Raw genomic sequence first — 72,089 nt, forward strand, 5'->3', positions numbered from 1 at the left:
GATGGACCATTCTGGTGAGTTAAGAGACCAAAATGCACAGAGAAGTGTGAAATGTGGAGGCTTGGCTTGTGAGATTTCAGAGAAGAAAGGGCTTTGTTGGGAATTGGGCTAGAGACAGAGGGTGACTATGTTCTGACCATGGTCTGAGAATTTGAGCAAAGTTGAACTTAAAATTATTGGTCTGGTATGTTTGGTGAAGAAAAATACAGAGCAGGACATGAAAGATGTAAAGTTTTGCACAGAAGGAAATGTGATAAGTTTTGAGTTGCCCAAAAGATTGCAGCTGCTTCTGCTTTAATTGTTTAAGAAAAAGATTAACTACCATTGAGGATGGGTCAGCTGTTCTGCACTGGATAATAGGAGCACTGATTCTTTTGAAAGGAGACCTGAAGGCAACGCTGATGCCCAACGTGGTGGCTCTTACCTTTAATCCTAGCACTCAGGAGGCTGAGGTAGGTCTGCCATGAGCTTGAGGCCAGCCTGGGGCTGTTGAGTGAGTTCTAGGTTAATCTTGGCTAAGGAGAGACCATGCCTCAAAAAGAGGGGCCAGGGCTGGAGAGATGGCACAGCAGTTAAAGGTGCTTGTTTCAAAGCTTACCATTATGACTTTGATTCCTCAGTGCCCATGTAAAGCCAGATGCACAAAGTAGCACATGCGTCTGGAGTTCATTTGCAGTGGCAAGAGCTCTGACATGCCCATTCTTTCTCCCTCTCCCTCTCCCTGCTTGCAAATAAACAAAGTACATTTTTAATACTCTATTTATTTAGAAAGATGAAGATAGCATGGGTACACCAGGGCCTCCAACCTCTGCAGATGAGCTTTAGACACATGTGCCACGTTATGCATCTGGCTTACATGAGCACTAGGGAATTGAACCTGGGTTGATAAGCTTTTCAGGCAAGCACCTTAACCACTAAGCCATCTCTCCAGCCCTAGCCCTCTTTCTCTCTCTCAAAAAATAAATAAAATCTATTTAAAACAACAAAAAGAAATTTGACAGCACTGTCCAGCTGGTTCTGGTTTTGGAAGTATGCTAAGTGCAGGAAAGGAAAGGTCTTTTGACTGCAAGATAGTTAAGGAGATGGCCCCTCAGGTGATGTGAAGCACCATCATAATCCCCACATGGAAGCAATGGCATAGAACTTTGAAGTTGCACTGTATACCCCAGGATGTTGGAGATGTCTGGACTCTGGGGCAACTGTCTCGTTTTTCAGTCTGTGCTTTGTGAGAGATGACAGGATTAGGTGATACACATATGTATAGGAGACTCAGGGAGGCCACAGCCTTTGGGGAAGTGATTGTGTAACTGTGGCCTCATGCTTTAGTCTACATAGGTTTTTATTGGGGATAGACAAAGAACACTCAGAAGAAGGAGTCTAAGGCCACTCTCTAAGGCCAGTAAAGGTATAGAGTAATCTAGGTCAAACTGCCTCCAGCAGGACAGCATGTTGTTTGACAAGGTCACTGTAAACATCCTGTATTTTCCTTACAATATAATATCAACAAGAGCAGATTGCAAGCTGGTGTTCCAGCGTAATGTGCTGTGTTCAGTACATACTTCCTGCCTGTTGTCCCATAGGCAATCTGCATAGCTACTGAGAAATGGCTGCCAGAAAAACCTGCTAGCTTGGGGGTGGGGGTGGGGGCAGGGATTGGTCCAGGCTGTCAGCAGTCCAGCAGTACAGGCTGAGATGCCCAGGACTTTATTTTTGTTTCTCTCAAGGTAGGATCTCTCTCTCTAGTCCAGGATGACCTGGAACTCACTCTGCAGCTCCAAGCTGGCCTCAAATTCACAATGATCCTCCTACCTTATGCTGGAGTTAAAGATGTGCACTACCATGCCCAGCCTGCTCAAGACTTATGGAGCCCAGAGGATTTCATCCCAAGTCTTAGGTGGCAGACATGGAGCTGCATGATTGGACGCTGGTTTTTTCTCTCTCGCGTGCGCGCACTCTTTTTTTTTCCCTCCAAGGTAGGGTCTCATTCAAGCCCAGGCTGACCTGGAATTCACTATGTGATCTCAGGGTGGCTTCAAACTCACAGCAATCCTCCTACCTCTGCCTCCTGAGTGTTGGGATTAAAGGCATGTGCCACCACACCCGGCTTTTTTTTTTTTGCAAGGTAGTGTCTCACTCTAGACTAGGCTGACCTGGAACTTGCTTTGCAGTCCCAAGCTGCTCTTGAACTCATGGCAGTGATCCTACCTCTACTTCCCAAATATGAGGATTAAAGGTGTGTGCTACCATGCCCAGTTGGATGCTGGTTTTCTATAGGCGCTTTAACCAGCTAAGTGACAGAGCCAAATCTTGGATACCAGTTTTCGATTATGCATTGTCCAAAGTTTCCTTGCTATGCCCCAATTCCTCCTTTAAAATTTTTTTTTTTTTTTAGAGCTGGAGAGATGGTTCAGTGGTTAAGGTGCTGGCCTGCAAAGCCTAACAACCAGGGTTTAATTCCCTAGTACCCACATAAAGCCAGATGCAAACAGTGGTGCAGGCATCTGAAGTTCATTTGCAGTGGCTGTCGGCCCTGGTGCACCCATTCTCTTTCTCTGCTTGCAAATAAAATAATTTTTAAAAAATTCATTTACAGGCTGGAGGGAAGGCTTAGCCGTTAAGGTGTTTGCCTGCAGAGCCAAAGAACCCAGGTTCCACTCCCCACGTTAGCCAGATGCACAAGGGGGCATACATGTCTGGAGTTTGTTTGCAGTAGCTGGAAGCTCTGGTGTGCCCATTCTCTCTCCCTCTTTCTCTGTCAAATAAATAAATAAAAATTAAAAAAAATTATTTGCAGGAAGCCAGGCGTGGTGGTGCACGCCTTAAATCCCAGCACTCAGGAGGCACAGGTAGGAGGATCGCCATGAGTTCAAGGCCACCCTGAGATGACAGAGTTAATTCCAGATAAGACTGGACCACAGTGAGACCCTACCTCAAAAAACCAAAAAAAAAAAAAAAAAATTAAGAGGATGCAAATAAATCATATGGAATCCTCCAGTTTCGGAAAATGGAATACTCAGGAGTCATAGATCGTTCTTAGAAAATTTTCCGCGCCAGGGATAGGGTACCTCCAGTGAGTTGTTGGCCAGGAAGGTTCCTGATGCTCCCAAAACATTATAGGCCATTGCTGAGGCCTTGGTTTCCCACCAGGAATTGATGGTAAGACCCTATTGCTGAAGACTCCACATACTTGGGCTGCAAGGCCACTGAGAAATCCTGCTGGAACTGAGCTAATAATCTCCTCCAGGTAGACCAGCTGACAGAAAACTCGAAAAAGCCATTCTACATGTAGTTCAATGGGAGAAAGAGATACCACCAGTGAAGATACTCAACAGTGGACACTTCAAGCCTTATAATTGGCCATCCAGGTCAAATGAGTCAATGGGTGCAATAGTGGCAGGTATGTCATGGTGGAAACCAACTGCCCTCTAATTGGATTGGGGTCCACTCCATGGGGGGAAATACATCCCTGATACTGAAAACTTACAACAGGGGTAGTCAGGAGCCCTAGGGGTGTAACATCTGATGTCTGGATAAGTGTATATACTATGCTTATCAAACTGCCCAGTAAGCACTTCTCTTAATAGTTATACCCTTATATTAATGCTACTCTCACTTTGGGTAGAGAATCTTCTCTTTCAGATGGCAGTGACCTTGGGATGACTCAGAAGGTATTGTAGTGCTGGAAAGTAGTGACTGGAGTACTGAGTATCATCTTGATCACACCTTCCAAGGCTCAGGGTCTAATGCGGAAGAGGTGGCGGAAAGAATGTAAGAGCCAAAGGAAGGGTAGGACTCCTTACAACATGCTCCTCCATACATAAAATGACCTGCATATCCATGACCTCACCATGCCTGACACTACCTACACAAGACCATCATAAGAGGAAGAAAAGATCATGACATCAAAATAAAAGAGACTGATTGAGATGGGGAGGAGATATGATAGAGAATGGAATTTCAAAGGGGACACTGGCGGGGGAGAAAGGGTATTACCATGGAATATTTTTTATAATCATGGAAAATGTTAATAAAAATTGAGAAAAAAAGTTATTTACAGGAAATAGAGAATGGGCATTCTAGAGCCCCTTACCACTGCAAACAAACTCCACATTCATGTTTCACTTTGTGCATCTGGCTTTACATAGGTACTGGAGAATCAATCCCAATCAGGCTCTGCAAGCAATTGCCTTTAACTGTTAAACCACCTTTCTAGCCCAATTCCTTCTTTTTGGAATAGAAATGTTTACTCTGTGCTATTATATGTGTAAAGTGTGGAGCCGGGCGTGGTGGCACACGCCTTTAATCCCAGCACTTGGGAGGCAGAGGTAGGAGGATCGCCATGAGTTTGAGTCCACCCTGAGACTACACAGTTAATTCCAGGTCAGCTTGGACCAGGGTGAGAGACCCTACCTTGAAAAAAAAAAAAAAAAAAAAAGAAGTGTAAAGTGTGTAACTTGCGTTTTGATTTTACAGGGCTAAGAGTTAAGAGATTGGACCTTTGAACAGTGTTGGGACTGGTAAAGATTATGAGGACTTTGAAAATTATGCTGAATGGGGGGGCAGACTAGGAAGATGATTCAGTGGGTAAAGGTGCTTGCTGACAAAGCCTGCTGACCAGGGTTTGATTCCCAAGTCACCCATATAAGCCAGACTCGAATAGTGGCACAAATGTCTGGTGTTCATTTGCAGTGGCAAAAGGCCCTAACATTCCCTTATACAAATATATACCCATACAAATAAAAAGTTAGACTGAATAAAATTTTTTTTTTTTTGGTTTTTCGAGGTAGGGTCTCACTGTGGTCCAGGCTGACCTGGAATTAACTCTGTAGTCTCAGGGTGGCCTTGAACTCACGGTGATCCTCCTACCTCTGCCTCCCGAGTGCTGGAATTAAAGACGTGCGCCACCACGCCCGGCTCTGAATACATTTTACAATCATAAGATGACTAAAACCCTATAGGAGCCAGGAATGGAATGTTAAGGTTTTAATGTGGAGTGTCCCTCAAAGCCTCATACTTAACCTTCAGCTGGTAGAGCCTTGGGGAGGTGGAGCCTTGCTGGAGGAGGTATGTCACTAGGGGCTGAGCCAGCTTCCTGCTCTTACCATGACAAGGCATAAACCCTTTCCTTCTATAAGCTGCTTGTGGTCAGCAATGATAGGATAACTACTACAGATCCCCAGCAACAACTTAAAAACAGGGCTAGCATAAGAGAAGAAAAGTTTGGTGACATGATATATGAGATGTTTCTGGGCATTTAAGCTTAACTAATAGCTCTAGAAATCTATGTATACACAAGATATTCTGGTTGATATTCTAGAAAGGTCAGGCTACAAATCTTTTTTAGATGTCATTAACCTAAAGAGTAAAGTGACTGAAGCCACAGATGTGAATATAAACTGGAGAACTTATAATGCAATGTGTTCAAGATGAGGATCTATGAACCAACTTTTTGCTCTTTAAGACTTGATTTCACTACATAGTGTCTCTGGTCTTGAACTTGCAATCTTACTGCCATTACAGGTATATGCCACCATGTCTGACTTCAATGAACCTTTTTTTTTTGTTTGCATACCTACCAAGAAGAGCCACAGTTCATCAATTTCTACTGAATCTGAAAATGAACAGCTTGAACATGGCTATAATGAAGAGGGCAAGGACATAAAGCACTGAAGGATCTATGGGGATGCAGGTCCCCCTCTAAGGTGGTAAAGGAGATGCCAGAGACTTACTGTGAGAGCACTTCCTCCACAGGACCCAGGAGGCTAGAGAGCGGTGCAGACAGAGCATACAGAATAGCTGATACTAGATCAACTCTCATTTTGTGTGTAGGAATGAGGCTGGGGGTAAAATGCCCAAGTTGCTTCAAAAGCAGGACTAAAAAGTGTCTTATCCTTGTGCCCACACTCATTTCTGAGTGAAGGCATAAAAGAGTACCTCCTAGGAAACACTTCATGGAAGGTAGAGACGGTAGAAGTGGATATTATTTACAAAGAATCCTCCAGCCAGTGGCACCTATCAGTAATTCAGCATTCCGGAAGCAGAGGCAAAGAATTGTGAGCTCAAAGTCAACTTGGGTTACATAGTGAAACTCTATCTCAAAAAAACAAACAAAAACCCAAACAAAACAACAAAGCTCAAATGTGCTTCTTTTAGGAATTCCTCTCCCAGTTCTCTGTCTTTATAAGGCTTTTTTGTTTGTTTGTTTTTCAAGGTAGGGTTTCACTCCAGCCCAGGTTAACCTGGAATTCACTACAAGTCTCAGGGTGGCCTTGAACTCACGGCAATACCTCTGCCTCCTGAGTGCTGGAATTAAAGGCATGCACCACCATGCCCAGCTAGTCTCAGTTTTTTGATGGGAAAAAACATAGCTTAAAGGTGGCTTGCTCAAAATCAGATTAGTGAAACATGAGCCATGGGTTTTCTGATCCTGACGTGGTACAGATCAGGAGTCATACAATGTGAGAACTGAAGGGTCTAATCCTCCTGATCCTTTCACTGAGTCCCCAAAAGAGAAGAATTAAACTTTATGCTTTGTCTTTCTATAATCACATAAACTTGTATTACAGTTAGGAAAAGCTGAGTGAATCACTTGCCAAATGTGAGGCGTTGTTTTATTTATTTATTTATTTTGTTTTTCAAAGTAGACCAGGCTGACCTGGAATTCACTATGTAGTCTCAGGGTGGCCTCAAACTCTCAGCAATGCTCCTACCTCTGCTTTGCAAGGTGCTGGGATTAAAGGCATGTGCCACCATGCCCAGCTTTATTTTATCTTTTAATTAATTAAATTGCAAGGAGGGGAAGCACCAGGGCCTCCAGTCACTGCAAATGAACTCCACATTCATGGACCACTTTATACATCTGCAATTATGTGGGTACTAGGGAATTAAACCTGGGCTTTGCAAGCAAATGTCTTAAACCACAGAGGCATCTCTCTAGCCCTTATTATTTTTTTGAACAAATATATAGTTCAGGCTGACACTGAACTAGAGATCTTCCTAACTTCTGCCTCTTGAGTGCTAGGATAGCAGGCCTGAACCACCAACCCACTAAGAGATACTATATTAAAACTGTCTGGTACATAAATGTCTTGGGCTGGGTATAGTGGCGCATGCCTTTAATCCCAGCACTGAGAGGCAGAAGTAGAAGGATTACAGTTAATTCAAGGACAGCCTGGAACTACAGAGTGAGTTCCAGGTCAGCCTAGAGTGAGAACAAAAACAAAAACAAAAAAAACTTCATAAAAGTCTTAGAACCCCTTTGCACAAAAATTACTTAAACACAGTAGTATTTTATTACATATTTATTAACAAATGAAATGATACCTTTACATCACAAACACACATATAGGGTCTTACATAATAAACACCAGAAACATTCTTTCAGAAGCAAATCATATACTGTTAACCAACTCCCCTTCCTTCTAACAGGCAATGCCTCATCCTTGTCCTAAAAGATGGTTAAGCAATATTTATGAGAAATAACATCAAGGCACTTATTCTAATTAAAAATACATAGTATGAAATATGCATCCTAAAGTTGATAAAAGAGAAGCAACACTATCTATCATCCACCCATCCTTTTATGGCAAATAAAAGACTGAAATCTAAGTTCATTTACATGTCTCCCTGATAGTGTCTTGATTTGTACACAAAAGTACACAGAGGGAAAAAGAATGACAGTTTGGAATGTTCACCAAGCCAGGCTGGAGAGATGGCTTAGCAGTTAAGCGCTTGCCTGTGAAGCCTAAGGACCCCGGTTTGAGCCGAGTGTGGTGGTGTACGCCTTTAATCCCAACACTTGGGAGGCAGAGATAGGAGGATCACCGAGAGTTCGAGGCCACCCTGAGACTCCATAGTGAATTCCAGGTCAGCCTGGGCTAGAATGAGACCCTACCTTGAAAAACCACCAAAAAAAAAAAGACCCTGGTTTGAGGCTCGATTCTCCAGGACCCACGTTAGCCAGATGCACAAGGGGGCACACGTGTCTGGAGTTCGTTTGCAGTGGCTGGAGGCCCTGGCAGGCCCATTCTCTCTCTGTCTATCTAGCTGCCTCTTTCTCTCTCTGTCACTCTCAAATAAATAAATAAATAAAATGAACCAAAAAAAAAAAAAAATAGAAAAAGAAGCCCTTGCAGCATTAGCACTCAAACCATAATTCCCCAGGTGACCTGCATTGAAAAGGAAAGAGGTATTTAATTTTGTATGTCTTACTAGGGAATGGGGTATGGAGTGGGGAGAACTTCCCCAAAGTAAGTTTACTAAACGCTAGATAAAAAGGACCCTTCTAGCATAGGATGCTTATCACAGACTTATAAATATAGCGTCTTTTCGTTGTTGTTGTTTTCGAGGTAGAGTCTCACTCTAGCTCAGGCTGACCTGAAGTTTTATGAAGTCTCAGGGTGGCCTCGAACTCACGGTGATCCTCCTACCTCTGCCTCCCAAGTGCTGGGATTAAAGGCATGCACTACCACGCCCAGCTATAGCATCTTTAAAGGCATTTGGCATCCTTCATTATCCAGTCTTCAGATTTCAATACATTCTCAGTTTACTCCAATTCATAAGGTACTGTGAAATATACACCCCCAAAAATCTACTTAGTATAGTATAATGCGTATTTTTCTTTTTAGTATATATATAAACAGACTTACTTTAAAATTTCAGTTGCAAAATACTTTAAAAATACTTTACCATAATAAAAATTACCTTATAAAAATAAATCTCCCTTACAAGCACATTTAAATGCTCTATTTTTAATTTACTATTTTTAAAACAACCTTTAAATTTACTTTTGACACAAATTTTACTTTAAAACATATCTATTAACAAACCAGCTGGTGTATTATTTTGGTCTGTTCCATTGTAATTTGAATTTTTTTGTTTTGATTTGAGGTTATGTCTAATTGTAGCTCAGACTGCAACTCACTGTAATCCTCCTGCCTCAGCCTTGTGAGTGCTGGGACTAAATGCTTCTCTTTTTCAGATGGGAATGGGACCTGAGGAGATAACCCAGCACACTCCACCACGGCCCCAGCTGAACCCACAGAGGAATTGGGGAAATGAGCAAAGTGCTGCTTTCTCTGTGAACCTGATATCAGCACAAGGGTGAAGGAGATAGACACTGACGACACTCAACACCTACCAAAGCAGAGATCCAGAGGCTTTTAAGAGCCCATCATTGAAAACATATCACTTAAAACGCACCCAACATGGCTTAGGGAATTTTGCAGAAGAGGAGGTGGAAAGAGTGTTAGAGCCACAAGTTGGGACATTTTGCAGAGACATTGCCTCTCCCCATAAATTAAGACATCACTACAATAAAGAAATGATTACAGGGCAAGGCACGTGGGTGTGTGTGTGGGGGACACTAAAAAATAGAATAATTGCCGAGCATGGTGGCACATGCCTTTGATCCCAGCATTCGAGAGACAGAAGTAGGAGGATCACCGTGAGTTCAAGGCCACCCTGAGACTACATAGTGAATTCCAGGTCTGCCTGGGCTAGAGTGAGACCCTACCTTGAAAGACCAAAAAAATTAAGCAAAATTCTGAAGTCTGTCAACTGGACTTTCTCTATTTTTCTGTGGAATCTTCTTTCCTTGAATCAAGTAGGGCATCACTGACACCTGCTTAGGCCTCTGATCAAACATTTACCACAAGGCACTTCTTTTAAGTGTCCCAATGTATCACCTTTTTAGTACCAAAGCCACAGTACCAGCACCAGGCCCAGGGTCCCTGACTCCTAGATGTATACTCAGGAATATCTGAAGTAGTCTGTTTCTGCAGAGAGAACCATCAACTCATTTCTATCAATACATAAAGGAAAACATTTCACTGAGAACATTAATAGAGGGTCAGAGCTAAAATCATCATTGAAACTTAGAAGACTCAAGATCACAAGAAATGTACTGCATCACTTTTCTTAATTAATATTATAATCAGGGCTAACCCTGACAATGTATTCTTAATGAAAAACTACTCAGAAGACACTCTTGCAAAAAATTACTGGTCTGGATAGGATGTAGTATTTTAGACTAGTATAATGAACTCATCTAATACTCCCATACATTTTTTTAAACTTAAAAAAAAAATACTTGGGAAAGAGGCACATATACAGTGAGTGAGCACCAAGGGCTTCAACTACTGCAAACAAACTCTAGATGCATGTGCCACCTTGTGCATCTGGCTTATGTGGGTCCTGGGGAATTGAACCTGAGTCCTTTGGCTTTGAAGGCAAGTGCCTTAACTGCTAAGCCATCTCTACAGCCACACCATACATTTTTAATCTTTTAAAAAATATTTTTATTGGTAATGAGAAAGACAGAGAGAAGGGGCACACTAGGCAAATTCCAGATACTTTGTGCCTCTGGCTTTATGTGGGTACTTGGGAATTGAATCTGCACCAGCAAGAATGAAGTTTCTTTTTGTTTGTTTGTTTGTTTTTCTCACTCTACCCCACTTTACAAGCATGCACCTTTAACCTCAGCTTCCCATACATTATTTATTTATTTGAGAGAGAAACAGGTAGTGAGAAAGAGAGAGAGAATGGGCACACCAGGGCATCCAGCCACTGCAAACTCCAGATGCATGTGCCCCATGTACATTTGGCTTACGTGAAACACCTTAACCACTAAGCCATCTCTTCAGCCCTCCCCATACATTTTTAAAGTTCAACACTTGTCACACTAAATTTAATAACAAATTTTGACATCACTGTCCACTATTAAAAGCTAGGTTGGGGGTGGGGAGATGGCTCAATGGTTAAAAGAACTTGGTTACAAAGCCTGATGGCCTGGGTTTGATTCCCCAGCACCCGCATAAAACCAGATGCACAAAGTGGCACATGCATGTAGAGTTTTTTGGCAAAGGCAAGAGGTGTTGGCATGCCCATACTCTTTTCTCTCACCCAAATAAGTAAAAATCAAAATAAACAAAAACTATGTCAGATTAATCATATTTTGTTTTCCTTTGGTCCTTGGAGCTTTGGTGAACATGTGACTCTCCTTTTCTAGAAAAAGAATCTGGTTCTAACTCTGGTCTTGAAAGTGTGCTTCTTAATCCTCATCTTATTGTGTGGGGTGCTAGGACTGGATACTATTCAGCTGGGTATCTTACTTTTCTCTCTTCCTAGTCAGATAGTGTTTTCAGTGATCTGTCATTCATTCCTCTTAGCGTGTCTTTGCGCAGCATATCTACTTGTGCACTGACATACTCTATCCCTCTGCTTATAGCAATTTTTCTTTTGATTTTTCAAGGTAGAGTCGCACTCTAGTCCAGGCTGACCGGAATTCACTATGTACTCTCAGGGTGGTCTTGAACTCATGGTGATCCTCCTACTTCTACCTCCCACGTGCTGGAATTAAAGGTGTGTGCCACCACCCCTGGCTGCCTCTGTTTATAACAATTTTAAATTAGAAGTTCCAAGAGCCTTAAGTATTAAGAGGTTGACACTAGGTTGAGGATGCAATTCAGTTAGAAGAAATCTTGCCTACCAATATGCAATACGTCTTGAGTTACATCCCCAGCACCACATAAACCAGGTATGGTGGTGAAAACCTATAATCCCAGCATTAAGTTGATGGAGGCAGGAGAATCAGAAGGTTAAGGTCATCCTTGGCTACAGAGGGAATGTAAGGCCAGCCTGGGATATATTAAGTCCCCATCTCAACAAAGTACAAATTATAACCATATTAAAATATTCTGATATATTTAGAGTTTAAAAATTATCAAGCAGTAATAAGATGTTTTAGACAAAATAAGCAGATAATTTTGTATCAATATGTTTAAAATACCCAGAAACAAATGATACATTAGGGATATATTTTTTTGTTAGTGGTGATGGTGAATTAAGCTTTGGTTCTAGGTTGGATTCCTTTAAATGTCAGCAAAAACTTGTACTGGGGATGGAAGCTTCACTCAGCAGTAGAACCTCAGTGAAAAGATGGACTGAAATAGTAAATGACTCCAGACAGACCTCCACCCAAGCAGGGAGGATGAAATCTTTAAAATGGCTATCAAAGCAGGATCTTTTGTTTGGGCGGGACAGATCCGAACTATGGGGTCTATCCACTGATATGTCAGATAAGGGGCAAATCCTTTAATCTACCCTAAAAAGATTTTCCTTTTTTTTTTTTTTTTTTTGAGGTAGGGTCTCACTCTAGCCCATACTGACCTGGAACTCATTCTGTAGTCCCAGGCTGCTCTCAAACTCACAGCAATCCTCCTAACTTTGCCTCCTGAGTGCTGGGATTAAAGGCATATGCTACCATGCTGGGCAGATTTTCCAAGTTCTTTTTTTTTTTTTTTTTTTGGTTTTAACTCAAGTACTATGGTTTTAAAATTATTATTCATGAAACTAGAAATAAAAGGTAAACATTAGAAAAAATTAACATAAACAACATTTAACATTTCTGAAATTCTAGGAGTGGGTTTAAGAGGGATGTCAAATTCAAGACAAGGCCAGGCATCATGGCTCCTGGTATAATGCCAGCACTCAAAAGGCTAGGAGTTCAAGGCCAACCTAGGCTAGATAGTGAGCTCCAAATCAGCCTGGGCTAGATAGATACCTTGCCTCAAAATTTAAAAAAACAATCAGTGATATATTTAATTATATAATCACCTTAAAGAAAAGAAACCCAGATTTTATTTTATTATGATTTTTTACACAGCAACTACTTTCTTGGAATGGTATTTATTACATAATCAAATGGTATGCTCTACTAATAAAAAAAATACTGGTAGTCTATGGAAAGAACAAGAAAGCTAAATTTTAAATACACACACAGATACCCTTTAAATAAAATGTTTAAAAGCATTCCACCTCAGTAAGTGCCCTATGCAGGGTTTGCTTCTCATAAATATTGAGATACTGTTGAGAATGTAAGAACAGGTTAATATTTGTTTGATACTTTGGCAACCACTTTTCAAGGTAGGGTCTCCCTCTGGCCCAGGCTGACCTGGAATTCACTGTATAGTCTCAGGGTGGCCTTGAACTCACTGATTATCCTCCTACCTCTGTCTGGGATTAAAGGTGTGCACCACCACATCTGGCTGGCAATCACTATTTATTTATTTTGGTTTTTCGTGGTAGGATCTCACTCTAGCCCAGGCTGACCTGGAATTCACTACGGAGTCTCAGGGTGGCCTCGAACTCATGGCAGTCCTCCTCCTCTGCCTCTCGAGTGCTAGGATTAAAGGTGTGCACCACCACGCCTGGCTCTTTTGTTTAAGACTTGACTAAATGTTTTTATCTCACATGAATTTATCCTCTTTCCCTAATTTTGAATACTCTGGTTTTTTTTTTCCTTGTCTTTCAAGGTCCAGATATAGAATTGTAAGTTTCAATGTCACACACTTTTACTTTTCATGAAAACATCTATCAATTATCATTTTCATTCATTCATTTATTTTAGAGAGGGAGAGTGAGAAAATAGGCACACCAGGGCCTCCACCCACTGCAAACGAGTTTCAGATGCATGCACCATCTTATGCATCTGGCTTACTTGGGTATTGGGGAATCGAACCTAGATCCTTAGGCTTCACAGGCAAGTGCCTTCCTTAACTGCTAAGCCATCTCTCCAGCCCCAATTATCATGTTAATACATTCTTTTCCATAAACAGTATAAGCTTTTATTTAAGAAAGACTGCCAGTCACTAGAAGATCCTTACTAAAATGACAGGGGCAGGGAGGGGTGAGGACACAATCCTTAAGGGAAACTGTTAGCCATTCTTTTTTGAAATGTCTTGACAGTTTGCCACGGACCCATTTAAAATGCTGTAAAAAACTTCCAGGTCAGCATTCTGCTTTGTCTGGCATGACTGTCACTGATGTTCAGAAATACCACTTTAAGACAGTTCATGTGTTGACAACAGCACAACTGAAAGCTAAAACAGGGCTTAATGAAGATACAACCTCACAAACAAGGACAGAGGTCATAGAAATAAAAAGGATTCCCACTTCTTTTTTCTGATTTTGAAGAACTATTTGCTTACTTATTCTAAATAAAAATGCATGATGAAAGCATCAAATGTTTACAAAAGGTGTTGTGTATAATGTCAGGCTTGCTATCAGGATTCCAAAAAGCTGCCATACTCCCATTGAGACTGTGCTCACAGTTACTATCTTAAGGACAGGAGGATGGTCCCTTCCACCATAAGCCAGGGATCCTAAGACTGGGAATAGAGAAGCACCAGTAAGAAGAAACTCATTTAGCTAGGACCTCAGGCTTCACAAGCCTCGTACTCTGCTGGTGCAAGAAGAGTATGGACATTTTCCTGCCTTCTTTCTTTCCCTCTCCAGAGCCATGCAAAGGCCCAAGTATTTCTACTGCAATTTCACCCCTTTACCTCCTGGAGGACTGAGTCCAGAGGAATAATCCCTAAAGCAAGGTGGTAATTACCACTGAATTCAGTATTTATTGTACCTCCCAAATACTTCATACCTGCATGAAAGTTGGAAAACACATTTTCTTCTTTTTGACAGAGGTCCAACTCTAAGCTCTACTGCACTTAAGCATATTAAAAGGCCATTAGCTTCAAAGAAAAAATTAATTTCAAATGTGCCCCATTTTCTAGTTTTCAAGTGGAAAATGCTGCACATTGAAATTTTAACCTTTTGATTAGATCTTCCTCTTCTTGCCTCCATCTCAATCACCAGAAGGACTCAACCCATTGAGAACACAAACTCTTTTTTGGTTTTGAAATTCTTCTGCAAAAGCTACTGCTTCAGACACACTAAAGAAGAGAAGGTTTTCTTCTTCCTTTTTGCAATATTCTCCTCTGGTCAAGGAATCTCTTACAGAGGGATTGCACTGAGCCAGTAGAACCCGGATATCAATGGCTTCATAATCCCTACGAACTTCTTTCAGTGTGTGGATACCTGCTGTATCTAAAAATTGTATTGTGCTGCAGTCAATAACTATAGTATGCAGCTCCAAAGGATCATGGGAAAGTTGCACCGAAACTTCATTCTGAATCTCACTAAAAGTCACTGTTTCCTCTCTAAGTTTTCTCTTTGCTGCCTTCTTCTGAGCTGCTTTTACTAAAACTGGGTTTAAAGTTTTTTGGTATAAAGCAGATTTAAAGCATTCTTTGTTTATATAGTAGAGAGGCGCTACAAAGCGGAAAATCTTGATTCCTGGCTTAGTCTGAAGGTTCTTGTAAGCAGATAGGGATTCAAAGATTTCAGACTCTTCCACCAAGCCAAGCAATGAAATCTTTGGCTTCTGAGTACGGATAATGACACAAAACATAGAAAAACAAACCCCAATAAGCAAGCCTATTTCAGTGCTTATCAGTGCAGAGGAAAACATAGTAACAAACCAGGTAACTGTGTCCATTTTGCTAAGCCTCCACATCTTGGGCAGATCTCTAAATTTGCAAAAGGCACCTCGGAGATTTACAATAGTGATCACACTAAGGACACATTTCTGAAGGGAAAAGAATAAAGGTGCTATGATCAGGAGAACTAATAGAAGAACAAGGGCTGTTACCACAGCTGAAAGCTGAGTTTGGCAGCCTGTTGATTCTTTAACCAATGTCTTTGCAAGAGCTGCACTAGTAGTGATGCAGTGGAAGAAGGACGGTATAATATTGCAAAAGCCAATGGCATACATTTCCTGATTTGCTTTGACTGTATAGCCATGTTTCTTGGCAAACATCTCAGAAAGTGATACAGTGATAGCAAAACCAATGATAGAAATAGCTATTGCATCCACAGCCACATTAGGAATTAGATTCCAGTCTGGCGCTTTGGGTGGCATGAATCCAGTGGGAATATGTCCAGAAATACTGGAATTGTAATTCTCATTCAGTTTTCCAAAATGAGAGGCTAATGTGGCTGCCACAACAACAATGAGTTCAGTTGGCACTGGTGCCTTGAGCTTAGACTTGAAATACTCATTGAATTCTTTGGTTGGCACAAGGACCAGAAGACACAAAAAGCTGGTGATGAGATCACAGAAGTTAGTTTTATGGATGTTTCTGAAGATATGTATCCAGGTAGAGATGAGTGAGCCCACTCCATTACTGCGAGGAAGACTGAGCCCAAGGAGATACTTGGCCTGAGATGTAAGAATGGTGAAGGAGGAACCTGTGACAAACCCACTCAGCAAGGCATCTGAGAGGTAGACAGAAATAAAGCCCACTTGAAAGAAGCCCATTGCCACCTGAAAAAAAAAAGGATATGCAAGTGTTAAATAGGTATAGAAAATACTCAGTTTTATTAATACCCCTGACCTTTTTTATCCCCTTCAGTACTGGGTCTAAAGACAGAGCCTGCAAAACCAAGTAACCTAGGTTTGATTCCCTAAGACCCACATAAAGCCAGATGCACAAGGTGGTGCATGCATCCGTAGTTTCTTTATAGTGGAAGGAGACCCTGGCACACCCATTCTCTCTCTCAAATAAATAGTAAAATATTGTTTACAAAATAAAACACAAGCTCTGTAAGAAAAAAAAAAAAAACACATCTTTCAGCCAGGCATGGTGGCACACATCTTTAATCCCAGCACTTTGGAGGCAGAGATAGGAGAATCACTGTGTGAGGTCAAGACCAACCTGATTCTACATAGTAAATTCCAGGTCAGCCTAGAATAAGGGGGCTGGACAGATGGCTTAGTGGTTAAGGCAAGAGCCTGTGAAACCTAAGAACTCTTGTTCAAATCTTCAGGTCCCATGTAGCCAGATATACAGTGATGCAAGCATGCAATGTTGCATAAGAGCAGAAGGGGGTGCACATTTTTGGAGTTTGTTCACAGAAGCTGAAGTGCCTGGCATGCCAATTCTCTCCCTCTCTCTGATTCTTTCTCTCTCCTCTTAAAAATAAATAAGCTGAGTGTGGTGGCACACGCCTTTAACCCCAGCACTTGGGAGGCAGAGGTAGGAGGACTGTCATGAATTTGAGGCCACCCTGAGACTACATAGTGAATTCCAGGTCAGCGTGAGCTAGTATGAAACACTACCTCAGAAACAAACAAAAATAATAATAATAAAAAATAAAAAGATACCGTTTATCTGGGCATGGAGGCACATGCCTTTAATCCCAGCACTCAGGAGGCAGAGGTAGGTAGAAGGATCACCATGGGTTCAAGGCCACCCTGAGACTACATAGTGAAATCCAGGTCAGCCTGAGCTAGAGTGAGACTTTACCTTGAAAAAATATATATCTTTTCTCTTCCCGGTTCTCCAGAATTCCATAACCTCTTCTCAGCTTGGTGAGGAGGCACATTAAGAAAAAAGAAAAGTAGACTCTATCTAGGGAGAATACCACTTTCCCTCTGCCTCCCCACCTCATCCAAGCGCCAAATAAAGAGAACTACTCTTCTTCCCTTATTGGTCCCAAGTGCCTGCAACAGAGAACAGGTTCAATGGTGGGACTAATTCCTGGATGCTACATGGCAGGAGCAAGATCATAACAGCACATTAGTAGGTTCTAAGACTCTCAAGGAGAAGAACTTAATTATTAATTCTTTCTCTTAGCTGGCAATATGAAATGATGGTCCTCAGCTTCCCCACTCTCTCCAATAATCCAACAGAACTACTTGTATGTATGTATTGTCGCACGCCATTGCAATGGAATATCTGTCTGGCTTTATGTGGGTGGATGGGGAACTGAACCCTGGCTTGCAAGCTTTGCAAGCAAATCCCTTTAACCACTGAGCCTTCTCCCCAGACCTTAAAAGTACTACTTTTAGTAAGAGTCACTCATTGAGGCTGTTATTCTAATGGTAGGAGACATTAGTAATTTGAAGAACTCTTGTACTGCCTCTCTCCCTACCACCATTTATTGTTCTCTTGCTTGACTATTCATGCTGATTGCCAATAATCAGGCACACATAATCTCAAGAAAACCCAGTATTTCATGATATATAAAATTAAAGAGTGCTACCATGTAGTCCGATGACACTTTCTGATCTAAATTTTTACAATAAAATATGTAAAATCTAGTGGGCATGGTGGCACACACCTGTAATCCCTGCACCAGGGAGGCAGAAGTAGGAAGATCACTGTGAGTTTGAGGCCATCCTGAGATTACATAGTGAATTCCAGGTCAGCCTAGGCTAGAGTAAGACCCTACCTCAAAAAACCAAAAAAAAAATAAATAAATAAAATAATGATCTGGCTGTCTTTAAATTCATTACATAAGAGCAACCTAGAATTAGGAAAGGAAACCAGTTTTTTTCTTACCTGTGGATTGGGAGGTTTTAATTTTGGCTCTACCATCATTTATATACTCTGAGCACTCAGTAAGTAACAGACTTTTCTTTTCTTTCTTTCTTTCCTTTCTTTCTTTCTTTCTTTTTTTTTTTTTTTTTTTTTTTAAGAGTGAGGTAGGGTCTCACTCTAGCTCAGGCTGACCTGGAATTCACTATGTAGTCTCAGGGTGGCCTCAAACTCACAGCAATCCTCCTACCTCTGCCTCCCAAGTGCTGGGATTAAAGGTGTATGCCACCATGCCCGGCTTGAGTTTTCCTCTTTTAAAATTTTTATTTAGTTATTTTTTCTAAATGATGGCTTTAATTATTAGAATACATTAAGAATTGTTTACAGATTTGAGATCCCATCTACAGTGATTACTTTTGCCAGGTACTGCCAATTGTTCGTTTCTTTATGTGTGTAGATGCATGCACACTATGCACATGCATACAGAAGTCAGAGAAAAACATTGTGTTCTCCTCTTCTCCCACCCCTTTGGTTAATCCATGTGACAGTCTCTCTCCATAAACCTGAAGCTGACATTTTTGGTCAGACTGGATGCTGACCTGCAGGGCCCTAGCAATGCTGATTTTCCAGTCTCTGCTTCCCACAGGACTAGGGTTACAGGTGTGCATACCATCATGTTTGAGCAGCTAGTGCTCTTGCCCACTGAGTCATCTCCCCTGACCCCTGCTTCATTTTCTTACCTGATAAATTCCAGCCATGAAGGTCACAGTGCTGCCAATTTTAATTGCATAGCAACTTTTGTCACAAATCCTGTCTAATGTGTGGTTGACTAGTGTGCTTCCATTTGAAACTATTCCTAAAGAAGGTGAAATATCAGCAGTATCATAGCCTGCTTTGTGCAGTTCTCGGTCAACTACCTCACCAATCATAAGGCACAGTACTCCAAAAATGCCCACAGAGATGTGACGGGAGGTACCAAATAGGAAATAGATGATACTGGCAAAAAAAGATGTGTATAGACCATAGATAGGTTCTTGGCCGGCCAACAGAGAATAAGCAATAGACTGGGGCACCAGTAATATGCCCACAATCAAACCAGACATCATATCTCCTAAAAGGTTTTTCTTTAGATCATATTTTGGGAGCCATTGCAGAACAGGAAAGAAACCCAAAATCATATTTTTGGCCTTGGTTGGGCTACACTGACAACTCTTTAGCTTTCTGATGGCAAACTGCTTGATGCTAGGTTTTGATTTCTCTTGAAGTTCCACATGGATCCTATGATAAGGTTTGCATTGATCATTGGTCTCAAATTGCTTGAAGTCAGTACTTGTTTCCTTTTGAGCCTCCAGGGGAATGTCAGGTGGCAGACTGATGTTTCCTTCTGCTGAAAGGTCATTTTGGTCTTTATTTTCTGATGACATTTCTGGAGATAGATGGCTTTAGTTCCTACCACAAAGAAAATATATATGTTGATTTATAAAGTAATTCTCAGTGTTCACAAAGATGAATTCTGCTCAGGGGCAGGCATTTTATATGTCTACTTTCCTTAAATGAGCCTCATTTGTCTTGGTCAAGGGAGGAAGTGGGGAGAAAAGTCAACAACCATAAATAGCAAAGTTAAATGAAATCATTGGTCGGCTCATGACCTCCCCAAAGTATAAACCACTGAGGATTCTTCTCCATATCTTCTGTAGCTCTCCTCAAGATATTTCTCCAGAAGAGGTATCAGGGCATCCTGTCTCCTCCTTTCCATATGCTACCTATGTGTGAATAATCCCAGCACCCAGAGGCAGAGGTAAGAGGATCGCTGTGAGTTCAAGGCCACCCTGAGACTACATAGTGAATTCTAGGTCAGCCTGAGCTAGAGTGAGACCCTACCTCAAAAAACCAAAACAAAAAAAGGAACAGGGGGCTGGAGAGATGGCTCAGCAGTTAAAGGTGCTAGCGTGCCTGATGTCCTGGGTTCAAGTACCCAGTACCCCAAAGCCAGATACACAAAGTGGCACATGTATCTGGAGATCGTTTGCAATGGCAGGAGGCCCTGGAACACCCATTCTCTCTTTCCCCCTTCTCTCTGCTTATAAATAAATAAAAAATTTAAAAAAATAAGAAGGCAGGCATAACAGGAATAAAAAAGGAAAAGAGCCAAGTTCTCAAAGGGGAAAAGTATGAATTGTTCAGTAACTACCTCACAAATTAGTTCCTTTGCATAAGCTGTATGCTTACAATGGCCATCAAGATCTTAATCACTTTTAGAAACACAGTTGAGGGCTGGAGAGATGGTTTAGCAGTTAAGCGCTTGCCTGTGAAGCCTAAGGACCCCGGTTCGAGGCTCGGTTCCCCAGGTCCCACGTTAGCCAGATGCACAAGGGGGTGCATGCATCTGGAGTTCGTTTGCAGAGGCTGGAAGCCCTGGCGCACCCATTCTTTCTCTCTCCCTCTATCTGTCTTTCTCTCTGTGTCTGTCGCTCTCAAATAAATAAATAAAAAATTTTTAAAAATTAAAAAAAAAGAAACACAGTTGAAATGCTAACATTACTACACAGCATTAACCAATATCCTCTAGTCCAAATCCATCACTACATCCTCTGTTCCATGGTGTTTTACACCTGCACTATAGTACTAACCACATTCTGTGTTAGTCAAGCAGGAAACTCTTCAGCTCCTGTACAAAAGGACATAACATCTTTCTCACCGTGATCATGAACACTGACATAGCAGGCTTACACAGGTGTTTGAATAAAGGAAGAAATAAACAAGTTGTGATTGTGGCCAGATAGAGATAAACTAGACAAAGAACTCAGGAAGGTTTTGATTTTAGAATTGACAGAAAAAAAATGGACCCTTGTGAGGGTCTATAAACCTAACATTACCAAAGTGCCACAATGTAAAAATTCGTGACCTATTCAAGAGTGCAATATATATATGTCACCCATGTTTATTTTATTTACGATGACCAAGAGTAAAGTAATAGTTATTTTGATGGTCTTGTGCAGTGAAGAAGGGGATAAAAAATGATTTCAATGACTACTTACCCTGAGTAAGTCTTTCAGATTTGTAGATATGCCAAGCAGCTCCTTGTTCCTCGATACAGACTGTGACTATCTTCTCACTTTCTGCCTCCTTGAGCTAGCTTGACCACATTTCCATTTTGGGGCAGCTCTTTGTGACTTCTGGGATAAGAGGCTTTTCCAAACTTAAAATAAGAAAAAAGAAGCATTAGAAAAGAAGAAAAACAAGTGGGCTGGAAAGATGGCTAGGTAGTTAAAGGGCTTGCTTATAAAGCCTGACAGGCCAGGTTCAATTCCCCAATACCCACATAATCGAGATAAACAAAGTGGCGTGTACATTTGGTTTGTTTGCAGTGGCAGAAGGTCTTGGCATGCCCATATTCTCATTCATTCTTTCATTTAATTTCTCTCAAATAAACAGCTAAAAACAATTTTTCAAAAAGAAAAAAAAAAGCCTGACCAAATCCAAATATTGACATCTATGGCTGCTGAGAAGGAAAAATAAATAAAGATGAATACTAGGCAAGTATAACAGAGAAATGCAAAACTAAGAAAGAATAATATAGAAACACTAAAAACAAGAAAAACCTCAAAATTCAAATGAAGAGCCCCTGTGACTGTCCAGTTAATCTGACAAAGCCAAAGAAAGAATCAATGAATTCAAAGACAGTGCAACAGATATTACCCAAATTCCAAAGAAATTAAATTAAAAAAAAACTTGGCTTCTGGTTAAGATGGTAGTAGCCATACCAAAGCAGCATGGGGGTGGAAATGAACAGAAAAACACCACAATACACTCTTCTACCAAAATGGGATGCATACAGAATTATCAACCACAGGAGAGACCCAGAGCTTTTAGCAACCACACAAGCAGGAAGAATCAGCTTTTGCCACTGCTCTTGTAGTCCCAGTCTCCTAGCCCACATGCCCTGCCTAAACCACAGAAGAAGAACCACAGTGAAGGGATTTTGCACTCATACCAGCCTCCCCACAAAATCAAGAAACCCGAAGGAGAAGATAGCGGGGACCAGATGAGCAGCTCCCTCCACAGTCTCCCCTCCCACAACTTCCAGCACCAGCAACCATGGGAGAACCACTCCCCCCACACCCACACAGCATCTGCACAGCTGGTTGGAACAGCAGATCCATAAGCCCAGCCAGCCTACCCAAGCCCAGAGCACAATAAAGAGAAACCTAGGTGGACACTCAGCATAGGTGAGACCTTACGCCATCCCAAAAGGTAATGGCCTACTTTAATTAATGAATTAATTCTTTTGTTTTTCAAGGTAGGGTCTCACTCTGGCCCAGGCTGACCTGGAATTCACTATGTAATCATAGGGTGGCCCTGAACTCATGGTGATCCTCCTACCTCTGCCTACTGAGTTCTGGGATTAAAGGTATGTGCCACCATACTTTTAAATTTTAATTTATTTATTTGCAAGCAGAGAGATAGAGAGAGGAAATAGAGAATGGGCATGCCAGGGCCTCCAGTCACTGCAAATGAACTCTGTAGAAAATCTCACCAGTAGAATGGATGAAGAAGACAGAATGTCTAAACTAGAAGACCAGGTGGCCGATCTAACACAGTCCAACAAAGAGAAAGACAAACTAGTAGGAAAGTATGAATGGGAATTTCAAGATATTTGGGACACTATGAAAAGATCAAACATAATAATACAGGTTATAGAAGGAGAAGCATTTCACTCCAAAGGCATAGTAGGCATTTTCTTTATTTTTTTTTAGTTTTTTCTGTTTATTTTTATTTATTTATTTGAGAGCAACAGACAGAGAGAGAAAGAGGCCTAGAGAGAGGGGGGGGGGGGAGAATGGGAGCACCAGGGCCACCAGCCACTGCAAACTCCAGAGAAATGCACCCCCTTGTGTATCTGGCTAATGTGGGTCCTGGGGAATCAAGCTTTGAACCAGGGTCCTTAGGCTTCACAGGCAAGTGCTTAACTGCTAAGCCATTTTTCCAGCCCCATAGTAGGCATTTTCAACAAAATCATAGAAAAAAACTCCTCCCAAATTGGGAAAGAGGTGCCAATGCAGATACAGGAAGCCTTTAGAATACCAGACACAAAACATGGAAAGAATCTCTTCTCACCATATTATATTTAACTACCAAACATACAAACCAAAGAAAATACACTGAAAGCAGTTAGAACAATCAAGGGCTGGATGCTTAGCAGTTAAGGCATTTGTCTGCAAAGACAAAGGACCCAGGTTCGGTTTCCTAGGACCCATGCAAGCCAGATGCACAAGGTGGCACACCCATCTGGAGTTCCTTTGCAGTAGCTGGAGAACTGGTGTGACCATTGTCTCTTTCTCTAACTCTCTTACTCTCTGTCAAATAAATAAATAAAAATAAAATATTTTGTTAAAAAATGAAGTCACATATAAAGGCAAACCCATCAGGATCACAGCAGATTACTCAGTACAAACTTTAAAAACTAGAAGGGCCTGAGATGATGTATTTCATGTTCTGAAAGCTAACAACTGTCAACCATGGTTACTTTATCCTGCAAAGCTATCCAATCAAATAGAGAAATAAGGACATTCCACAACAAAAGCAGTCTAAAGGAATATCTGAAGACAAAACCAGCTCTACAGAAAATGCTTGACAGGATCCTCCATGCTGAAGAAAAATAAAAGCACACATATAAGGAACCTGGACAAAATAAACCATACACAAATACTAGTTAATACAAGAGAGCAAAGGTAAAACTGGAAGAACTACAAAACAAAACAAAAAGGTAAAAATGCACACCTCTCAATAATGACTCTTAATATCAACGGCCTCAATGCCCTAACCAAAAGACATAGGTTTGCAGACTGGGTTAAAAAGCAGGATCCTTCAATTAGTTGCCTCCAAGAAACACACCTTTCTACAAAGAATGGACACTATCTTAGGGTGAAAGGTTAAAAAAATGGTGTTTCAAGCAAATGGGCCTAGAAAACAAGCAGGGGTTGCTATCCTAATATCTGACAAGGTAGACTTCACACCAACATTAGTTAGGGAAGATAAGGGAGGTCACTTATATTCATTAAAAGAACACTCAAACAGGAGGACATTACAATCCTAACTGGGGGCTCCCAACTTCATCAAACAAACACTATTAGAACTAAGGTCAAAGATAACACCAAACGCAGTTGTAGTGGGTGACTTCCACAACACTCTCATCAATTGTCAGGTCATCCCAGCAAAATATAAACAGAGACATCTGGATTAAATGAGGTCATAGAACAAATGGACATAACAGACATATACAGGACATTTCATCCAAATGCTGCAGAATGCAAATTCTTTTCATCAGCACATGGAACATTCTCTAAAACAGACCATATATTAGGACACAAAACAAATCTTAACAAATATAGGAAAACAGACTGCATAATTAATGAAATAGAAACCAAGCCAAACAAAAACAAAACATCAATAAAACAACAAGTTGGGTTCTTTGAAAGGATAAACAAGATTGATAAACCTTAGCAAATCTAATCAAAAGAGAGAAGAGACACAAATTAATAAAATTAAGAGGAAAAAGGTACCTTCACAACAGATTCCAGAGAAATTTTAAAAATCATGGGGACATGCTACAAGAACATATACTCCACTAAGTCTGAAAATTTGATGCAAAAATTCTCAACAAAATATTGCCAAACAGAATAGAAGGATATATCAGAAAGATTATCCACCCTAACCAAGCAGGCTTTATCCCAGAGATGAAGGGATGGTTCAACATATGCAAATCAATGAATGTAATACATTATATAAATGGACTGAGGAACAAAAGTCACATGATCATCTCATTAGATGCAGAAAAAGCATTTGACAAAATCCAACATTCTTTCATGATAAAAGTTCAACAGAGAATGGAAATAGAAGGAACATATCTGAACATAATAAAGGCTATTTAGGACAAACCTACAGCCAAGATAATACTGAATGGAGAAAAACTTGAAGGTTTTCCACTAAAATCAGGAACACTGGTGTCCACTGACCCACTTTTATTTAACACTGTACTAGAACTCTTAGCCATAGGAATAAGGCAAGACACACACGTAAAAGGGATACAAACTGGAAAGTAAGAGATGAAGTTATTATTTGCAGATGGCATGATTCTATACATAAAGGATCCTAAAGACTATCAGCAAACTGTTAGAACTGATAAACACCTATAGCCATGTAGCAGGATACAAAATAAACACAAAGAAATCAGTAGCCTTCCTATATGCTAACAGCAAACACAGAGAGGATGAAATTGGAGAATCACTCCCATTCACAATTGCATCAAAAAATGAATAAATAAATAAAGTACCTTGGAATAAACCTAACCAAGGAAGTGAAAGATCTCTGCAATGAAAACTTCAAAATACTCAATTGAGAAATTGCAGAAGACACTAGGAAATGAAAAGATAGCCCTTGTTCATGGATCAGAAGAATTAATGTTGTGAAATGGCAATCTTATCAAAAGCAATCTATACATTTAATGCAATCCCCATCAAAATTCTAAAGGCATTCTTCACAGAAATAAAAAAAAAATCCAAAAATTCATTCGGAAAGCACAAAACCCCTCAAATATCTAAAACAATTTTGAGCAACAAAATAAGGCTGGTGGTATCCCCATACATAATTTCAACCTATATTACAGAGCTATAGTAACAAAAACAGCATGGTACTGGCACAAAAATAGGCATGTAGAAAATGGAACAGAACAGAGGACCCAGATGTAAGTCCAGACAGCTATAGCCACCTGATCTTTGACAAAAATACTCATTGGAGCAAAGATAGCCTCTTTAGCAAATGATGCTGGGAAAACTGGATAAGGATGAAAATAGATCCTTATCTCTCTCCATGTACAAGAATTATGTACAAATCGATCAAAGACTTTAATATCAGACCTGAAACTCTGAAAGTGCTAAAGGAAAAAGTAGGGGAAACCCTTCAACATATTGGTATTGGCAAAGACTTTCTGAATATAACCCTAATTGCTCAGGAAATAATGCCACAGATCAACTGTTGGGACCTCATGAAATCACAAAGCTTTTAGGCGGCAAGGGACACTGTGAATAGAAGAAAAAGGAAAACCTACAGAATGGGAGAAAATCTTTGCCAGCTATACATCTGATAGAGGATCAATAATATCTAGGATGTACAAAGAACTCAAAAAACTAAATAAGAAATCAAACAACCCAATTAAAAAATGCACTATGGAGAGTTCTCAAAAGGAATACAGATGGCAAATAAACATCAAAAAAAAAAAAAGTTCTACATCCCTAGATATCAGAGAAATGCAGATTTAAACTACGTTAGGATTCCATCTCACTCCTGTCAGATTGGCTACCATCATGAAAACAAATGACCATAAATACTGGCCAGGATGTGGAAAAAGAGGAACCCTTCTATACTGTTGGTGGGAATGAATCTGGTACAGCCATTGTGGAAATCAGTGTGGAGATTTCTGAAATAGCTAAAAATAGATCTACCATATGACCCAGCTATACCAGTCCTAGGCATATGTCCTAAGGACTCATCTCACTACCTTAGAGATATTTGCTCAACCATGTTTATAGCTGCTCTATTCACAATAGCTAGGAAATGGAACTAGCCTACATGTCCCTCAACTGATGAATGGATAATGAAGATGTGGCACATTTACTCAATGGCGTTCTACTCAGTGGTAAAGAAAAATGAAGTTATGAAATTTTCAGGAAAATGGTAAGACCCTACTGCTGAAGACTCCATATACTTGGGCTGCAAGGTCACTGAGAAATCATACTGGAGCTGAGATGAAAACCTCCTCCCTGTAGACTAGCTGACAGAAAGCTGGAAAAAAACTATACTGCATGCAGTTCAATGGGAGGGGAGAAATGTCCAGTGAAGGTACTCAACAGTGTATTAAATTTAAATGGGTGCAATAGCAGCATGACTGTTATGGGGAAAACCAACCACTCTCTAATTATACTGGAGGCCCACCTCATGGGAGGAAATACATCTCTGATAATAAAAACCTACAACAGGGGTAGTCATGAGCCCTGGGGTGTAATATCTGCTGGTGTCTGATTAAATAACTATGCTCACCAAACTACCAGTGAGCACTTCTCTTAATGTTCATGCCCATATATTAATGCTACTCTTACTTTTGGTTAGAGAAGGTTCTCTTTTCAGATGGCAGTGACCTTGAGATGACTCAGAAGGCATCGTAATGCTGAAAAAAATTACAGAGGAGTGCTCAGCACTAAAGTATCTCTATCACACCTTCTAAGGTTCAGGGTACATTGCAGAAGAGGTGGCAGAAAGAATGTTAAGAGGAAGGGTAGGACGCCTTAAAAAGTGCTCCTCCAGATACAAAATGGCCTCGATATCCATGTGCTCACAGTCCCTGACAATACCTATACAAGAACATCATAATAGGAGGAAAAGATCATGACATCAAAATAAAAGAGATCCTTGGTTTCCCACCAGGAATAGATGGTAAGACACTATTGCTGAAGACTCCACATGCTCAGGCTGCAAGACCACTGAAAAATCCTGCTGGAACTGAGCTGATAACCTCCTCCATGTAGACCAGCTGACAGAAAGCTAGAAGAAGACATTCTACATTCAGTTCAATGGGAGAGAGAGAAATCACCAGTGAAGATACTCAACAGTGGACACTGCAAGCCTTATACTTGGCCAGCCAGGTCAAATGAGCCTGCAGGTACAATAGTGGCATGTCTGTCATGATAGAATCCAACTGCCCTATAATTGGACTGGAGGCCTGCTCCATGGGAGGGAATACATCCCTGATACTGAAAACCAGGGGGAGTCATGAGTCCTAGGGGTGTAATGTCTGCTGCTGTCTGGCTAAATGTATATACTATGCTTATCAAACTGTCCAGTAAGCACTTCTCTTAATATTTATACCCTTATATTAACACTACTCTCACTTTGGGTAGAGAATCTTCTCTTTTCAGATGGCAGTGATCTTGGGATGACTCAGAAGGTATCATAGTGCTGGAAAGAAGTGACTGGAGTACTGAGTAACATCTCAATCACACCCTCCAAAGCTCAGGGTCTAATGTGGAAGAGGTGGTGGAAAGAACGTAAGAGCCAAAGGAAGGGCAGGACTCCTTACAACGTGCTCCTCCAGACACAAAATGGCTTGGATATCTATGACCTCACAGTGCCTGACACTACGTACACAAGACCATCATAATAGGAGGAAAAGATCATAACATCAAAATAAAAGGGACTTACTGAGCCGAGGGGATATGATGGAGAGTGGAGTTTCAAAGGGGAAATTGGGGGAAGGAGGGTGTTGCAGTCCGGTTCGCATTGCTGGTAGAAATCACCCAACCAAGAGCAGCTTCTGGGAAAAAGAGGTTTATTTGGCTTACAGGCTCGAGGGGAAGCTCCACGATGGCAGGGGAAAACGATGGCATGAGCAGAGGGTGGACATCACCCCCTGGCCAACAGAAGATGGACCACAGCAACAGGAGGGTGTGCCAAACACTGGCATGGGGAAACTGGCTATAAAGCCCATAAGCCCGCCCCCAGCAATACAATCCCTCCAGGAGGCATTAATTCCCAAATCTCCATCAGCTGGGGAGCTAGCATTCAGAACACCTAAGTTTATGGGGGACACCTGAATCAAACCACCACAGAGGGCAATACCATGGGATATTGTTTATAATCGTGGAAGTTGATTATAAAAAAAAAAGCTAGGCCTTTCTCCCTACATGGAGATTTTGGGGCCAGCCTGGGCTACATGAGACTCAAAATCAAGAAGAGATGGCTTAGTGGATCAGGCACTTGGCAGCAAAGCCAAAGAAACCAGTTTCAACTCTCAAGTACCCATGTGTGGTAACTGTTTGAGTAGATGGTCCACAATATATTCAGTGTTTTATCAGTTTGTAGTTTGCATCTGGAGCCACCTGGCTGGAGGCAGTGTCACTGGGCGGATCTTAAGGTGTGGTGATGGGTTCTAAAGATATGCAAAGTATGCCTAGCTGGAGTTCCTGAAGTGTGCTGTGCTGCATAGCTTTTGGCTTGTGGCTTCTCTCAGTGTGTACGGTCCTGTGAAAGCAGGCCAGCTTCTTCTGCCCTTATGGAACTTCCCCTGGATCTGTAAACTTCAATAAATCCCTTCCTCTGTAAAAAAAAATAAATAAAGAGTGGGAGGGGATATGATGGAGTGTGGAGTTAAAAGGGGAAAGTGGGGGAAGGGAGGGAATTACCATGGGATATTGTTTACGATTATGAAAGTTGTCAATAAAAACAAAAGTACAAAAAAGAAAATGCCAATCGTGCTTTTCATGTCAGGGTAGGTTATAAATTAGATTTTCTTGATGGTTGGCTTTACCATTCTTAAGCAAACTATATTTTGAGGTTGACTTTTGTGGTTTTTGATTATTTCCTGATTTATACTGTCTTTGTCTTCTTCTTATGTCATTCTTAGAGACAGGGTTTCCACTCAAACCCAGGGTGACCTAGAACTCTTTACAGACCAGAAATCTCAGTCTCCCAGTTGACAAGATTAAGGGTATGTGGCAACATACACCCTTAAAGACTTTGACTTTGTTAGATTATATTTGTTTTAATTCCCACTTTTACAAAAGTACTCTGTGCAGGTTTTGATGGCTCACCTGAACTTTATAATTTCCCTGTATTTTGTTCCACTTACATAGCAGTCAAACCCAACACCTAGGGTCAATTCTATAGTTATTATGGAAGTAATATAAGAGTCATACCTGGCACCTTAAGGTCCTACCCTAAAGATATATAACATCATATTTACATGTGTAAGAATACTGCCAAACCCAAGCATCAAATTAAGTCAAGATACAAAAATCTCTACATTATAATATAAGAAATACAAAAACAAATCAAGACAATATAATTCCACCAAAGAGTATAAATCTGTCAGGAATGAACTCCAGTGAGAATGACTTAGATGAAATGCCTGACAAAGATTCAAAAGAATGAACATAGGTTCATAGAAATCAAAGGAATCAAAGAACACAAACACCTGAAGGAATCCCAAGACTACACAGGAAACCAACATAGTGAAAAAAGGATGTAATATAAGACATGAGTAAAGAAATAAAAATAATGAAAAATGACCAATCCAGAAATAATAGAAATGCAGAACAGACTGCGTCAAATAGAAAACTCTGTACAAATTCTCACCAGTACAATGAATCAAGGAGAGGACAGGATATCTACACCAGAAGATATGGTGGCAGATCCAATACAGTCCAACAAAGATAAAGGCAAACTAATAGGAAGGAATGAATGGAAATTTCAAGACATTTGGGAAACTATGAAGACAGAAAACATAAGCATTCAGGTTATAAGGAAAACAAGGAACTTCTGGGTAAGATGGCAGCATAGGAGCCATGCCAAACCAGCCTAGGGAGGGATTTAGGAAAAAACAAAGCAAAATACACTCTTCTTCTGAAAAGTAAAGGAGTATAGGTTATTCTTAGACACAGTGGAGAAGCCAGAGAGAACAAGATACACCAGAAAGCAGGAAAATATACTCTTGGTTGGCTTTACATTTCCAAATAACCTGTATTTGGGGGCTGAATATTGTTGCCTTTGATATTTTCATATTTATAGGGCCTTTGTCTTTTGCTTCTGTTATTATTGGGGGCAGGGTCTGATCTAGAACCAGGTTGACCTGGAACCCAATTCAGAACAGAAATCTCTACCTCCCAGCTGACAGGATTACAGGTCTAGAACAACAACCCTTAGGGATTTTGGCTTTATGTGACTATGTTTGTTTTAATCCCCACAACTGAATACTTTGTACTGGTTTTTTTATTGATTATGTATGTTACTCAGTTGAAGTTTAGAATTTGCCAGTAAATTATTCCACCCAGTCTACTAGGATACTTGCTTAGCAAGCAAACTCAATACTTAGGATTAGTTCTGTGGCTTTATTGGGAGACAAGAACTATACCTGGTGCCTGGAACTCATATCCTGAGGTAATATAGAGGTGGGTTGCCACATCTGGGAACACTGCAGGTAAGTAGGAAACCCAAGCATCCAATCAATTCAGGATGAAAAAGTTGCTACAGTATAATACAAGAAACTCAAAGAATCAAGACAATACAGTCCCAAAAAAACTATAAATCCATTAGAAATGATCACCAATGAGACTGTTTTAGACAAAATCCCTGACAAAGATTTCAAGAAAATGATGGTATCTGTGCTCAAAGTAATCAGAGAAGAAATGAAGGGAGTCAAAGAAGAAAACAAAGGAATTAAAGAAAACACACTTCTGAAAGAGAACACAGGAAATCAGCTTAATGCAATAAAGAGGTCAGGGCTGGAGAGATGGCTTAGCGGTTAAGCGCTTGCCTGAGAAGCCTAAGGACCCCGGTTCGAGGCTCAGTTCCCCAGTTAGCCAGATGCACAAGGGGGTGCATGCATCTGGAGTTCGTTTGCAGAGGCTGGAAGCCCTGGCGCACCCATTCTCTCTCTCTCACTCTATCTGTCTTTCTGTGTCTGTCACTCTCAAATAAATAAATAAAAATTAAAAAAAAAGAGATAAAGAGGTCATTACAAGACATGAGTAAGAAAATAGAAATACTGAAGAAAAACTAGGCTGAAATTCTAGCTCTAAAGAATATAGTCAATGAAATAAAAAACTGTGGAAAGTCTATCCAGTAGAATGGATGAAGGAGAGAACAGAATATCTAAATTAGAAGACCAGGTGGCAGACCTAATACAATCCAACAAAGAGAAAGACAAACTAATAGCAAGGTACAAATGGGAATTTCAAGATATCTGGGACACTATGAAAAGATCAAACATAATAATTCAGGGTATAATAGAAGGAGAATTATAATCCAGAGGCTTAGTAGGTATTTTCAACAAAATCACAGAAGAAAAATTTCCCCAAATTGGGAAAGAAATGCCAAGGTGACTGACATGGATTAACTCTTACGGGAGACTTTGTTCTTTACCAGAAAGCTATATTTCTACACAGCCAGAGATAAAACTCAGATCCCATTCTTTTGACCAAAAATCATGTAACAGAACAGAATAAAAAGAATTAAGAAACACAAATGTAATAAAACTATAGAAATAGCCATGCTTTACCAAGAAGAAAGCCTTCTGTGGTGGTTTGATTCAGGTGTCCCCCATAAACTTAGCTGTTCTGAATGCTAGGTTCCCAGCTAATGGTGATTTGGGAATTAATGCCTCCTGGAGGTAGTGTATTGTTGGGGGCAGGCTTATGGGTATTATAGCCAGTTTCCCCTTGCCAGTGTTTGGCATACTCTCCTGTTGCTTTTGTCCACTTTATGTTGGCCAGAGGGTGATGTCCACCCTCTACTCATGACATTGTCTTCCCTGCCATCATGGAGCTTCTCTTCAAGTTTGTAAGCCAAAATAAACCTTTTTCCCCCACACAAAAAAAAAGAGACTAATGGACAAAGGGAGGGGATATGACAGAGAACAGTTATGAAGGGAAAAGTGGGAGAGGGGAGGGAAATACCACGGTTTGTTGTAAGTATAGAAGTTGTCAACAATATGTATGTTGTCATATGTATTTATGTATATTATATATATGTATTTTTTTAAAAGAATCCAGGGTATAATAGACGTAGAAGAATTTCACTCCAAAAGCATAGTAGATATTTTCAACAAAATCATAGAAGAAAATTCCTCCAAATAAGAAAAAAGATACCAATACAGATACAGGAAACCATCAGACGACAAAACCAGGAAAGAACCTGTCCTCACCTTATTACAGTTACTACTAAACACAAACCAGAGAAAATATATTAAAAGGAGTAAGGGAGAAGCATCAAGTCACGTACAAAGGCAAACCCATCAGGATAATAGCAGATTACCAAACACAAACTTTATTTTTATTTTATTTATTTGGTGGGGGGGGGGGAAGGGGAGAAAAAGAGGATGGGTGTACCAGGGCCTCCAGCCACTGAAAACTCCAGACGCATGTGCCCTCTTGTGTATCTGGCTAACATGGGTCCTGGGGAATTGAATCTGGGTCCTTTGGCTTTGTAGGCAAACACCTTAACCACTAAGCCATCCCTACAGCCCCCTCAACACAATCTTTAAAAAAACAGAAGGGTTTGGGGTTGAGGTTGGAATGTTGTTTTCCAAGTTCCAAAAGTGAGGTGTATGGGAAATTGAAACAGCAGAGGAGAAGTAGGAGAGATCCAGTGCATCCAGAGCCCACAGAGGCAGGCAGAAGTAGCTCCGGCAGGTCCGTGGGACACAGTGGCGGCATGCCAGCCAGCCAGTCTTGGCTCGAGCCACGGGAAAAGCCAGGTGAGGGGATTTTACACTTGAAGGACCCAGAAACTGAATGACACCATGACAGGCTTCAGTAGAGTACTGCCCTGGTTAGGCCTAAGTTACAAGTTTCAGCTTAAACAAAGGGGCAGCTGCTCCGCTCCCTGCCCAGGACACCTGAGACTTGCCAAAGACTTGTCCCTCCTACCTCCCTGTCCCAGCCAATCAAAATACATACAAATGTTATTGCTGCTTGTTTAGCCAATCGCAACAGAGGTTGCTTAGTTACCTAGCTCCTGTCTTCCAACCTTGCACCAATGTCCTAAGAAATCAACCAATCGTACCCATTCCCCACTTCTTTGTTCAAATCCCTATAAAAAACCTGCTCAGGACTCTTGTATGGATCCACTGCATTGGTGAAGTCAAGAGACTGAGCTTAAGCCCAAAATAAAGCTCCTTACCCTTGCATACGTGTATGATTCTCCTTGGTGGTCACTGAGGGGGTGCCCAAAACTGGGCACAACATTTGGGGGCTCATCCGGGATTTGCCCCCGCGACTCTGAGGGCACCCAAAAACAAACAAACAAACAAAAAAAAGCTCAGGTCGCCAGCTGGTGAGTCTTTGTTTTGTCTTCTCTAGATATCTATTCTCTATCTTTCTGTTCATCAGAAAAATTGTGGTTGGGCGGACATGCCCCTGGAGGCCTCTTCATTTGAGTGGTGAATCTTGGGTGCCCCAGGCTTGCCAGAAGGGGATTACATCCCTTTGGTAGATTTGCAGAGGCAACGCAGATTGATACTGTGGAATGGCGAGAGCCCATTGTTTCAATTTTGGTTTTGTAGTTGCTGGCAAGCTGAACTCTTTTGCTGTCTCTTTGTTCTGTTCTTTGTTGGAATTATTGTTTGTGTAATTGGACTGATGTGACAGATGCAGACTACCCCGCTTTCTTTACTGACGGACCATTTTCAGGATGTTAACATTAGAGCTCATAACCTTAATGTAGAGATTTAAAAAAATAATAAACTCATTGCTCTCTGCAGGAATGAATGGCCCACCTTTAACGTGGGTTGGCCACTAGAGGGCACCTTCCACCTACTGATCATATAGCAAGTCCAGGAAAACATCTTCTAAGAACCTCGTGGCCATTCTGACCACAGCCCTTGTATCCTGGTTTGGCAGGATCTGGTGGAAGACCCCCTTCTTGGGTTAAACCTTTTTTCCCCCTCCACAGGAGACCACTACTGTTCTGATAGTGAAGAAGAAAAATAATAAAGTAGATGACTCCCCTTTCTCTCCTCCCTCTGCTTCCTTATATCCCATGCTTCCAAATTCCCAGGAAGAATAATTAATCTTTCCTCCTCCTTACCCTCCTCCACCTATAAACTCGCCTCCGCCTACAGAACCACAATCACAAGACCCACCAACAATAGCCCAATCCCCACCTGTACGTAGTCCTCCCCACACCTTTAGTAGGTCCTCCCAGAGTCTAACCCCAGACCCAGAGGTCACAATGCTTCCCTTTTGGGTTATGGGACCCCCAGACCAAGATGGTAACCAGCCACATCACTACTGGCCATTTGCCACTAGTGATCTATATAACTGGAAAACACAAGACTCCTAAATTCTCTGAGAAACCACAGAGGCTTTTTGATCTTCTGGATTCTATTATTTTTACCCACCTACCAACATGGGATGACTGCCAACAATTGTTACAGATTCTCTTTACCACAGAGGAAAGAGAGAATCCAGACTGAAGCCCGGAAATTGGTTCCAGGCGCAGATGGGAATCCCACCAATAATCAAGCTATCATCAACGCCTTCTTTTCCTTGACTAGACCAGACTGGGATTTCAACAAAGCAGCAGGTAAGGAGAGACTACAGGTGTACCGCCGCACTCTAATGAGGGGTCTCAGGGCTGCCGCTAGGCGTCCCACTAATTTGGCTAAGGTGAGTAATGTGCAGCAAGGTAAAGATGGGACTCCTGCCGCTGTAGAGACTCATGGAGGCATATCGTACATACACTTCTATGGACCCAGAGCTTCCAGAAAATAAGACGGCAGTTATTCTCAGTTTTGTTAGTCACGTAGCCCCAGACATAAGGCGGAAGATTCAAATATTGAGCAGGCTAGCAGATAAGAGTTTGCAGGAGCTGGTGGTGCTGGGGGAACAAATGTATAATAACAGAGAGAGTCCCGAGGAATGTCAAGCCCAAGCTATTGCCTCAGCAAATGAAACAAGTACCCGCAATTTGGCTAAGATTCTCCTGGTAGCCACCAGAGTCCCCTGACACCCAACCATGGCAATACAAGAAACTTGCAGGAGCATAAGGTAAAAAGGAACCTTCACAAGAAAGGCCCAAACTCCTGGGATCTGCTGGGTTTTGCCGTTTATGGATCCCTGGGTTTGCTGAGTAAGCCAGGCCCTTATATGAATTGACCAAAGAAGGAAGTCCCTTCCAGTGGACTTCAGCCCAGGATCAGGCATTTAATAAAATAAAGCATGCCCTACTGACTGCATTTGCACTAGTGTTGCCTGACATTAACAAGGCCTTCACCTCTATGAAGATGAAGAAAATGGAATAGCTAAGGAGTGTTAACTCAGACATTGGGACCTTGGAATTGACCACTTGCTTACTTGTCAAAGAAACTGGATCCTTTAGTGGCAGGATGGCTACCATGCCTATGAATAATAGCAGCTACAGCCCTTCTGGTAAAAGATGCCAACAAATTAACATAAGGGCAGGAATTGCAGGTGGTCACTCCCCACACCAGAAGGAGTTCTCAAACAACCTCCCAACCAATGGATGAGTAATGTTCACATAACCCATTATCAAAGCCTACTTTTAAACCCGCCACAGATACAAGTCTTTCCCAACATAACCTTAAACCCCACCACCCTGCTGCCCGACCCAGACCTGGAGGGACCCCTCCATGATTGCGCAGAGATCCTGAGCTGGGTTTACAGCATCAGAGAAGACCTGACTGACCAGCCCCTACCAGATGCTGAAGTTACCTGGTATATTGATGGCAGCAGCTTTGTGAAAAATTATGTGGGGGCTGCTGTGGTGAGTGAGACAGACTGTCTGGGTGGCAGCATTACCTAGAGGGACTTCTGCACAGCGGATGGAACTTATTGCTCTGACAAAGCCTTTGCAACTAGGCAAAGGCAAGAAGCTGAATGTGTATACAGACAGCCGTTATGCCTTTGCAACTGCCATGTACATGGGGCTATCTATCAAGAGAGAGGCCTCCTCACAGCAGAAGGAAAGACAATCAAAAACAAAGAGCAAATTTTGGACTTGTTGGCTACCTTATGGTTGCCCACTAAACTGGCTATTATGCATTGCCCTGGCCACCAAAGAAATGATACTCCGGTGGCCAGGGGAAATATCCTTCCCACACGCCTGGCTCAGCAGCTTCTCCAACATTTGCACCAGTCTACACATCTGGGCACAAAGTGGACTGAAGAACTGATAAGGCACAGTCACCTCAAAATACTCAATTTAAGATCTCACATTGAAGAAATTGCTAACAAATACCTAAGTTTTAAGATGACTAATGCAATCATCCTAAAGGAGATGGGACACACCAGCGAGGCTCCAAGCCTGGAGCACACTGGGAATTGGACTTTACTGAGGTAAAACCTGGTAAATATGGTTACATATATATTTTAGTTTTTGTAGTTTTTCCAGGATGGTCCGAGGCTTTCCTCATCAAGCATGAAACAGCTCAAGTGGTAACTAAGAAAATCTTAGAGGACATCCTTCCCAGGTATGGAAGGCCTGCTCTTTTGAGCTCATACAATGAACCAGCCTTTATCTCTCACGTAACACAGGAAGTTGTTAAGATTTTGGGGGTGAGTTGGAAATTACATTGTGCTTATAGGGCCCAAAGCTCAGGACAGGTAGAGAGAATGAATAGAACCATAAAGAAGACCCTTACTAAATTAACCATGGAGACCGGCAGGGACTGGGTATCTCTCCTTCCCTTTGCCCTCTACAGGGTGTGAAATACACCCTACATGATAGGCTTAACACCCTATGAAATAATGTTTGGGAGACCACCCCCAATTCTGCCTGATTAAAAGGTGGAGTTAATTGCTGAATTTGATAATCAACAATTGCATGAATCTCTTTAATCTCTTGCTAGAACTCATAAAGAGGTATGGACAAGGTTGAAGGCCACATATGTGACTGGACCTCCCCCACCAACTCATGGTTATAATCTGGGAGACTGGGTGTTTATTCGCTGCCATTGCCGTGAGACGTTGGAGCCCCGCTGGAAGGGAACCTACATCATCATTGTCACCACACATACTGCTATGAAGGTGGACAGAATTGCCACTTGGATTCATCACACCCATGTCTGACCGGCAGATCCAATAGCTGAACCTGAGGACTACCAACCACAATGGAAAGTCAAGCAGGATCAAAAATCCCCTCTCAAACTCAAGCTTATACACTCTTAATGTTTGTACTATTCACCACTTGTGCCTACTGTAGCCTCCTTTCTTCCCTTAATCCCCATCAACCAGTCAACTTGACTTGGGAAATCTATAACCTAGCTACTCAGGAGGTTCTAATTCTAAACTCTACCACTGGTTTCCACCCCCTCTGGACCTGGTTTCCAGATCTACATTTTCATCTAGCCACTTTTCTCGAGCTTCCCTGGTCTGACTCAGTAACTCAAAAACTTCATTTCTATGCTTGCCCTGGTTTTATTGGGGGGAAGACATATCGTCAGCAGTGTGGAGGGGCAGATGAATACTGTTGTGGGGCTTGGGACTGTGTGTCTACAGGACATATCTGGCGGGCAGCCCCAAAGAACGATGACCTATTGTCTATAACCAGGGGCGCTACCCCCAAGTGTAAGCAGGAACTTGGTAGGAAGTCAGTCATTGTCTCCTTAAGTGGAGCACAATATGTTCCGTGGACTCGGACTGAGGGACACTGTAACCCAATCAAGCTATCATTTACTGAAGGGGGAAAACAAGATCAGAGGTGGCTACAGGGACTAATTTGGGGAATAATAATCTGACCAGAACTGCCTGACAACCCATGACCCAGGTGGGTTATTGTTTGGCTGTGGGTATTGCATCCTAAAACATTGCCCATAGGCCCAAACAAGATCCTAGCACCACCACCACAACCGGAACCAGCCCTTGCCTGTGACCCCACTCCGAAACCAGGAAACATTCTTAGTTCTAGTTCTCAGCCCAGCATCCCTCCACAAATACCTAAACTAGGTAATCCCCTTCTCACCCTCCGTAATCACTCCTGTGTGGTCCTGAATGCCACCAGACCAGACCTTACTACGGCTTGCTGGCTCTGCTATGACACTGCCCCTCCTTTCTATGAAGGACTAGCAGTCTCTGATTCATATAGTATGTCACCAGATGTAAATAAATGTAGATGGCAACAATCAGGAATTGTAAGACTCACCCTCCAACAGGTATCAGGACGAGGACTATGCATTAGTGGTGTCAGTCCCAATTCAATTCCTCCCCCCTTGTGTAACCAAACCATCTTTATCAATACATCTCCCTCTTATCTTATTCCCTTCGAAAACTCCTGGTGGGCTTGCAGTACAGGACTTACCCCCTGTGTTAGCACATCTGTGTTGGCTAATGCTAAAGATTTCTGTGTACAGGTACAGCTAGTCCCCAGAATAACCTATCACTCAATTGAAGAAATAGGCCAACAACTAAGTGCATATCCAGTTAGAATAAAGAGAGGACCTATTACTGCTCTAAGTGTTAGCTTACTGATAGGTTTGGGACTTGCCGGAGCAGGAACAGGAATAATGTCCTTAGTATCCCAGAAGCCACAGTACTCTGACCTTAGAGCAGCTATAGATTTGGACATTCAGGAATTAGAAAAAGCGATTTCCCACCTGCAAGGGTCACTTACATCTCTAGTGGAGGTAGCCCTGCAAAATAGAAGAGGTTTAGATCTACTATTTCTCCAACAAGGAGAACTATGTGCAGCCCTGGGAGAAGAATGTTGCTTTTAAGCTGATCACTTCGGAATTGTTAAAAAATCACTAGCCAGAATTCGTGAGGGATTATTAAAGAGGAAAAAGAACGAGAAGAATCTCAAGGATGGTTTGAGTTATGGTTCAGCCATTCTCCTTGGTTGACCACTCTCTTGTCTGCTTTAGTGGGGCCATTACTTATATTTTTGTTGCTGATTACAATAGGACCTTACATTGCTAATAGAATGAATTAATGCAGTGCAGCTCATGGTGATAAGAACTCAGTACCATCCTCTACAGCCTCTTCCCCAATAAAGACCTAAGGATGGGTCTCATGTAGTTACAAGTAGAGGGGGGAATGAAGGACCAAGAAACTGAATGACACCATGACAGGCTTCAGTAGAGTACTGCCCTGGTTAGGCCTAAGTTACAAGTTTCAGCTTAACCAAAGGAACAACGGGGCAGCTGCCCCACACCCTGCCCAGGACACCTGAGACTTGCCAAAGACTTGTCCTTCCTACCTCCCTACCCTGGCCAATTGAGAGATTTGTCCCTCCTACCTCCCTGTCCCAGCCAATCAAAATACATACAAATGTTATTGCTGCTTGTTTAGCCAATCACAATAGAAGTTGCTTAGTTACCTAGCTCCCGCCTGCCAACCATGCCACCAATGTCCTAACAAATCAACCAATCATGTACCCATTCCCTACTTTTTGTTCAAATCCCTATAAGGAAAACCTGCCCCCTGCTGCTCCGGGCTCTTGTATGGATCTACTGCGTTGGTGAAGTCAAGAGACCAAGCTTAAGCCCGAAATAAAGCTCCTTGCCCTTGCATACGTGTATGATTCTCCTTGGTGGTCACTGGTGGTGCCAAGAACTGGGCAGAACACCACTCACACCGGAGTTCTCCACAAACTCAAGAAACATGAAGGGAGAACAGCAGTGAACAACGGAGGAGCATATCACAAGGTAGAAGAACACGTGGAACAGCAAGAGAACTAGAACAGCATCAGCACCCTCCCCTCCCCCACTGCCAGTGCCCAGCTGCAGCGAGCAGAGCAGTGGTCCAAGGACCCAGCCATGCCTACCTGAACCGACGACAGCAGGATTCAAGCAGGAACACAGTATAACTGAGACCAAAATCATCCCAAAAGGTAACTGGGATTACACCAGGTCAGTACCCGCCTAATAAACCTGGCATATATGCATGAACCAGAAGTGCTAATTGCACCTTCCATATCAGGACAAATTATGTTAAATCAGATGGATGGTCAGATTTGCCATTCTTAAATAAGCTGTATTTTTGGCTTGTTATTTGTTGCTTCTTGATTTATAGTGGCTTTGTTTCCCCTTCTTTTATACATTAGGGAAGGGTCTCACCTGGTCATAAGCTGACTTGGAACACTCAACAGACCAGAAATCTTAACCTTCTTGTTGTCAGGATTAAGGGAGTGGGTGAGGCACCACACAGCCTAAGGGACAGACAGAGGATAAGGTTGTCATAATACCTACTCTTGGATAAATACTCTGTGCTGTTTTTCATAGAAAGTGTATACTGTTTGGTTAAATTTTAGAAACTAATCTGTATTTGGTTCCACTCATCCTACTTGAATACTCTCATAGCAGGCAAACCCAAAACTTAGGGTCACTATTGTAGATACTCTGAGAGTCTTGGGAGCCACAGCTAGTGCCTTAAGCTCCTATCCTAAAGATATAGAACATCCGATTCATTGATGCATCTAATACTACCCAGCTAACTAGATAATCCAATTATTTAAAAAAATCCAGGATACAAAAACATTAATTATAACACAAGAAACACCAAAAATCAAGACAATATAAATCCAACAAAAAGTACTAATGCATCAGAAATGACCTCCAGTGAGAACAAGTTAGAGGAAATGCCTGAGAACGATTTCAAAAGAATGATTATAAATATGTTCAAAGAACTCAAAGAAATCAAAGGAAGCAAAGAAGACACAAGACACCAATTTAATGAAATAAAGAGGTCAATACTAGACATAAATAAGGAAATAATAAAGAAAAACCAGTCAGAATTAATAGCAATAAAGAACACAATTAATGAAATAAAATACTCTGTAGAAAATCTCACCAATAGTATGGATGAAGGAGAGGCAGAATACCTAAGCTAGAAGACCAGGTGTTAGATCTAGTACAGTCCAACAAAGAGAAAGACAAACTAATAGAAAAGTATGAGTGGGAATTTCAAGATATTCAGGACACTATGAAAAGATCAAACATTAGAATTCAGGGCATAGTAAAAGAAGAATTTCACTCCAAAGGCATAGTAGGCATCTTCAATAAAATCAGAAGAAAACTTCCCCCAAATTGGGAAAGAGGTGCCAATGCAGATACAGGAATCCTTTAGAACACCAGCCAGACAAAACCTGGAAAGAACCTCTCTTCGCCATATTATAATCAAACTACCAAAAACACAAACCAAAGAAAAAATATTGAAAGCAGTCAGAGAGGAAAATCAAGTTACCTACAAAGACAAGCCTATCAGGATTACAGCAGATTACTCAACACACTTTAAAACTCAAAACATTTTAAAATCCAGAAGGGTGTGGAATGATGTATTCCAAGTTCTGAAAAATAACAGTCAGCCAAGGTTAATTTATCCTGCAAAACTGTCCATTCAAATAGATGGAGAAATAAGGACATTCCATGACAAAAGCAAGCTAAAGAAGTATTTGAAGCCAAAACCAGTTCTACAGAAAGTACTTGATAGAATCCTCCATGCTGAAGAAAAAGAAAAACACACATATAAGGAATCAGGAAAAAACAAACAATACTCAAATACTAGTTAACACAAGAGAGCAAAGGTAAAACCGGAAGAACTACAAAAAAAATGGAAAAAATGAATATACAGCTTTCAATAATATCTATTAATATCAGTGGCCTCAATGCCCCAACCAAAAGACATAGGTTTGCAGACTAGGTTAAAAAGCAGGATCCTTCAATCTGTTGCCTCCAAGAAATCCACCTTTCTACAAAGGATGGACACTATCTGTTGCAGTCCGGTTTTCATTGCTGGTAGAAATCACCCAACCAAGAGCTGCTTCTGGGAAAAAGAGATTTATTTTGGCTTACAGGCTCAAGAGGAAGCTCCACGATGGCAGGGAAAAACGATGGCATGAGCAGAGGGTAGACATCACCCCCTGGCCAACATAAGGTGGACTACAGCAACAGAAGGGTGTGCCAAACACTGGCAAGGGGAAACTGGCTATAAAGCCCATAAGCCCACCCCCAACAATACACTCCCTCCAGGAGGCATTAATTCCCAAATATCCATCAGCTGGGAACCTAGCATTCAGAACACCTAAGTTTATGGGGTCACCTGAATCAAACCACCACATTCCGCCCCTGGCCCCCATAAACTGATATCCATACATGATGTAAAATACAATGCATTCAGTCTGACTTTAAAAGTCCCCATAGGGCTGGAGAGATGGCTTAGTGGTTAAGCGCTTGCCTGTGAAGCCTAAGGACCCCGGTTCAAGGCTCGATTCTCCAGGTCCCACGTTAGCCAGATGCACAAGGGGGTGCACGCGTCTGGAGTTTGTTTGCAGAGGCTGGAAGCCCTGGCGCGCCCATTCTCTCTCTCTCCCTCTATCTGTCTTTCTGTGTCTGTCGCTCTCAAATAAATAAATAAATAATTTTAAAAAATAAAATAAAAAAAATAAATAAATAAAAATAAAAGTCCCCATAGTTTTTATCAATTCCAATGATGTTCATACATCCCCATAGTTCAAGATCTTTTAACTGAGCCATAATACCAAAAAATAATCTCAAAATACCCATAATGGCACAGAATAAATATTTACACTGCAATACATGGCATTGGGTATAGCAAAGAAACATTTAACCAATACAAGATTTAAAACAACCAGGGCAAACATCAAACTCTGTAGCTTCAAGTCCAGCAACTCTAGCCAGTGACAAATCTTCAAGTCCGATAACTCTAACCAGCAACAAGTCTCTGGCATTCCAATTCCGCCCCTCCAGCTAGGCTACTCACAGTCCTGGAAAACTTCATCGGGCCGGCAGCACCTCGGCAGCCATCTCATGGTCCCGGCATCTCCACTGGGTCTCCACTGCAAGCCACGGTTCATCTTCATGGCCCCATGGGGTCTCTATGTAGGCAAGCAGCAAACCCGCTTCACACTGCCCATGGCCATTTCCAAAACACAAGACCGTGTTGCAAACTCAATGACCCTCTTTCCAGCATTTCTTATACTCCATGATACCAGGTAGGGTGCCAATTTGTTAATCCAGGGGGGAATAAAGCAGACTTTGAAGAACAGGACACTCCTTGAACATTCAGGCCCCTTCAAAGAGTCGACATTCTTTCTGTTGCCCCAGCACAGGTCAGCTAGCCCAGTCTCAAAGGTTGTAATCTCTCAGTTGCAGCTGAATGGGCAGCAGTTTACCCAAAGATTTTCCTTCCTGTGCCATATTCCTCTGCTCACACCAGTTCATTTCTACGCAAAGCAACCCTGCACAACTTCTCAGGACATGGGCACAAGAACAAGCTTCTCACACAAACTGCTAGCCCAGTCCAGGCAAAGCTCTTTCTCACCCTCATAAGCCAAACCTCACAGTCCATAGTTCTTACTGCATTCAGGTCTTGGAGCTCAGACCAGAATAGTCCTTTAAGCTGTACTTACAGCACTGCAAGGCATCTCTTAGGCCAAGGTTTCAACTCCTTCCACATTCCTCTTGAAAATCAGCGCCAAAAGGCCAAAGCCACATAGTCAGGTGTCTATCAGCAATCCCACTCCTCGGTACCACTTTACTGTTGCAGTCCGGTTCGCATTGCTGGTAGAAATCACCCAACCAAGAGCTTCTTCTGGGAAAAAGAGATTTATTTTGGCTTACAGGCTCAAGAGGGGGCTCCACGATGGCAGGGAAAAACGATGGCATGAGCAGAGGGTGGACATCACCCCCTAGCCAACATAAGGTGGACTACAGCAACAGGAGGGTGTGCCAAACACTGGCAAGGGGAAACTGGCTATAAAGTCCATAAGCCCACCCCCAACAATACACTCCCTCCAGGAGGCATTAATTCCCAAATATCCATCAGCTGGGAACCTAGCATTCAGAACACCTAAGTTTATGGGGGACACCTGAATCAAACCACCACACTATCTTAGGGGGAAAGGTTGGAAAATGGTGTTTTAAGCAAATGGACCTAGAAAACAAGCAGGGGTTGCTATCCTAATATCTGACAAGGTAGACTTCAGTCCAACATTAGTTAAGAAAAATAGGGAAGGCCATTTTATATTAATTAAAGGCACCCTCCAAGAGGAGGATATTACAATCCTAAACATATATGCACCTAACATGGGGGCCCCCAAATTCATCAAACAAATGCTATTAGAACTAAGGTCAGAGATAACACCAAACCTATAAGGAATGGACCTAACATATATATACAGGGCATTTCATCCAAATGCTATAGAATATACATTTTTTTCAGCAGCACATGGAACATTCTCTAAAATAGACCATATATTAGGACACAAAGCAATTCTTAACAAATACAGGAAAACTGAAATAATTCCTTGCATTCTATCTGACCACAATGAAATCAAACTACAAATCAATACCAAGAAAGGCCATAGAGCATACACAAAATCATGGAAATTAAACAACACACTACTAAAATGATGAATGTGTCAATGAAGAAACCAAGAAGGAAATCAAAAAATTTATAGAGTCAAACGATAATGACAGCACAACATACCAAAATCTCTGGGACACAATGAAGACAATCCTAAGAGGTAAATTTATAGCTTTAAGTGCCTATATTAAGAAATTAGAAAGGTTGCAAGTAAATGACCTAATGCTTAACCTTAAAGCCTTGGAAAAAGAAGAACAAGACAAACCAAAAATCAGTAGACGGGAAGAAATAATAAAGATTAGAGCAGAAATTAATGAAATAGAAACAAAAAAAAAAAAATCCAAAGAATCAATGAAACAAAGAGTTGGTTCTTTGAAAGGATAAACAAGATTGATAAACCCTTAGCAAATGTGACCAAATAAAATAGAGAAGAGATACAAATTAATAAAATTAGATATGAAAAAGGTAATATCACAACAGATGGCAGAGAAATTCAAAAAATCATTGGGACATACTATAAAAACATATACTCCACAAAGTATGAAAATCTGAAAGAAATGGATGATTTCCTTGATTTATATGACCTACCTAAATTAAACCCAGAGGAAATTAATCACTTAAATAGACCTCTAACAAGCATGGAGATCCAGGCAGTTATCAAAAATCTCCCAACTAAAAAAAGCCCAGGCCCAGATGGATTCACTGCTGAATTTTACCAGACATTCAGGGAAAAACTAATACCAATGCTTAAGCTTTTCCATAAAATAGAAAAAGAAGGAACCCTACCAAACTCCTTCTATGAAGCCAGCATCACCCTGATACCAAAACCAGCGAAGATAGAACCAAAAAAAAAAAAAAAAAAAGAAAATTACAGACCAATCTCCCTCATGAACATAGATGCAAAAATTCTCAACAAAATATTGGCAAACAGAATACAAGAATATATCAGAAAGATCATTCACCCTGACCAAGTAGGCTTTATCCCCGAGATGAAGGAATGACTCAACATACGCAAATCGATAAATGTACTACATTATATAAATGAACTGAAGGACAAAAATCACATGATCATTTCATTAGACGCAGAGAAAGCGTTTGACAAAATCCAACAACCCTTCATGATAAAGGTCCTACAGAGCTGGGAGTAGAAGGATCATATCTCAATATTATAAAGGCTATGTATGACAAGCCTACAGCCAACATATTACTAAATGGGGAAAAACTGAAAGCTATTCCACTACAATCAGGAACAAGACAAAAAAGTGTCCCCACTTTTATTTAATATAGTACTGAAAGTCTTAGCCATAGCAATAAGGCAAGAGACACATAAAAGGGATACAAATTGGAAAGGAAGAGATCAAGTTATAATTATTTGCAGATGACATCATTCTATATATAAAGGGCCCTAAAGACTCTAACAGCAAACTGTTAGAGCTGATAAACACATACAGCTATGTAGCAGGATACAAAATAAATGCACAGAAATCAGTAGCCTTCCTATATGCTAACAACAAACATACAGAGGATGAAATTAGAGAATCACTCCCATTCACAATTGCATCAAAGAAAATAAAGTAACTTGGAATAAACCTAACCAAGGAAGTAAAGGATCTCTACAGTGAAAAGTATAAAACACCCAAGAGAGAAATTGCAGAAGACACTAGGAAATGGAAAAACATCCCTTGTTCCTGGATTGGAAAAATCAATATTGTGAAAATGGCAATCTTACCAAAAGCAATCTACACATTTAATGCCATCCCCATCCGAATTCAAATGGCATTCTTCATGGAAATAGAAAAAAGCAATCCAAAAATTCATTTGGAATCACAAAAAAACCACGAATATCTAAAACAATACTGAGCAACAAAAATAAGGCTGGTGGTAACACCATACCCAATTTTAACCTATACTACAGAGCTGTAGTCACAAAAACAACATGGTACTTATTAAACTTATTACACTTATTAAAGTGCTGAGAAGTAATAGTTGTGTGCTCAGCATTAAATGAGATATCTCTATCACACCTTCCAAGGCTCAGGAACCACTGCAGAAGTAGTTGCAGAAGAATATAAGATCTAAAGGATGGGAGGAGTGCGTTGGGAATTCTGTCTCAGGACATGAAGTGGGCATTCCATGCATGACATCACAGCAGCTGTCTTTAGTTGCACATGATCTGTACAATATTTGAGCCCATCAACATGTCATAACGCATCCATGTAGGAGAAAAAAATGTAAAAGGGATTAGTTAGGAAAAAGGAGTTCAGTGGAAGGGGAAAAACGGGGCGCAGTGGAAGGGGGATAAAAGGTACTGAAAAGGGCTGGAGAGATGGCTTAGCAGTTAGGCACTTGTCTGTGAAGCCTAAGGACCCCAATTTGAGGCTCAATTCCCCAGTACCCACATAAGTCAGATGCACAAAGTGGCGCATGCATCTGGAGTTTGTGTGCAGTGGCTGAAGGCCCTGGTGCATCCATTCTCTCTCTCTCTCTGCCTCTTTCTCTGTCGCTCTCAAATAAATAAATAAAATAAAATATTTTTTTTTAAAAAAGGTAATGAAAGGGAATTATCAAAATTAATAATAAATTATTAAAAAAAGTTTCAAAATGGGGCGGGAGAGATGACTCAGTAGTTAAAGGCACTTGCCTACCAAACTTTCTGGCCTAGGTTCAATTCTCTGGCCACCCACATAAATACCCTGGTGTACACACACACATACTCTCTGTCTCTTTCTCTATTTCCCAGTATCCAGGTAGCACCAGGTGCACAAAGTGGTACATGCATCTGGAGCTCATTTATAGTGGCAAGTATATAGAACATTTTTTTAAAATGTAAAAACCAAGCTGGGTGTGGTAGTGCATGCCTTTAATCCCAGCACTTGGGAGGCCGAGGTAGGCGGACTGTCATGAGTTCGCAGCCACCCTGGTTAACCTGGGCTGGAGTGAAGCTGTACCTCGAACCGGCCCCCCCCACACACAAATTTAAAAACCAAACAAAAAAGAAACACAAGTATAAGATATAAATATGTTAAAAGTAAAAGGATGAGAAAAGATATACTATGTTAATATGCATCAAAAGAAAGCTAGAGTACTGGGACTATGCCTCAGTAATAGAGTGCTTGCTACTATTGGTGAAGGTCTGGGCTTGATTCCCAGCATCACAAGTAAACAAACAACTCAAGTAGCTGCACTAGCAGGAATAGAATGCTATCAGGGATAATGTAATAAGGTATTTCATAATGATACTGGGCCAATTCCTCAAGAAGACTTAACAATAATCCTTGTCTGCGCACCTAATAACAGAGTTCCCAAATACAAAAACCAAAACTGATCACAACTGCATGAAGAAATAGAGGAAGCCCTGGCTACCATCAGAAAATTCAGTGGCTTTCTCTTAATAGTGATAGAATAAGACCTAAAATCTGTAAGGACTTAGAAGATTTGAATAATGCTATAGCAACTGGTACCTGAGATAGGCTTTGCAGACTAGTGCCTTAAGTGCTAAGACATCTCTCCAGCCCTTTAAAAAAGTAATTTATTTGAAAGCAGATATGTCAATCAATGGAACAGAATAGAGGACGCAGATGTAAGTCCAGGTAGCTATAGCCACCTGATATTTGATAAAAATGCCAAAAATACTCATTGGAGAAGACAGCCTCTTCAGCAAATGGTGCTAGGAAAATTGTATATGTATCTGTAGAAGGATGAAAATAGATTCTTCTCTCTCCATGTACAAGAATTAAGTTCAAATGGATTCAAGACCTTAACATCAGACCTGAAACTCTGAAACTGCTAGAGGAAAAAGTAGGGGAAACCCTTCAACGTATTGGTCTTGGCAAAGACTTTCTGAGTGTAACCCCAATTGCTCAGGCAATAAAACCACAAATTAACTGCTGGGACCTCATGAAATTAAGAAGATTTTGTACGGCAAAGGACACTGAATAAAGCATAAAGAGGCAACCTACAGAATGGGAAAAAATCTTCGCCAGCTATATATCTGGTAGAGGATTAATATCTAGGATATACAAAGAACTCAAAATATTAAATAATAAGGAATCAAACAAGCCAATTAAAAAATGATCTATGAAACTAAATAGAGAGTTCTCAAAAGAAGAAATATGAATGGCACATAAGCATCTGAAAAAATGTTCTACAACCCTAGTCATCAGGGTAATGCAGATTAAAACTACGTTGCGATTCCATCTCACTCCTGTCAGATTGGCTACCATCATGAAAACAAATGACCATAAATGGTGGTGAGGATGTGAAAAAAGAGGAACCCATCTACACTGGTGGTGGGAATGCAATCTGGTCCAGCCATTGTGGAAATCAGACCTAAAATCTGTAAGGAGGTTCCTAAGACAGCTAAAAATAGATCTACCATATGACCCAGCTATAGCAGTCCTAGGCATATATTCTAAGGACTCATCTCATTACCTTAGAGATACTTGCTCAACCATGTTTATTGCTGCTCAATTCACAACAGCTGGGAAATGGAACCAGCCTAGATGTCTCTCAACTGATGAGTGGATAACAATGATATGGCACATTTATACAATGAGTTCTACTCAGTGGTAAAGAAAAATGAAGTTATAAAATTTGCAGGAAGATGGATGATCTATAAAGGGTTATACTAAGTGAGGTAACCCAGGCCCAGAAAGCAAAGCATCACATGTTGTCTCTCATATGTGGATCCCAGCTACAGATGATTGGACTTCTGTGTGAGTAGGAAGACAACTCAGTAGAAAAGGCCAGTAAGCTAGAAAAGAGATATAAAGTGAGGAGAAAGGAAGGGAGGGAGGTACTTAACAGGATGGTATTGTATATATGTAGGTAGAATAGATTAATGGGGGTGAAAAGGCCCAAGTGAGGTCAGGGGAAGAGATTGAGTAAAGGAAAAGTGGAGGGAGGACTAATCAAAATCTAAGAGGATACAAATAAATCATATGGAAACCTACTTCTTTTGGGCAATGCAACACTTAGGAGCCATAGATTGTTGCTAGAAAATTTTCAGTGCCAGGGATAGGATAACTTCCAGTGAGTTGTTGGCTAGGATGTCCCTGATGTCCCCAAAACATTGCCGAGGCCCTTGGTTTCCCACCAGGAATAGATGGTAAGACCCTATTGCTGAAGACTCCACATACTTGGGCTGCAAAGCCACCGAGAAATCCTGCTGGAACTGAGCTGATAATCTCCTCCACATAGACCAGCTGACAGAAAGCTGGAAGAAGCCATTCTGCATTCAGTTCAATGGGAGAGAAAGAAATCACCAGTGAAGATACTCAACAGTGGACACTGCAAGCCTTATATTTGGCCACCCAGGCCAAATGAGCCAACAGGTGCAACAGTGGCACGTCTGTCATGGTGGAAAACAACTGCCCTTTAACTGGACTGGAGGCCCGCTCCATTGGAGGGAATACATTTCTGATACTGAAAACTTACAACAGGGGTAGTCATGAGCCCTAGGGGGGTAACATCTGCAGCTGTCTGGCTAAATGTATATAGTATGCTTATCAAATGCCCAGTTAGTACTTCTCTTAATGTTCATACCCTTATATTAATGCTACTCCCACTTTGGGTAGAGAATCTTCTCTTTTCAGATGGCAGTGACCTTGGGATGACTCAGAAGGCATCATGGTGCTGGGAAGAAGTGACTGGAGTGCTCAGTACTGCCATATTTGTATCATACCTTCCAAGGCTCAGGGTCTAATGTGGAAGAGGTGGTGGAAAGAATGTAAGAGCCAAAGGGAGGGTAGGACTCCTTACAATGTGCTCCCCCAGACACAAAATGGCCTGGATATCCATGACCTCACAGTGCCTGACACTACCTACACAAGACCATCATAATAGGAGGAAATGATCATGACATAAAAATAAAAGAGAGACTGATTGAGATGAGGAGGGGATATGATGGAGAATGGAGTTTCAAAGGGGAAAGTGGGGGGAGGGAAGGTATTACCATGGGATTTAAAAAAATTTTTTTTTGTTCATTTTTATTTATTTATTTGATAGTGACAGAGAAAGAGGCAGAGAGAGAGAGAGAGAGAGAGAGAGAGAGAGAATGGGCGTGCCAGGGCTGCCAGCCACTGCAAACAAACTCCAGACGCATGTGTCCCCTTGTGCATCTAGCTAATGTGGGTCCTGGAGAATTGAGCCTCGAACCGGGGGCCTTAGGCTTCACAGGCAAGCACTTAACCGCTAGACAGATTCTCTCAGGCTGGCCTTGAACTCCTCATCCTCCTTGCCTTCACCTCCGAATGGTCAGGACTGCAGGCATGCACCATCATATTAGGTGTAATAATGCATGTTTTTATATATTTTTAATTAACTGCTTTTAATATATAATACAATCCCACATGCAAGAAGAATCAGGAGGAAAAAAAAAATCAACCTAGTTCTGAATCAAAGGATTTAGAGCTGTATTTTATCCAGAAGGGATAAAGGTTCAGTATAATAAAGGTTCAGTAAAATATATTGTCAGTGCTAGAGGTACAACCTAAGTATCCGACCCTTAACCTCTTTCTTTTTTAAAATTGTTTTTGTTTTATCTTTATTTATTTATTTGAGAGCGAGAGCGAGGAAGAGACAGAGAGAGGAAGAGAAAGAGAATGGGCACGCCAGGGTTTCCAGACACTGCAAATGAGCTCCAGATGTGTGTGACCGCTTGTGCATCTGGCTAATGTGGGTCCTGGGGAATCGAGCCTCGAACTGGCGTCCTTAGGCTTCACAGGCAAGCACTTAACTGCTAAGCCATCTCTCCAGCCCATCTTTTTTCTTTTATAAAATATATTTTATTTATTTAGTTGAGAGAGAGAAAGAGGGAGACAGAAATAAAGAGAAAGGGCGCACCAGGGCCTCTAGCCTATACAAATGAACTCCAGATGCATGTGCTCCCTTGTTCATCTGGCTTATGTGGGTCCTGGAGAATCAAACCAGGATCCTTTGGCTTTGCAGGCAAAGGCCTAAATGGCTAGGCTAAGCCATCTCTCCAGCCCTTCTTTTTTCTGTATTTGAGAAAGAGAGAGACAGAATATGAATGAGAATGAGTTGGTGCCCCAGGGTATCCTAGCACTGCAAACAAACTCCCATACATGTGCCACTTTGTGCCTCAGGGTTTCTGTAAGTACTGAGAAATTAGCCCCCCCCCCCTTTCAGGCTTTGCAAACAAGTGCCTTTAGCCACTGAGCCATCTCCCCAGCCCCTTTAACCTTTTTCCTCTGAAAAGGTATCTATACCAGTCTCTTGTTATATATATCACGTATTACAGGAAAACTAGACTCATCCCAAAAATAACCTGCAGACCTAAACTTTGTCTTAACATTAACTCAATAATAATGTGAACACATCGGGAGAGATTTATCTTGGTAGACGGGTGTGCTCACATCAGTATTCATACCATTCATAAGGAGCAGAACCATGGTCTCAACATGATTTGTTTTATTCAAACTGTCTCCTGTCTGCATATTTTGAAGCTTCTAAAGACATTTTCAGAAAAGTTGAATAAATACTACATGGAACACTGGCCTACTCTGACAATTGTTAGCTGCTGTTTTGCTACATCTGCTGTTATGTACTCTCTCCTTATTTACAGGCTTGGTGTTCCAAACAGTTTAAAAGCTGTATAGATATTTTAGTCTTCAATACTACACTGACTTTTTTTTTTTTCGAGGTAGAGTCTCACTCTAACCCAGGCTGATTTGAAATTCATTATGTATTCCCAGGCTGGCCTCAAACTCACAACAATCCTCCTACCTCAGCCTCCCAAGTGCTACGGGAATAAAAGTGTGCACCACCACACCTGAGAGAGTGAGAAAGAGAAAGAGGGAATGAGAATATGGGTACACTAGGGCCTCTAGCCACTGCAAACAGACTCTAGATGCATGTGGCTACTTTGTGCATTGAAATCAGGTCCTTTACAGGCAATGCCTTAACTGCTGCTCTTCAGCCCTGCTTTACTCATATTTTTTGACCACTGTGCTACCTTCTTCTTCTTAAAAAGAATAAATCTTTTCTTAAAAGTTAATTTATTTTGAGAGTGAGCATGGGTGCTCCAGGACTTTTTGCCACTGCAAACGAATTTCAGTTGCATGCACTACATTGTGCAACTGGCTTTATACATGGGTACTGGAAAATGAATCCAGGCCTTTAACTACTGATCCATTTCCTCAGCCCAAGAAGAAATCTTAACAATATGAGACCAACAGCTTGGATATGCTTCTCAACAATCTGCAACGGTTTCCCTCTTCTACGTATAATCTAAACACTTCAGGGTAACATTCTGAAGGCAAGCCCTCAACTGCAGCCTCTCTCTGCTTCTTCCTATCACCCATGCTCCAGTCAGTAATCCATGAAAATATGAAGCAGTTTATGTTAGTGTGTGACCTTCTGACTCAGATGCCTTTTTCTGTGTCTATATTTTGGGGGAGGGAGGGTATATCTTTGGTAAGGAGTATTGCTAGGGACCAAACCCAGGGACTCAACATGCTAAGTATGTGTTCTACAACTGAGCCTATCCCCAAAGCCCTTCATGTAGCTTGGTCCTTTTTTCCAATTCTATAAAGCACATCTCAAATGCTACAGGAAAAGGGGGTTTAAACTTCCTAGGTTATCTTTCTTCAACATTTACATTTTGTTACTTAAAACAAGTTTAAGTAAATATAACAAGAAAATGTATTTACTTTCCAGTTATCAAAAACAACTAACTGGGGCTAAAGAGATGGCTCAGTAGTTACAGGCACTTGCTTATAAAGCCTAATGGCCCAAGTTTGATTTTCCAGTACCCACATAAAGCCAGATGCACAAAGTGGCACATGTATCTGCCTCCTTGACCCCTCTGCTTCATTTAATTTTTCTCCATGACCTTTTGGTCATCCCATTCACAACTATTTGCTGAGTGAATGGATGCGTAACAGTTAAACAGCTTTGCAAGAAGGAAAAAGGAGTTTATTTTCCTCATTGTTTTTATTTGCAAGCGTGTGTGTAATGCAAAGGTATGGGTATGAGTGTGCCACAACATGCATGTGGAGGTCAGAGGAAAACCTTGCAGTGTTGGGTTTTCTCCTTCTACCTTGTTTGGAGACAGGGTCTTTGCTATTATTTTGCCACTAGAAAAACCAGTCTAGGGCTGGAGAGATGGCTTAGCAGTTAAGCGCTTGCCTGTGAAGCCTAAGGACCCCGGTTCGAGGCTCGGTTCCCCAGGTCCCACGTTAGCCAGATGCACAAGGGGGCGCATGCGTCTGGAGTTCGTTTGCAGAGGCTGGAGGCCCTGGCGCGCCCATTCTCTCTCTCTCCCTCTATCTGTCTTTCTGTGTCTGTCGCTCTCAAATAAATAAATAAATAATTTAAAAAAAAAAAGAAAAAAGAAAAACCAGTCTAGTTGGTCCCCAGCTTTGGAACTCTCCTGACTCTGCTTCTTACGCCACCTCCCATGTGTTGGTATTACAGATGCATGTGCCACTTTGCAAACAGCTTTATGTAGGTGCTGGGGACCCGAATTCAAGTCACTAGAATTGAAGAGTAAGTGCCTTTAACATCTGAGCCATCTCCCCAGCTCTATTTTTCTAATATTCATTTAACTCACCATCTACCATTTTCCTCAAGACAAACTGAGGTTGTATCATGATATTGTTGTTTGCCAAGTATCTGCCTGGGGTTTTTGCTCAAAGTACATATCTATTCTCTAAACTAAGCCCTAGTAATACAATTTGGAGACCTCTAAAGCCTGAATATGTTCATCTCTAGATCTTTCCCTAGGAGGCAGCACATTACAGTACAACGATTTTCATACAAATACAAATTCTTGGGCCAGTCCTTTCAAATCCAAAGAAATGCAAGCCTCTGTACCCTGATGATGCTGAGCTGATGGGCTTGGGTTCACACTTAAAGAATCACTAGTGTGTTCTAGATCCCAGATACATTGTCCAACAGCTTTATGCTATTGGGTGAACGCTTCTACTCAGCATCAATATCTGACCTGAAAAATGGACACAACATTACCAAGTAACTTGGTGGGTTGTCCTAAGGCTAATACAAGTATTCAGGGCAGTGCCTGACTTAAAGCCTTTGCTTAATAAATTATAGCTATTAGTCTGTCTCTTGCAAACTCTAAGATTCTTAAATGAGGGCTAGGGAGATGGCTCAGTGGGTAAAGGTGCTTATTTGCAAAGCCTGCTGGCCCAGAGTTCAATTCCCCAGTACTCACATAAAGCCAGATGCACAAAGTGGTACAAGTGTCTGGAGTTTGTTTGCAGTGGCAAGAGGCCCCTGGTACACCCGTATTCATATTCTCTCTCTCTCTGTATGTGTGTATGTGTTTGAAAATAAATAAAAATATTTTAAAAACACAGAAGAGACCCAAATGGTCCTCATTTCTTATTGATCTAATTTTCAAAAGCAAAGCAAGAATTTATGCTAAGGAAAACACAGTATATCACATTGGTTCTAGATATGACATAAAGAACCACAGTGTTGGGGCTGGAGAGATGGCTCAGCAGTTAAGACGCTTGCTTTTATAAAAAAGTAAGGATCCAAGTTCTATTCCCAGCTCATTTGCAGTGGCTCAAAGCTCTGGTGCGCCCATTCTCTATTTGCCTCCTTTTCTCTCTCAAATAAATAGAAGAAGAAACACAGTGTTGAGGCGAGAATGTAACTCAGAATACTTGGAAGAGGCTTTGGGTTCAAACCCCAGGAGCCTGGCCTCGCAAGAAGAGCTATGGGAAGGCGGGGGAGGGGGGGAGCGGGGGAGGAGATGGTACTAGAATAGATGCCACAAAGAAGCTTAGGTTCTGGATGTTTTAAGTTACTGGCGGTCCCCAGTCTGTGCAAGGAATGGGGCCCTCATTAGGGAGAGCTGGGGTTCAAGTGCTAGCCCTGCAAATGAATGACTTGACCTGTAATTTTTGAAGGCCCCAGCCCTCTTTGACATCTGTGACCCCACCTAACCAGTGAAAGACTCCAACTTTTGTGAATGAGTCTGAAAGAGGAGTCTGTACTTAACGGGTGTCTGGTTTTAATGACTGAGGTAACCGAGGGCTCTCTCCCCTCCCCAGGCCTGTTTCTCCCATCTGTCCCCCTCCTTTAACCAGCTCCCGTAGAGCTGAGTCCGAGAGGGGCTCAACTTAGAACAAAGCTGGAGGTGCCACTCGCCGACCCGGCCCCAGCCTATTCGCGGCTACTCCGGGACACACGCCTGCCGCCCGGTCACCACAGCCTTCGCTCCAGGGCCAGGCGACAGGCGGCGCGCTGCCGCCCGCCCCGGCCATCTCACCTTCTCAGCGCTGCCCGGTGGCCCGGCGTCCTCCCGGTCGGCGGCCGGGCTCAAGGGACACCGCGGCACCCGCAAAGGCAACTCGGCCCACCGCCCGTCTCTCTTTTAACCTGCGACACCGAGTGCCCGCCCATGGCCCGGCCCCGGAGGGGGCGGCCGGGACACACCGCCAGCGGAGAGGTGCAGGACGCTCCCCAGCGCGCTCGCCCGCGACCGTGGCAGTCACGTGGCCCGGAGGGGCGCGCCTCAGCCGCCAGGCCACGACGCGCCGCTTCTGGCCAATGACACGGCCCTGTTTAGCGAGGTGTCCCGCCCCCGACCGCTCTCTTTCTCATGATTGGCTGTCCTGGACTGTGGCGCTACGCGGCCGGGTTCTTAGGGCGGTTTCTCCAAGCCTGACCGAAGTGGGCGGCTTGTGAGTACTGGTCTTGGCTTTGTGAGAAGGCCGCGGGGTGCTCTGCACTTGTGACTTCTTGGTTCCTTTTGCTCCCCTTCGCCTTTCAGAGGCCGAATGGCAGAAGGTCGGTTGGAATATTAAATAAAGCTCCTGCCTCAGGACCCATTTTCCACCAAAGAGCCCAGAGACTCTTTTATAAATGTAAATAGATGCGCTATTAAAGACGCATGCTTTGCAAACCCGCAAGTCCCTAGTCCTATTCCCCAGTGCCCAGGTAAAGCCAGATGCACCAAGTGACACATGCATATGCATTTCGCTTTTGCTGACAAGAGGCCCTGGCACGACCATACTTTGCCTCTTTTTCTCTCAAATAAATATAAAAATATTTTAAAATGTAAGTATGGGGCTGGAGAGATGGCTCAGCAATTAAGGTGCTTGCCTGCAAAGTCCAACTACCCTGGTTCAACCACATAAAGCCATATCCACAAAGTAGCGCATGCATCCTGATTTTGATTGCAGTGGCTCAAGGCCCTGGTGTGCCCATTCTCTCTGTTGGTCTGTTCTATATCTCTGCTTGTGAATAAATAAATAAAATGTAAATGTGGTGGTGCATACAATTAAGAAATTGCTGAAGAAGCAGAGGTAGGAGGATTAGGAGTTCGAGGACACTCTACAGTTTTGCTGTACATTTTTTGCTTTAATCCCAGCACTGGGGAAGCAGACATAGAAGGGTTTCTGTGAGTGTGAGGCTAGCCTGGGACTACAGAGTGAGTTCCATATCAGCCTGAACTGGAGTGAGATCCTACCTCTGAAAAACTTTCCCCCAAATGTAAATAGAAATATAAAACTAAACGTGGAATTTAGTTTCAACTCTTGTTTACCCTCTGTGGCTTTCTGTGATTGGTAGAGAAACCCAGTCCCCGGGTCCTCAGCCTCTTTGTCACTACCTTCCACGTATATTAAACTCTGGTTCACCCCACCCTCCCGCCCCCCGCCTTTTTCTCTGAATCCTGGTTGGTCACCTTTTGATCCAAACCTTTATATTTTTATCCCCTGCTTTAGCGAGGTCATCCTTAACTACCGTATGTAAAGTTACCAGCCAGTCCCATCCCATCATGCATTCTTTTTATTTTTATTTTACTTATTTATTTGAGAGAGAGGGAGAGAGAATGGGCATGCCAGGGCCTCCAGCCACTGCAAACTCCAGGGGCATGTGCCACTTTGTGCATCTGGCTTCTGTGGGTCTGGGGAGTAGAACCTGGGTCCTTTGGCTTTGCAGTCAAATGTCTTAACTGTTAAGCCATCTCTCCAGCCCATATATTCTTTTTTAAAAAATTTATTTTTATTTATTTATGAGAGAGGGAGGGAGGAAAGGAGGGAAGAGAGAATGGGTGCACCAGGACCTCTAGCCACTGCAAAGGAACACGTGCACCACCATGTGCATCTGGCTTATGTGGGCTCTGGAGACTCAAACCTGGATCCTTTGGCTTCACAGGCAAGCGCCATAACAGCGAAGCCATCTCTCCAGCCCCTATCATGCATCCTGTCTTTTTTGGACACCAAGGTGTCAAGTTTCTTTTCATTTTTATTTTTACTTATTTATTAGAGACAGAGAGGGAGAGAAAGAGAGAGAAATTGGGCATGCCAGGGCCTCCAGCCACTGCAAACGAACTCTAGACACATGTGCCACTTTGTGCATCTGTCTTGTGTGGGATCTGGGTCCTTAGGCTTTGCAGGCAAGTGCCTTACCCACTAAGCCATCTCTCCAGTCCTCTATCATTGCATTCTTGCTTTAATTATCTGCCCCAGCTGGTCAATAGGGTGTAATCATTGTGCATCTTGTGTGGGTCCACTAGATGCAAGAAGCTTGATGAACTTCCTTTTCATCCCTTCCCAGAGAACCTCCTCACAGTCATTTAAGTAACTACCTACAGATAATGATCTCAGAGTTTCTGTCATGCATCAGATTTATAGTTGCAAAGTCACAGGCTATATCAGGAATCAGAACACATAGATTCTGTTCCTGCTACTGCCTCATACGACTGAGGACAAATTATCTTCAGTTGGCATCAACAGTCTCACTATTCAAACGACAGTCAAGTGGCCTGTCACTTGAAGTTCTGGTGAGGATCAAATAAGGCAATGGGTATAAAATGCTCTGTAACTTCCTATACCCAATAAGTAGTGCAGCAATAATTGTCAATTTGTTGGATATTTATAGCCAGAAGAGACAAGTCCTTTCATATTCATTCTTTTATCCTCACTGTTTAGGAGGACTACGAGGAGTGTCCCCCTCTCTCTCCCTCCCTCTCTCCCTCTCTCTCTCTCTCTCTCTCTCTCTCTCTCTCTCTCTCTCTTTCTCTCTCTCTCTGTGTGTGTGTGTGTGTGTGTGTGTGTGTGTGTTTGATTGAAACAGGATTTCACTATGTAGCATAGGCTGCCCTCAAACTCATGGTAATCTCTCTGCTTCAGGCTCCCAAGTGCTGGGATTACAGGCATGAGCCACCACACCTGGCTATGATTCTTGTACAGATTTCTGAGGAAATGAGACTTAGAGATGCTAGTAAATTGCTAGCAGTCCTTCAGTTAATAAACAACAGAAAGATTTTAACTCAATCCAATCTTATCGCAAAAAATGACTTTCTTAATCAGTATATTCACTGTACTAGTCAAATATAAAAATTTAACCCATCCCTGCATATAACAATACTAGTCAAAATTAATAGTGGCTCTTTTTTTCACTCACATTAGTCTTCATTACAGATGGAGAAACTGAAGGTCATAATATTATTATTCGCAGAGGTCATAACTCTGAAAAGCATTAGTGGAATAGAGATACAAGTGGAAGCTGTCACTTGCCCACACCTAAGAATATTCTGCTATGTCCCAGTGCCAGGGGAGGGTGTTAGAGAAGAATCCTTAGGACAACCATTGGTGGCTCACACACCCAGTTCAACATCTGCAGCTGTAGTTTACTATTGTGTTCCCCCCTCAACATCCCTAGGGGCCCCACAGAGCTGGACTTTGATACGCACACGTATCTGACCTAATGGCTCTGTAACAGTCTAAGGAGGAAACAGATAACAAGCTTCCTGCTGAAGGAGAGCTGGATAATAATCTGCTTTTTATCTGTAACTATGAGTCAGTACCCTGGCCAGTTGGCACCTGGATCTCATTACCCTCTGTCCTGTCGAATCCTGAGTGTTTTCCCACCTGTTGTCTTTGGTTCATGGGAGGTAGGGGCAACAGCCTGAGGGATAAAGCTTAACAAAAAAACTGATTCATAATATATTAACTGGGGCATTGTGGACCAGCAAAAATGTTATCACAGGTCAAGGACTACATTAGGATTCACTTCTGCACTTCCTGACCATCCATTCTTCCCCAATGGGACAAGCCGCTTCCCCTCAGGCCCTGCTAGACAGTGGGTTGATTCCCACTTCTTAATGACCTGTGCCTAATTTGCTATTCAAGAGTCATTGCTATATGGTTAAAAAAAAATTCCTGAAGCAGGGTGTGGTGGTGCACACCTTTAATCCCAGCACTTGGGAGGCAGAGGTAGGAAGATTGTTGTGAGTTTGAGGCTACCCTGAGACTCCAGAGTGAATTCCAGTTCAGCCTGGTATAGAGTGAGACCCTACCTCAAAAAAAAAAAAAAATTCTGGACACACTCTGCTGTTGCTGTTGTCTATCTGATGTTGGCCAGGAGGTGATTTCCACCCTCTGCTTATAAGGAAAGTGTAAGAGAAAAGCAAAAGAGAACACCAGTCAGGCATGGTGGCACATGCCTTTAACCCCAACACTTGGGAGGCAGAGGAAGGAGGATACCCTGAGAGTACATAGTGAATCCCAGGTCAGCCTGAGCTAGAGTGCAACCCTACCTCGAAAAACAAAACAAAACAAAAGAAGGTGAGAGAGAGAGAGAGAACACCAAATTTGATCTCTACAGACAGACTTGTTTATTGAGAGAAACAGCAAGGGGCAGCAGCACTCCCACAGGATTGAAGGCTGTAACACTAAGCCAGGCTGGGTTTCAAACTTATAGGGAGGATCCTAAGCAAAACAGACTGTACAGGTGCAGTTGATAAGGAACTTGTAGTTGTTTGTGTCCTTGTTCAGAATAGGCTTTTTCAGCCAGGATTGTTTAAGGCAGGATACTCAGATGGTCCCTGGTCCTTCAAGGCCATCTGGGCTAAGGGGAGTACATCAATTAGGGAAGGTATCAAACTGAATGAAGCTGAATACCTCCCCCCCCCTTTTTTTTTTGGTGTTTTGATTTATTGGTTTTTTTTAGTTTTTTGACATAGGGTTTCATTCTAGTCTAGGCTAACCTGGAATTTACTAGGTAGCCTCAGGGTGGCCTCAAACTCACAACGATCCTCCTATCTCCGCCTCTCGAGTATTGGGATTAAAGGTGTGGGCCACCATGCCTGGCTTCCTGTTGTTTCTTTATTGCTCATGCAAGCTTTAGGGACTGTTTTTAACTGTTTAGTTTTCTTTAGTTTTCAGGGAAGGCTATTAACCCTTCAGTCCAGACTATGGAAGAATAAAAGAAACTGGGGAGAACTGGGGGTGAGTGGGACATTTTGGGGAGGACTGCATGGGCTGGAACAGGGATGGTGAACTCTTATACTGTTTCCTGTTGGGGGGGCAGTATGTCTCTTGGGGTATCCTGTGCAGTCCTGTGGAAGTTGGATATTCAGGGGCTGATATTTAGTGGCCATGAAGAATTCAGTGACTGGCTATGAAGTGAAGGCATGTATATTGTCCAGGAGGAATTTAATGAGGCATCTGAGTGTGCAAGGACCAAAAGAGAGGTCATTATCAAACATATCAAACATGTCAGAGACAGGATAGGTTTAACTTGAAGGGAGTAGAGCTGTGGGATTACTTAACTTATATCAATAGATATCTTAGTTGGTCACAGAGGATATCAAGTCACATGTAGAGAAATAATATTATATTGGCTATTAAAAGGGTTAGTACAGCCAAAAATATTATTGGCTCTGGATCGCTAACATTTACCTCTCCACACTATGGTCCATCATTGAAGTCTTAGTCACACAGGTGTGGCTTTTGGGAATTTCAGCTTTAAGTTTCCCATTTGCCAAACTTCATTTTGCAGTTTGTGTACATAGTAGGCGATTATCTCACGTCAATCTTATGAACAGGCAAGGAGGCAGCTCTTCAGGAAAGTGGTAGTTATCAAAGCCATTAGGAAAGAAATGCCTAGATCATGTCAAATCTATTAGTCAATATGATCTGGTTATTATCCATGTATGAGTTTTTTGCATGTGAGCTGACATTTACAAGTGACATGAACATTATATTTGAGGTAGAAAAATAATAATAATATAGGAGATGGGTAAGGAAGAACTTGTTAACTTGGGTGGTAGATTAATTGGAAGTTGTGGGAAATAAAAAGATTTGGTTTAGGTAAGGTAGGAAGTATAAAAGATTAGTATTGAAGCAATATTTGAAATATATTAAATTATTTTAAAGTTAAATTTGATAGAGATTAAGAAGTTAACTAATTTTGAAATTTAGGTTTAAAGGTTTTTTTTTGTGTGTGTATGTGTGTGTAAGTCTTTAATATTGAAGGTTCATGGTCTTTGCTTACTTGGTCCAAAGATCAAAAAGTCTTACCTTTAGGAGAAATAATGAAAGTATGTTAGGCTGAAAGGCTAAATCTTTGATTAGTCTTGATAATATGTTATTCATTTTATAAACATAATGAAATTATCTTGTACATAATCATATTGGTTATATAACATAATGAAATATATTTTATACAATTAGACCCAGTTTTATTTATTAGAATAAGTTTATATCAAATAAATAGAAGTCTTACCCAATAGGAAAACATATGAGTATATCATTTAAGAAACCTATAGTTGTAAACAGGTATCCTATGTAACAAAATAAAGGCTTAGTTTTGATTTTTATGTCACATTCAGATAGAATTTAAATAAATAAGTAGATAAAACTATTTTAAATATCTTGATCTTGTAAACCTTGATATTGATATGGGAAACTAAGGCTTACAGAACCAGCACCAGAGATGGAGTGGAGAATTGGTCTATTTTTACATCATCATAAGTCCAGGGATATCTCTTTCAAAGCCTGAAAAAATGGTTAACTATTAGAGAGATCTGTAGCTGTGTTGTGGAGTTAAGAAGAAACACAAGATAGTTTTAGTACTGGCCAGAAGCTAATTAGTAGACAGAGAGCTGTACCTGTGTTATGGAGTTAAGAAGAAACACAAAATAATTTTAGTAGTGACCAGAAGCTGTAATACAAACTACAGTATCAGTACAAAAGACTATGTAGTATGGGGCATAATTAGCATACAAGTTTATTATAGTAAAAGACATAACGTGGGCTAGAAGCCTTTAACTTTTCTTTTATCATAATATGAGGTATGACATTATAAATAAGTTTATCACCTTATTATAGAGAATTGTTTGAACTATGTAAATAATTAAGGCAAGAGAAATACAGAGAACCAGCTTTTCAGAAGGCAGGTGCATCATATCCTTTAAATATGTCATAGTTTTAAGTACAGGCCAAACATATCAAGTAAGACAGCATAAAGTTTTGGCATTTGTATTTGGTTTAGATGCCTGTGTGGGTATCAATTACCCCAGAAACTGGAAGCAGAACAGCAGCATTTAGTATCATTTTTCTAGAGCAGGGAATATGTCTTAAGTATCAATATATCTATAAACAATGAACTTAAGATACAAGAAATGACACAATTACTTAAGTAAAACCTTGATTGAGACTGAACATACATAGCTTAAGAATAAAGTCAAACCTGGTCACTGTTGAGCTAAATTAGTCTGATTTTAACATACATTAGAGACATTATGATAGAAATAAAGTGATTTCTTCATAAACTACCTTTAATCATTGAAGCATTTTTAAGTTTAACACAAGGCAATATTTATGACTGGTAGAATATATGAAGCCTAGACAAACTATATTAACATTGTTTGTATATTGCAGGCTTCCTAGGACAGGAGGAGTTTCCTCAGTTTCTCTAAGAACAAAGTCACAATGACTAAATTACCTTTTATGAGACCTAGACAATAATATCAGTGATAATCACCCAGTAAAACAGCAAGAACAAGACAGGAAGCATCTTAAGAGTTTTTTTTTAAGATTATAATAATTTTATTAATTAGTAAAAGGTTGACAAATAGAGATATATAGCAAACTTGGTTGAGAACTTTAAATCAGTCTTTCATAACCATTATCATGACCAGATTCATATCAATGAGTTAAAGGTTTTTAAGTTTACAACCTGAATAACATAGCATCCTGCTACCAGCCAGGACCATCCTTTGTTAGTCTGATATAAGCCCTTGGTTAATAGTCATCTTGTATATCTCAAGAACTCTGAAATCTGATCAAATATTTTAAGATTTAATCAACTTTAGTCTTTAACCCTCTGTTTAAGCTTACTCATACCTTCATCTACATATTTTATCTTTCTTAGTCAGTTCATCTCATAACTACCAACAAAAGCTTTCTTACCATAAGACTTTTAAAATGACAATTTAAGTTTTTTTTAAAAAAACAACTTCTGTTTTGCAGGGGCTTTGTCCCTATGGTTAATTATAAATAGATTGTCTAGATTCTGATTGTCTGTCTTGCCATTTTACTGGGTCATCAGTCCCCCTAGGTACCCTCCTTTTAATATTTAGAATGTCAGTTATATTAATTTAAATAAACAAACAGAATTTCATTAAAAATGAATCGACTTTGTTAAACATTTAGGTTTTTTTTCAGGAGTCAGAGTTTAACAGTAGGAAATATAGGTATAGCTCAATTTAATGTTGGTTTGAGACATTACAATATAAATAAATTTATCAACTCATTACAAAGAGTAAAGTCTGAAATATATAAACAATTAAGGTGAGAAAAAAATGTGAAGAGTGAAAACTTTTAAGTTAACCTATTTTACCACAGACAACCCCAACCTTCTTCAGGTTAACTCCCATAACCTTTCCATTTCATTTTTATATCCTTTTAATAATATACCGTACAAACAACATTTTCCTTATAGTCTTTTCTGATCCAAAACACATCTCTTTCTGTAGAAGCAAGATTAGAATTTGGTATACAAATATGTCTATTTTGACGTAAGCATGAATCAACATGCTGTCAAAAACATAGTACACATAGTTTCAGAAGGCTTTACAACTGGATTGCAAAGGAATAATAAAATCTGAATTGTGGAATAATTATTATTAATAGAGCTAGAGTCATATTATGACTTGTTTTGTGGCAAATATATTTGGACCAATAAAAGCCTATGGCAATTAGAAATATTTCTATTTATTTATTTGCAAGCAGGGAGAGATGCAGAAAAGAGAGACAAAGAGAATGGGTGTGCCAAGGCCTCCAACCACTACAAACTCCAGACACATGCTCCACTTTGTGAATCTGGCTTTATGTGAGTACTAGGGGATCAAAGTCAGGTCATTAGGCTTTGCAGGCAAATGCCTTAATGGCTAAGTCATATCTCCAGCCCTGATTTATTCTTTTTGAAAAAATAACCATTTCAGGCTCTTCCGGTTAAGATGGTGGCGTAGGTACCACGCCAAAGCGGCCTAGGGGGGAAAAAAGACCAAAAAAACTCAGCAAAATACACACTTTTACTAAAAAGTGAGGTGTATAGGAAATTGAAGTGGCAGCAGAGAAGTAGAAGAGTTATAGAGCATCCAGAGCCCGCACAGGCGGGAAAAGCAGCTCCGGCAGCTCGGCCAACCGCCGCTACTGCGGCGCACCAGAAAGCCACCAGGCTCAGCTCCAGCCGCAGGACAAGCAAGGTGCGGGCGCTTCCCCTCACACCGCACTCTCTGCAACTCGGGAAACGTGAGGGGAGAGCGGCAGCGAGCAGCGGAGGAGCAGACCACGCGGTAGAAGAACACGTGGAGCAGCGAGAGAACCAGAGCAGCTGCGGCTCCCTCCCCTCCCCACCGCCTGAGCCCAGCTCCAGCGAACAGAGCAGCGGCCCGGGACGCGGCCACGCCAACTTGGGCTGACAACGGCACCCAAGCAGGAGCAGAGTTCGGCAGCAACATCAGTGGCTCCAGCACTGGTAACAGCGGCCCCAGCAGCAGCAGACACAGGAGTGGCAGCAGCGGAAGACTCGGCAGCAGCTTCAGGGGGAGGAGCGGCAGTGGACACAGCAGCAGCAGCTTCAGCAGCAGTGGTGGCTCCAGCAGTGGCAGCTACAGCAGCAGCAGAGGCAGCAGCAGCGGTGGGTCCAGCAGCAACACCTTCAGCAGCAGTGGCTACAGTCCCAGCAGGGGCAGCTTGAGCAGCAGCAGTTCCAGCAGCAGGGGAGCTGATCTGCAGGGCCACACTTGCCAGGCTCGGTTGGCCCTGCAGGAAAAGCAAGTGCCCAGCTCCAGAAATCAGAACAGCAGCCCGATGACCCAGGCAGCAACATGACTGAGACCAAAATCATCCAAGGTAACTGGGATTGCACCAGGGAAGGGTCTCACTTGGTCGCAAGCTGTCTTGGATCCCTCAACAGACCAGAAATCTTAACCTTTTTGTTGATAGAGGATCTGGTCATTATAATAACTACTCTTGCATACATACTCGGGGCTGTTTTTGATTGGATGTGTACAGTGTTTAGTTAAATTTTAGAATCTACCTATATTTTATTCCACTTAGCCTGCTTGAATACTCCTATAGAAGGGAAACTCAACCCCTAAGAACATCTTTGTAGATACTCTGAGAGTCTTAAGAGCCACACCTTACACCTTAAGGTCCTACCCTGAAAATATATTACATCAAATCAATTGATACAGCTAAGAATACACAGCTAGCTAGAAAATCCAAGCATTAACTTAATCTAAGATGCAAAAATATATACATTATAACACAAGAAACACTAAAAAGCAAGACGATATAAATCCACCTAAAAGTATTAATGCATCAGAAATGACCTCCAGTGAGAAAGAGTTAGAGGAAATGCCTGAGAAAGAGTTCAAAAGAATGATTATAAATATGTTCAAAGAGGTCAAAGACCACATGAAAACAATCAAAGAAGAAATCAAAGAGGAAATCAAGGAGGAAATCAAAGGAATCAAAGAAGATGCAGGATACCAATTTAATGAAATAAAGGAGGCAATACAAGACATAAATAAGGAAATAGAAATAATAAAGAAAAACCAGTCAGAATTACTAACAATGAAGAACACAGTTAATGAAATAAAAAACTCTGTAGAAAATCTCACCAGTAGGATGGATGAGGGAGAGGACAGAATATCTAAGCTAGAAGACCAGGTGGCAGACCTAATACACTCCAACAAAGAGAAAGACAAACTTATAGAAAAGTATGGGTGGGAATTTCAAGATATTCGGGACACTATGAAAAGATCCAATATAAGAATTAAGGGCATAGTAGAAGGAGAAGAACTTCAATCCAAAGGCATAGTAGGCGTCTTCAACAAAATCATAGAAGAAAATTTCCCCCAAATTGGGAAAGAGGTACCAATGCAGATACAGGAAGCCTTTAGAACCCCAGCCAGACAAAACCTGGAAAGAACCTCTCCTCGCCATATTATAATCAAACTTCCAAACACGCACACCAAAGAAAAAATATTGAAAGCAGTTAGAGAGAAAAATCAAGTTACCTACAAAAGCAAGCCCATCAGGATTACAGCAGATTATTCAACACAAACTTTTAAAGCCAGAAGGGCTTGGAGTGATATATTCCAAGTTCTTAAAGATAACAACTGTAAACCAAGGTTACTTTATCCTGCAAAGTTATCCATTCAAATAGATGGAGAAATAAAGACATTCCATGACAAAAGCAGGTTAAAGGAGTATTTGAAGACAAAACCAGCTCTATAGAAAATACTTGATAGAATCCTCCATGCTGAAGAAAAGGAAAAGCACACATATAAGGAACCTAGAAAAAACAAGCAATACTCAAATACTAGTTAACAGAAGAGAGTACAGGTAGAACCAGAAACACACACACAAAAAAAATGGCAAACATAAATACACACATTTCAATAATATCCTTTAATATCAATGGACTCAATGCCCCAACGAAAAGACATAGATTTGCAGACTGGGTTAAAAAGCAGGATCCTACAATGTGTTGTCTCCAAGAAACTCACCTTTCTACAAAGGATAGACATTATCTTAGGGTGAAAGGTTGGAAGACGGTGTTTCAAGCAAATGGGCCTAGAAAACAAGCAGGGGTTGCTATCCTAATATCAGACAGGGTAGACTTTAGTCCAACATTAGTCAGGAAAGATAAGGAAGGTCACTTTATATTGATTAAGGGCACACTCCAACAGGAGGACATTACAATCCTAAACATATATGCACCTAACATGGGGGCTCCCAAATTCATCAAACAAACGCTATTAGAACTAAGGTCACAGATAACACCAAACACAGTGTTGGTGGGTGACTTTAACACCCCACTCTCATCAATTGACAGGTCATCCCGGGAAAGAATAAACAGAGAGGCATCTGGACTAAATGAGGTCATAGAAGGAATGGACTTAACAGATATATACAAGACATTTCATCCAAAGGCTGCAGAATATACATTCTTTTCAGCAGCACATGGAACATTCTCTAAAATAGACCATACATTAGGACACAAAGCAAATCTTAACAAATTCAGGAAAATTGAAATAATTCCTTGCATTCTATCTGACCACAATGGAATTAAACTACAAATCAGTAGCAAGAAAGGCTATAGAGCATACACAAAATCATGGAAACTAAACAATACACTACTAAATGATGAATGGGTCAATGAAGAAATCAAAAAGGAAATCAAAAAATTTATAGAGTCAAATGATAATGAGAACACAACATACCAATATCTCTGGGACACAATGAAGGCAGTTCTAAGAGGTAAATTTATAGCCTTGAGTGCCTATATTAAGAAATTAGAAAGGTCGCAAGTAAACGACCTAATGCTTCGCCTTAAAGCCTTGGAAAAAGAAGAACAAGGCAAACCAAAAATCAGTAGACGGGAAGAAGTAATAAAGATTAGGGCAGAAATTAATGAAATTGAAACAAAAAGAACAATCCAAAGAATTAATGAAACAAAGAGTAGGTTCTTTGAAAGGATAAACAAGATTGATAAACCCTTAGCAAATCTGACCAAAAGAAAGAGAGAAGAGACACAAATTAATGAAATCAGAGATGAACAAGGTAACATCACAACAGATTCCAGAGAAATTCAAAAAATCATAGGGAGATACTATAAAAGCATATACTCCACAAAGCATGAAAATCTGAAAGAAATGGATGATTTCCTTGATCTATATGACCTACCTAAATTAAATCAAAATGAGATTAATCACTTAAATAGACCTATGACAAACATGGAGATCCGAACAGTTATCAATAATCTCCCAACTAAAAAAAGCCCAGGCCCAGATGGAATCACTGCTGAATTTTACCAGACTTTTAAGGAAGAGCTAACACCATTGCTTCTTAAGCTTTTCCAGGAAATAGAAAAAGAAGGAATTCTACCAAACTCCTTCTATGAGGCCAGCATCACCCTGATACCAAAACCAGGCAAAGATAGAACAAAAAAAGAAAATTACAGACCAATCTCCCTCATGAACATAGATGCAAAAATTCTCAACAAAATATTGGCAAACAGAATACAAGAGTATATCAAAAAGATCATTCACCCTGACCAAGTAGGCTTTATTCCAGGGATGCAGGGATGGTTCAACATACGCAAATCTATAAATGTAATACATTACATAAACGGGGTGAAGGACAAAAATCACATGATCATCTCATTAGACGCAGAGAAAGCATTTGACAAAATCCAACATCCCTTCATGATAAAAGTCCTACAGAGACTGGGAATAGAAGGAACATATCTCAATATAATAAAGGCAATTTATGACAAGCCTACAACCAACATATTACTAAATGGGGAAAAACTGGAAGCTTTTCCACTAAAATCAGGAACAAGACAAGGGTGTTCACTGTCCCCACTTTTATTTAATATAGTTTTGGAAGTCTTAGCCATAAGACTACATAAGGCAAGAGACACACATAAAAGGGATACAAATTGGAAAGGAAGAGATCAAGTTATCATTATTTGCAGATAACATGATTCTATACATAAAGGACCCTAAAGACTCTACTAGCAAGCTGTTAGAGCTGATCAAAACCTACAGCAATATAGCAGGATACAAAATAAATACACAGAAATCAGTAGCCTTCATATATGCTAACAACAAACACACAGAGGATGAAATCAGAGAATCACTCCCATTCACAATTGTATCCAAAAAAATAAAGTACCTTGGAATAAACCTAACCAAGGAAGTAAAGAATCTCTACAATGAGAACTTTAAAACACTCAAGCGAGAAATTGCAGAAGACACTAGAAAGTGGAGAAACATCCCTTGTTCCTGGATTGGAAGAATCAATATTGTGAAAATGGCAATCTTACCTAAAGCAATCTACACATTTTAATGCAATCCCTATCAAAATTCCAAAGGCTTTCTTCATGGAAATAGAAAAAAACAATCCAAAAATTCATTTGGAATCACAAAAAACCTCGAATATCTAAAATAATACTGAGAAACAAAAAAGAGGCTGGTGGTACCACCATACCTGATTTCAACCTATACTACAGAGCCATAGTAACAAAAACAGCATGGTACTGGCACAAAAACAGACATGTAGATCAGTGGAACAGAATAGAGGACCCAGATGTAAGCCCAAGTAGCTATAGCCACCTGATATTCGATAAAAATGCCAAAAATACTCATTGGAGAAAAGACAGCCTCTTCAGCAAATGGTGTTTTGAAAACTGGATATATATCTGCAGAAGGATGAAAATAGATTCTTCTCTCTCGCCATGCACAAGAATTAAGTCCAAATGGATTAAAGACCTTAACATCAGACCGGAAACTCTGAAACTGCTAGAGGAAAAAGTAGGGGAAACCCTTCAACATATTGGTCTTGGCAAAGACTTTCTGAATACAACCCCAATTGCTCAGGCAATAAAACCACAGATTAACCACTGGGACCTAATGAAATTACAAAGATTTTTCACTGCAAAGGACACAGTGATAAAAGCAAAGAGGCAACCTACAGAATGGGAAAAAATCTTCGCCAGCTATATATCTGATAGAGGATTAATATCTAGGATATACAAAGAACTCAAAAAGTTAAATAATAAGGAATCAAACAAGCCAATCAAAAAATGGGCTATGGAGCTAAATAGAGAGTTCTCAAAGGAAGAAATATGAATGGCATATAAGCATCTAAAAAAATGTTCTACATCACTAGTCATCAGGGAAATGCAGATTAAAACTACATTGAGATTCCATCTCACTCCTGTCAGATTGGCCACCATCATGAAAACAAATGATCATAAATGTTGGCAGGGATGTGGAAAAAAAGGAACCCTTCTGCACTGCTGGTGGGAATGCAATCTGGTCCAGCCATTGTGGAAAACAGTGTGGAGGTTCCTAAAACAGCTAGAGATTGATCTACCATATGACCCAGCTATAGCACTCCTAGGCATATATCCAAAGGACTTAACCATGTTTATTGCTGCTCAATTTATAATAGCTTGGAAATGGAACCAGCCTAGATGTCCCTCAACAGATGAGTGGATAATGAAGATGTGGCACATTTATACAATGGAGTTCTACTCAGCGGTAAAGAAAAATGAAGTTATGAAATTTGCAGAAAAATGGATGGACCTGGAAAGCATTATACTAAGTCAGGTAACCCAGGCCCAGAAAGCCAAGCACCACATGTTCTCTCTCATATATGGATCCTAGCTACAGATGATTGGGCTTCTGCGTGAGAATGAAAATACTTAGTAGCAGAGGCCAGTAAGTTAAAAAGGAGACATAAAGGGTAGAGAAAGGAAGGGAGGAGGATACTTAATAGGTTGATATTGTACATATGTAATTACAATGAATGTAATGGGGAGGTAATATGATGGAGAATGGAATTTCAAATGGGAAAGTGTGGGGGTGGGGAGGGAGGAAATTACCATGGGATATATTTTATAATCATGGAAAATGTTAATAAAAATTAAAAAAAAAAAACAAAAAAACAAAACAAAAAAAAAATCTCAGTTGATACAACATACATTTGGCATTGTCCATTCTCACCCCTGTACAATGAGCTCTCTGGTCATTCTCAACTGTCTTGCCTCGAAGGTGCCCCATTTTTGTCTGTAATAAACTCTGACTATATTCTAAAAAAAAAAAAAAAAAAAAAAAAAGAGAAAAAATAACCATTTCATTGTTTTTGAAAACAGTAACACAAACTTAGTAAATTCAAAGGACTAAAGAGAAACTGAGAGTATAGTTCAATAGTGGTGTATGTGCCAGCATGTT

The 72,089-nt window shown here is 41.1% G+C and overlaps 1 protein-coding gene across 1 annotated transcript; it reads right to left on the reverse strand.

Moving 5' to 3' along the window:
* Nucleotides 1–13,215: 13,215 nt before the first annotated feature.
* Slc26a2 (solute carrier family 26 member 2) lies at nt 13,216–56,448 on the reverse strand. The gene is made up of 4 exons (XM_004664768.2): nt 56,307–56,448; nt 21,197–21,357; nt 18,899–19,607; nt 13,216–16,162 (listed from the first exon to the last, which is right to left on the reverse strand). The coding sequence occupies exons 3-4, from the start codon at nt 19,580–19,582 to the stop codon at nt 14,642–14,644; spliced, it is 2,205 nt and encodes a 734-aa protein (XP_004664825.2). The 5' UTR covers nt 19,583–19,607; nt 21,197–21,357; nt 56,307–56,448; the 3' UTR covers nt 13,216–14,641.
* Between the last annotated feature and the right edge of the window lie 15,641 nt (nt 56,449–72,089).

Source organism: Jaculus jaculus, chromosome 13, assembly GCF_020740685.1.
Source record: "Jaculus jaculus isolate mJacJac1 chromosome 13, mJacJac1.mat.Y.cur, whole genome shotgun sequence".
Taxonomy (NCBI): Eukaryota; Metazoa; Chordata; class Mammalia; order Rodentia; family Dipodidae; genus Jaculus; species Jaculus jaculus.

Bases quoted from the DNA above. Each gene is read 5' to 3' on its own strand.
- Slc26a2 (XM_004664768.2), bottom strand. From the start codon at position 19,582: ATGTCATCAGAAAATAAAGACCAAAATGACCTTTCAGCAGAAGGAAAC. The intron at 16,163-18,898 runs GTAAGAAAATGA...TTTTTTTTTCAG, and splicing joins TCATGGCTGGAATTTATCAG to GTGGCAATGGGCTTCTTTCA.